The 72,089-nt window shown below is 42.6% G+C and overlaps 1 protein-coding gene across 1 annotated transcript; it reads right to left on the bottom strand.

Moving 5' to 3' along the window:
* Positions 1–32,162: 32,162 nt before the first annotated feature.
* Positions 32,163–66,511, bottom strand: LOC130607165 (chromodomain Y-like protein 2). Its single transcript, XM_057424062.1, has 6 exons — positions 65,641–66,511; positions 52,814–53,031; positions 41,911–42,083; positions 37,111–37,321; positions 34,322–34,465; positions 32,163–32,341 (listed from the first exon to the last, which is right to left on the bottom strand). The coding sequence occupies exons 1-6, from the start codon at positions 66,509–66,511 to the stop codon at positions 32,183–32,185; spliced, it is 1,776 nt and encodes a 591-aa protein (XP_057280045.1). The 3' UTR covers positions 32,163–32,182.
* Between the last annotated feature and the right edge of the window lie 5,578 nt (positions 66,512–72,089).

Here is a 72,089-nt window from a genome sequence, read left to right as displayed (position 1 = left end):
ATCCCCAGATCCTTCTCCACAGGGCTGCTCTGAATCTTTTATTTGCCCAACCTGTAGCTGTGCCTGGGATTGCTCCGACCCAGCTGTAGGTCCTTGCACTTGGCATGGCTAAACTTCATAAGGCTGGCATCAGCCCACCTCACAAGCATGTCAGGGTCCCTCTGGATGGCATTCCTTCCCTCCAGTGCATCAGCCAAACCACACAGCTTGGTGTCATTGGCAAACTTTCTGAGGGTGCACTGAATCCCACTGTCCATGTCGCTGAGAAAGATGTTGAACGAGATCGGTCCCAACACCGATCCCTGAGGGACACTACTCATTACTTGTCTCCATTTGAACACTGAGCTGTTGACCGCAACTCCTTGTGTGCGGCCATCCAGCCAGTTCTTTATCCACTGAGTGGTCCATCTATCAAATTGATATCTCTCCACTTTTGAGGCAAAACATTGACAATCATCCAGGATGAATGGATTTGTTTTCTTTGCTCAACTGTGAGTTTATAAAACATACTGGAATGTTCTAGTAAATTAGAACAGCCTAGACGGTTTTCTGTGCTATCAGCAATCTCCTGTGTGCCAATGGTAATGTCCCTACTGCAGTATAAATTGCTGTGTAGCTCAGTGTACCTTTTATTTAGCTGAATATAAATAAACAGCAGAATACTTGAAAGAAGTAACACTCCAGAGATAACACAATCCTTGTGCAATTAGAGCATTTCTATTTAGGTAATTGCTCACTGAAATTATAAACTTGGATCTAATCCTTAAAGGATATAGAAAATTAGCAGTTTCAGGAGGATCTGTTTCTTTCACTCTTTTTCCCACACTAATACATGAATATCATTGTTTCACAAACCCTAAATGCTATTTTTTTGGTTTGGGTTGTGTTTTTTTTGTTTTGTTTTGGGTTTTTTTGTCTTTCTTTCCTGCTATGCTGAGAGTGATATTGAAAATGACAAAATAGCAAACTATGCCCTAGAGATAATCTAATTTTTGAGGAAATCTCTGCAGAGGAGTGAAAACAAGCATGGTAATTTACTGCTGTTTGAAACAAAAACATGACCTCATGCAGTTACAGAGGGGCTTGCCTTAATTATGAGTACAGACAGGGTGGTCACTAGGGTACTGGTGAGACAGGCAGTAATCTCCAGAAACAAGTATTTACCTCAGTGAGATTGTTCTCTCCTACTCTCTCTTTTATACGACTATGCTTTTTTTGACTTTTTTCCCCCCCCATTTCTAAGAACTGTAGCTTGGGCTGGGAGGTAGAAATAGGGGTCTGTGCCTGACTGTCCTGTTGACTTTGGATGTGAATTTAGGCAGGTTAACTGAATTTCTTTCCATCTTTTCCCATGTCTAGAAAATGGGTATTACCAGCCATGGGTAGAGTGCTTTGAGTTACTTCACATGCTTTAATTTGGTTTCTATCTTTTCTTCTGTTATTATTTTTTTCTTAGTCCTTAAATTTTCTGTTAAACTGAGACCCTTAAAAGCCAGAAAATTTGTAGTACAAAGAGACTTTCCTGTTGCACAACTCAGCAGAGTCCTCTGAAAAAATACTGGTTTGGGCAGAAAGAAACTGGTTTTGAATACTGATATATAAAACAAATCTCCCCTGTAATCTATGTCACTGCTCTGTGCAGTGGTGTTTTCTTAAATGTCCCCTCAGTTCTCTGTGTGCAAAGCATTTTATGAGATATATTTGCACTTGTAGTTTATGGGAATACTTGATGCTTTGAACACATGCCAAAAAGCAGATTTTTTTAAGGATGGAACTAGAATAAATATGTTAGGGTATGTTGCAGTTCATGAGATTAAAATAAGAAGTTTTTAAAAAGAAAATTTCAATACATTAATTACTGAAAACCATTGAATTCACTGATAAAGCAAAATGTGAATCTGGTAAAGATGTGTATGAAGTGCCCTTATTGGTAATGGTGTTAGCGTAAGAACTGGCACATAACCACCGGAATGGTTATATGAGGTGCTTTATTGCAGTGCTGGGAAACCAGGGGCACCCACCCAAATCTGGCTTCAACCCCGTCACATCACGCTCGCAATTTATACACTAAAAATGTCATCACTAATACATATTCAACACAGATTACATCACTGACTAATACATATGCATCAAGGATTGCCACATCAGTCTATTACGACATCAGCCTCTTTTGCGCTTGCGCAGCCCCCTCTGGTGGTCGTCCTGATGAAGTAAGGAGTCTTCCTCGGATGAAGTAAGAAGTCTTCCTCAGCTTGTCCTGTTCACTTTTTGTTCCTTGGACATGTCCCAACCATTACGTGGATGCCAGCATTCTCTTATTTTCACTTGACTACTCCTGGTACTTTCGTGAGTTCTGCTTTGGTAGAGTTTCACAGTACTCCCTAAATCCACCCATATACGCTTTCCCATATATGGCTATGTTCATTGCTTATTGTTATAGCTACCATTGTAATGCTTAGTTATAAAGTAACTAAGATACACAACAGAAGAATTTCAGCTTGTTCTTAAACTTTCCTAATACATAAAGCCCCTCTACTGATTAACAGATTTTCAAATATAATCATCTTTTCTCTCTGTATTATTGTTTCAACACACAATTTCACCTATTACTAACAATGGAAACTAGTTCTGTATTTATGATTATATGATTCTATTCCTCAGTTCTTTAACATTTAAGGGAAGGTGAAAAGTGGGTGTGAAGTACGGGAGCAGTTTGAGAAGGCGCTCTTTAAATGGTGTGGGACTGTGGCATTCTGTCTTATAAGTTACATCCTCAAGCTGTCATTTACTTCTTAATCCTACTTTTGAATGATGAATATTCATCTAATGTATTACTGATTCTCCATGTAACTCCCATTGCTAAAGACCATCTTTACACAGCCACAGAAAGGCACTCTGAATTTCACTCCTCAGGACCACTAGATTCACAGGGTCCTGCTTTGCTGTGTTTTGAACAAGCCTGGAAGGTCTGGGTGCAGGAGGAGATGAACTGCTTATTTTCCTTTATACCCTACAGTCTGATGGCACATATCAGCTCCAGTCCCTAGCATAAAGTAAAACTGATACAGACTAAGCCTCTTCCACAAAGGACTGGTTTTATTGATTTGGAATTGTCCGCTATTGTCTGCTCGGGATCCTCCCCATTCATGGTCTGTTTGACACTCCTAAATAGGGGCAGAGAAAAAGCTACAACTGGGGATTCTTCTGAGTTGAGGAACTGCTTGTTGACAAATTTCCTTGTTTTTAACTTTGAACCATGTTGTTAGATCAGGGCACAGCAGACTTAATGGCTGATGGAGTCATCCATGTCTTTCTTTGTTGCTTGTGGTCTGTTGAATGTTCACTTGTATTACTGCAGGTTTATAAAGTTGTTGTGATGTTATCAAAGCCTTTTAGTGTGGCCATTATACACCTCTTTTTTTTTCCCTCTTTAGCAGTCATTCATATGCAAGAGCTGTTTATTGTATCCAAATGATTGTGATAGCATTCACTTAGGGTATAAACAGCAGCAGAGCTGGTTTCATTAGCAAAGGGCATGTATAATCAATGTCTAGGTCTGATTCCTTCATTCTTGAACTTGTATCAGTATAATAATTCATATTTGTTAACTTCTGATTTACTTGAGCTCGAGTGAAAGCAGATACAGATCCACAGACTGACGCTATTCATGTTGATAGGAAGCCATTTATATCGCTGCAAAGTGTTGGGAGTTTTTTATTGCAGTGACAGAGAATAAAAGCCAGGGTAAATAATAAATTTCACTACCTATAATATGTGAGAAAGTAAGACATTTTACAGTAGCAGCCCTAAACTAATTCACAACAGTCATAAAATCATAGAATCATAGAATAGTTAGGGTTGGAAAGGACCTTAAGATCATCAAGTTCCAACCCCCCTGCCACGGGCAGGGACACCGCACACTAAACCATATCACCCAAGCCCTCATCCAACCCGGCCTTGAACACTGCCAGGGATGAAGCATTCACAACCTCCCTGGGCAACCCATTCCAGGGCCTCACCACCCTAACAGGAAAGAATTTCCTCCTTATATCCAATCAAAACTTCCCCTGTTAAAGTTTTAACCCATTACCCCTTGTCCCTTACTACAGTCCCTAACGAAGAGTCCCTCTCCAGCATCCCTATAGGCCCCCTTCAGATACTGGAAGGCTGCTATGAGGTCTTCACGCAGCCTTCTCTTCTCCAGGCTGAACAGCCCCAACTTCCTCAGCCTGTTTTCATACGGGAGGTGCTCCAGTCCCCTGACCATCCTCGTGGCCCTTCTCTGGACTTGTTCCAACAGTTCCATGTCCTTTTTACGTTGAGGACACCAGAACTGCACACAATACTCCAGGTGAGGTCTCACAAGATCAGAGTAAAGGGGCCGGATCACCTTCGACCTACTGGTCACGCTCCTTTTGATGCAGCCCAGGATAGGGTTGGCTTTCTGGGCTGCAAGTGCACACTGCCAGCTCATGTTCTCTTTCTCATCAGCCAACACCCCTAAGTCCTTCTCCACAGGGCTGCTCTGAATCTTTTCTTTGTCCAACTTGTAGCTGTGCCTGGGATTGCTCATCACCCAGGTGTAGGACCTTGCACTTGGCGTGGCTAAACTTCATGAGATTGGCATCAGCCCACCTCACAAGTGTGTCAAGGTCCCTCTGGATGACATTCCTTCCCTCCAGGGTATCAACCGAACCACACAGATTGGTGTCATCGGCAAACTTGCTGAAGCCGCACTCAATCCCACTGTCCATGTCAGTGACGAAGATGTTGAACAAGACCGGTCCCAACACCGATCCCTGATGGACACCACTCGTTACTGGTCTCCAGCTGGACATTGACCACAACTCCTTGCATGTGGCCGTCCAGCCAGTTCTTTATCTACCGAGCGGTCCACCTATCAAATTGATGTCTCTCCAATTTAAAGACAAGGATGTTATGCGAAACAGTGTGAAACAATTTGCACAAGTCCAGGTAGATGACGTCAACTGTCGGTCAGTTCCTTAGCCCCATTGTAGAAGGCCATTGACCACAACTCTGTGTGTGCGGCCATCCAGCCAGTTCTTTATCCACCTAGTGGTCCATCCATTAAATTGATGTCAATCCAATTTAGAGACAAGGATGTCGTGAGGGACAGTGTTGAACGCTTTGCACAAGTCCAGGTAGATGACGTCAACTGCTCTACCCCTGTCTATCAGTTCCCTAGCCCCATCATAGAAGGCCACCGAATTGGTCAGCCAGGATTTCCCCTTAATGAAGCCATGCTGGCTGTCACCAAGCACCTTGTTGATTTTCATGTGCCTTAGCATGCCTTCCAGGAGAATCTGCTCCAAGATTTTGCCAGGCACAGAGGTGAGACTGACTGGTTTGTAATTCTCTTGGTCATATATTTTCCCCTTCTTGAAAATGGGGGTTATATTACCCTTTTTCCAGTCGTCAGGAACTTCACCTGACTGCCATGATTTTTCAAATATGATGGCCAGTGGCTTAGCAACTTCATTCACCAGCTCCTTCAGGACCCATGGGTGGATTTCATCAGGACCCATGGACTTGTGCACGTTCAGATTTTTAAGATGGTCTCAAACCAGATCCTCTCTTACAGTGCGCCCAAGGTCTTCATTCTCACAGTCCCTGCGTCTGCCTTCCAAGCCTTGGGTGGTGTGGTCAGAGCCTTTGCCAGTGAAGACCGAGGCAAAGAAGTCATTCAGAACCTCAGCCTTCTCCAAATCCTGTGTAGCTAGTTCTCCCGTGAGCTTCCTGAGGGGGCCTACATTCTCCCTAGTCTGTTTTTTATTTGGTATGTACCTGTAGAATCCCTTCCTGTTATCTTTAATATCCCTAGCCAAGTTTAATTCTAACTGGGCCTTAGCTTTCCCACTTAAGTATTATAAATTTAACTAGGGTGAGTCTATAAGCTGCTGAAGCAAATGGTTCAACTTGATTCATTACTGAATGCTGGCAGGAACCACGTTCACTGTCTCACCTCATGCTACACTACTGTTCTTCCATGCAGCTTTCAGATTGAGTGCTCTTTGGGGGAGGGTCACTGTGCACAGCGCTGAGGAGCACATGCATGGAGTGTTGTATATGGATGTTCAGGGAAGGAGTTTAGCACCAAAAACATCTGCAGACTTCTCTGTGTCATCAGATTCCTGTGAATTCATGTGGCAGATGGTGGGACCAGAAGAAGGCAGCTTGCTTGTATGGAACACACAAAAAACTTGAGAGTGAGAGGAACTTGGACACACCAGCATCTTCTGTCATACATATAAAAGCCTGCCTGATACTTATAACAATGTACCTGATTTTCCATTTGCATAGACCTTTCTGAAATATAGCTTACTGTTTCTTTGAATGTCCTTTAATACATATGTTGGTATTTTTACTTGAGCCAACGGAGACCTTCTATTGCTGTACATCTGTGGGGAAGGTCCCCTGCTCTGATCAGCATCCTAGCTGAATGGGCATTAAAACTGGTGCTGACAATATCATGTCATCACCAGTTCTTTGGAATAGGTCTTGTGCTCATCATAATGTTGAGTGTTTCTTACAGTACTGCATTCTAGAAGGCATAAAGTCACCAGTGTAGGAAAGAGGCTGGATTTTGTGTGCAAATAAAAGCAATATTGTGTTAAAATAAGACAATATTTGAAACAACAGCAGAGGCTTCCCAGTATTCACTACTGGCTTTAGCTGTTGTTGCTTATTGGAGACAACTGGATATTACATGCCTTGAAAATCTGTACCATTCTTCCAAGTCTTTATGATTTTTCTTACTACCAGTGGTTAGCACATATCCATACCTAAAACTGTTCTGAAAATACCCTTTCTCATTGTAACTCATCCAATCAGAGAAGTAGCTGCTGATTCAGGTACTTCAGACAAGTTTTGGGACACAGGGACTGCTTTTGTGATGAGTCAGTTTCAATGGCACCAGCAGCGTTTTCTCAGGCCGCAGTTAAAGGCCTTTGTTAATTTGTTGGCCAGCAGTGTGTACCTGTGCAAAGTACAGGTAGAATGTCACTAAATCAAACAGGTTCATTTCACTGGGACACATTTATTGAGATGGGATGAAGGGCCAAGAGTTGCTTCTTGCCTCTGCCTGTACTTTGCATTGCCCACATCCTGGTCACATAGGTAGGAGCAGCTGTAGAATTCTTCCATCCACACTGCAGTATTTCTGCTTTTGCATCATCTCACATACTTCAGAGGTTCTTGGTCCATTAACTGAAACTCATTTTGCTGAGCTAGTGGGAGAGTCTGCTGCTTCCAGAAACTTATCTCTGCCAGAGGTTTCTGTATTGCAGCAGAAGATGTGTAAACACTCCCTAAGCCATTCTATCTAATGGTGATAATCCACCTTTGCTGGAGGCTATTGACCTGGCAGATAATGATTGGAAGGCAGAGATGAGTGCAGACTTCAGCTGTATCTGTCAAAGATGTCTGTCTGTGGTTTCCAGTAGTTTGTGGACAGGTGGCCATCTTCCAATCCAGCCAGTGGAGCTGCTCTGCCCCCTACATATATGAAATTAGACAACTCTTCTACAGCAGTTTCTTGTAGCTTGTCAGATTTGGCCAAAACATTTGGGGCAGTGCTCACACAGCATGGCTGAGGAGATGCTGGCAATGGCATTGTGTTGGAGGATGCAAATTACAACTAGGGACACAGGTATTTACTATGCTTGTGATGCTATCCCTCTGTAAGCAGATGTAGACTATTGAATCACACCAACAAAAATGTAGCCCGTAAACATGGAGAAGCAGGAAAAGCAGGTCATAACGAGGATATATTTTTTTTTCCTATCTACCATTTAGCTCACTCTTCTCTCCTATTCTCTATAGTTGTCTGTTCTTTGGGACAGTAGAGCAGAATTTGAGAGTTTTGGTGTTAAAATATAAGGTCAGGACCAGCCAGGATATGAAGAAAGATAATGTTGCCATGTCCCAGCAATAATCAAGGGCCTGGGAGCTAAAGAAATGAAAAAATGCATTACCACCTTATCATCTCACATCTTCCCTCCTCTCAGCTTGCTCTGACTCTCACAGCCGTGGTATAAAGGCTGCTGTGAAGAGTTATCCATTGGTAAACGTAAGAAACCAGCTGGGGAAGTAAAGAGAAAGGGAATATTGTGCACTGTGGTCTCAGTTATGAGGCTTCAATATTTTGTTTGCCCCAGGACCTAAACCGGTGTGTGGTCTGAGAGCAGAGGTTGAGCTGGAGTTCTGTGCTTTGGGGAGACACAGATCAATACATGCATGTTGGTAACAAAGGAAGATCTGACCCTTGGCTGTCACTTCCATCTGGCAGCTGGAGGCCAGGGAGGGATTTCTTGAAGAGGGGGAAGGGACTGATTCGTTCTGTAGAACTACATCACAACTCTTGCTGTGGGCAGGGGCCTGTTCTGCTGACAGGGTATGCCACAAAGTGACCACACACTAGCTGTATAATATGCAGAATTTAATAAACAAGCACACCAAAGCCAATAAGCACACTAAAGCAAACACACTAATGTGAATTAGATAAATATATCTATATACATAGTGAATAAGTACAATAAAGCAAATCAGAGATATAGGTATATAAGTAAAGTACTGAAGAAAGTTAGCAAAGCATTAAACCATTACTGTATAGAAAGAACAGCGATTTAGAAGGAATACATCACCAGTTACCACTGAATCATCATCCAGGCCCACACCTCCAGCTGGGAAGCCCCGTTGAAGCTGATGCTAGGAGTCTCATATAACTGGGAAAATTCCGACATAGCGCATCCACCCATAGGTGAGGCTTTGAATTTGGCCACAAGAGGCTCCTGCTTTTATACCCTTAGAAATACAACTGGCTTTATGCCAGATCTCTAATTGTTTATTCATGGGACCATGCAGTTTCTCATGATCTCACCGTTGTCCACTCTGAGAGCATTGGCCAGGCACTCCAGTGCCACCAAATATGAAGGTCATAGAACAGATGCACACCTATGTTTTCCTGTCTCTGACAAAGAGTCACGATGAACATAAACATATATATTCTTTCAAATACACTGTGGCATCCTTTGTTATATCTCTCAGTCACGAGAGGAAATTGACTCTCAGCTAGGTTCCCATCAATTACAGGGACAGCAACTGAGAATGGCTGATGCTGAGCTGAACCACTGAACTGATGCAATTTCACAGCGAGCCTAAGTCAGATTGTCTTCCTTGTTTCCCTTAATTGCTTTTGTGTGTTGAATGATCACTGTACTTGCAGTGTACAGCAGCTTTGAAGAACTCAAGAGAATAGGAGGTGTTCTGCTGAAAGGCAGGGTATGCAACAAAACTACCACATGCTATCTGTATAACATGCACAATTAAACAAGCACACTAAAGTGAATAAGCACACTGAAGCAAACAAGCACACTAATGTGGATCAGGTATATATCTGAATATAGTAAATAAGTACAATAAAACACATTGGAGATAGATATATATATAAGTGAAGTACAGAGGAAAATTAGCAATGCATCAAATCATTACTGCATAGAGAGAACAGAGATTAAGAAGAAATACATCACCAAATACTACTGAATCATCATCCAGGCCCCCACTTACAGTTGAGAAGCCCTGTTGTAGCTGATGCCAGGACTCAAAGGTAATTGGGCCGGCAGAGGACCTATACAATCCGTTTGTCAGATTTGCCCTGTGTCGTGGTTTAAACCCAGTCAGGTAATTCGTTCGCTCACTTCCCCCCCTTTCTTGCCCTCCCCCTGCTCTCGGAGGGACGGAGAGGAGAATCGAAAAGAATGCAACTCCCACGGGTTGAGATAAGAACAGTTTAGTAACTAAGGTATAACACAAATCACTACTGCTACCACCAATGATAATAATGATAAAGGAAATAACAAGGGAAGAGAATACAACACCTCAGCACCAGCTGACCGATAACTAGGCCCCCAAGCCCGACCAAGCTCCGACCGATACCTCCTCCAACCCTGCCGTCTCCCAGCCCTTCCGGCTAACCGATACCTCCTCCAACCCTGCAGTCTCCCAGCCCTTCCGGCTCACTCCCAGTTACATCCTGGGCATGACGTGCTGTGGTATGGAATAGCTCTTTGGTCAGTTTGGGTCAGGTGTCCTGTCTCTGCTTCCTCCTGGCTTGCCCTCCCCCCTGGCAGAGCGTGAGGCTCACAAAGTCCTTGGCCAAACCAAAACATCTCTATCAGCTCTGTTCCCGAGCCAAAAGTCAAAACACTGCACTGCACCAGCTACCAAGGAGGAGAAACATGACTGCTACTGCTGAACCCAGGACATTATCCACCCCTTATTCCATACCATTCATGTCATGCTCAGATCCCACATTTTCAATATACCATCACTCTTATCTCGGTGCACTCTTATCTTAGTGCATGGACCAGTCCCTATAAAGCTGCTGCGTCCATCTGGTCCATGTCAGGCTCCATCTCTTGTAACAGTCTTCCAGAGCAGGAGAGACGGTGTGCAGTGTTCACACTCGTGAATAACCTGGGCAATAGTGTCCATTGTTAAGTCCACCCCTCGATCATGAGTCCATCTCTGTGTTGCATCTCTGCTCTGATGGCCTGAAGTGCCATGGGCCCACCAGGCTTAAAATAATTCACTGTCCCCTTAAGCAGTTTCTGCAGCTTGTTGCTGGGGACTCCATACAGCTGCCTTCCATCTCCGACGCTTCCAAAGCACTGGAGGGGCCCAGTGGACTAGATACTTGCCCATACTGTCCCACACACCCTGCCACTCATGACTCTCCAGCCTTGGGGAAAATCTCTTGGTCCCCCTATATTGTTGTCTAACCCCAGACAAGACCCAAACCTGACTCTGCTTAACTGTTGAGATCAGACAAAATGGTTGTGGGTAGAACACAGCCTGTGTGTGTGCCAACATGCTGATCCCCATCACAATCAGCAGGCAGGTCCCAAGGATACCCAAAGGCCACTCAAAACCTTCAGAACTCTCAGTTGATGCTGCTGTACTTGTCACTGGGGCTGGTGTAGCTGCTGTGCTTGCCGGCTCTCCCACCGCCAGCTTCTCTTTTCCTGAGTCCAGCTCTTCCTCCTCTGCCTTGCTGGGAAATGCTGCGTGGTCTCCTGCAGTTTTGGTTTGGCCAAGGACTTTGTGAGCCTCATGCTCTGCCAGGGAGGAGGGGAAGCTGAGAGGAAGCAGAGACAGGACACCTGACCCAAACTGACCAAAGAGCTATTCCATACCACAGCACGTCATGCCCAGGATGCAACTGGGAGTGAGCCGGAAGGGCTGGGAGACTGCAGGGTTGGAGGAGGTATCGGTCGGAGCTTGGTCGGGCTTGGGGGGCGAGTTATCGGTCAGCGGGTGGTGAGGTGTTGTATTCTGTTCCCTTGTTATTTCCTTTATCATTATTATCATTGGTGGTAGCAGTAGTGATTTGTGTTATACCTTAGTTACTAAACTGTTCTTATCTCAACCCGTGGGAGTTGCATTCTTTTGATTCTCCTCTCCGTCCCTCCGAGAGCAGGGGGAGGGCAAGAAAGGGGGGGAAGTGAGCGAACGAATTACCTGACTGGGTTTAAACCACGACAGTTCTTTTTGGCGCCCAACGTGGGGCACGAAGGGTTGAGATAACGACAGATTTGACTGGATTAATAGTCATTCGTCACAATGCTGATTTATTGGGTATCAGAGTTGTTCTTCTTGATCTCACAGCTTCAGACCGTTGTAACTTACGTAGAGCCGGTATTTGCTGTGATAGTGTTTATCAAGTGTGGGGCTTGGGCTAAGGTTCTTGCCTCACTGTGCTTTATGGCAATGGCTTGTAATACGGGTGGGCTCCAGCAGCAGGGCGGGACGGACGTGGCCGCGGACTTGTACCTGGCCGTCCGGCTGCTCTTCACCGTCCTGGCCCTCGCCCTACTCTCCATCTTCGTGAGGCTGCAGGGAACTGAGGGGGAGCGGTCCCGGGAGCCGGCGGCTGCTGAAGCGGCCCGGGAGAGCAGCCCCGGGGACCAAGCGGCGGCGCGAGCGGGGCCGGAGGCCGCGAAGGGACGGCTGCGGGTGGAGGAGGCCGGGGCGGTCGAGGAGCAGAAGGAAGCGGCTGCCGAGCAGAGGGAGAAGGCGGCGGAGGAGCCGAGCCCCGCGGAAGAGCCGAGCCCGGCGGAGGAGCCGAGTCCGGCGGCCGAGCCGAGCCCCGCGGCCGAGCCCCGCCCTGAGACGGCCGAGAGCATCCCCCGGAAGCCGCCCGCCGAGCCCCAGGAGGATGCAGGAGACCACGCAGCATTTCCCAGCAAGGCAGAGGAGGAAGAGCTGGAATCGGGAAAAGAGAAGCTGGCGGTGGGAGAGCCGGCAAGCACAGCAGCTACACCAGCCCCAGTGACAAGCACAGCAGCATCGTTTGAGAGTTATGAAGGCTCTGAATGGCCTTTGGGTATCCTTGGGACCTGCCTGCTGATTGTGATGGGGATCAGCATGGTGGCACACACACAGACTGTGTTCTACCCACAACCATTTTGTCTGATCTCAACAGTTAAGCAGAGTCAGGTTTGGGTCTTGTCTGGGGTTAGACAACAATATAGGGGGACCAAGAGATTTTCCCCAAGGCTGGAGAGTCATGAGTGGCAGGGTGTGTGGGACAGTATGGGCAAGTATCTAGTCCACTGGGCCCCTCCAGTGCTTTGGAAGCGTCGGAGATGGAAGGCAGCTGTATGGAGTCCCCAGCAACAAGCTGCAGAAACTGCTTAAGGGGACAGTGAATTATTTTAAGCCTGGTGGGCCCATGGCACTTCAGGCCATCAGAGCAGAGATGCAACACAGAGATGGACTCATGATCGAGGGGTGGACTTAACAATGGACACTATTGCCCAGGTTATTCACGAGTGTGAACACTGCACACAGTCTCTCCTGCTCTGGAAGACTGTTACAAGAGATGGAGCCTGACATGGACCAGATGGACGCAGCAGCTTTATAGGGACTGGTCCATGCACTAAGATAAGAGTGCACCGAGATAAGAGTGATGGTATATTGAAAATGTGGGATCTGAGCATGACGTGAATGGTATGGAATAAGGGGTGGATAATGTCCTGGGTTCAGCAGTAGCAGTCATGTTTCTCCTCCTTGGTAGCTGGTGCAGTGCAGTGTTTTGACTTTTGGCTCGGGAACAGAGCTGATAGAGATGTTTTGGTTTGGCCAAGGACTTTGTGAGCCTCATGCTCTGCCAGGGAGGAGGGGAAGCTGAGAGGAAGCAGAGACAGGACACCTGACCCAAACTGACCAAAGAGCTATTCCATACCACAGCACGTCATGCCCAGGATGTAACTGGGAGTGAGCCGGAAGGGCTGGGAGACTGCAGGGTTGGAGGAGGTATCGGTCGGAGCTTGGTCGGGCTTGGGGGGCGAGTTATCGGTCAGCGGGTGGTGAGGTGTTGTATTCTGTTCCCTTGTTATTTCCTTTATCATTATTATCATTGGTGGTAGCAGTAGTGATTTGTGTTATACCTTAGTTACTAAACTGTTCTTATCTCAACCCGTGGGAGTTGCATTCTTTTGATTCTCCTCTCCGTCCCTCCGAGAGCAGGGGGAGGGCACGAACGGGGGGGGAAGTGAGCGAACGAATTATCTGACTGGGTTTAAACCATGACACTGACCCATCAGTAAACCAGGCATGCTTCCTTTCATCTCCTGTCAATTGGTCTAGGGGTTTTCCCCATTTTACCCATAATTCTTGTTTGCTATCCAGGTGATCTACATTTTCTGGTTCACTTGCAAGGGTACTGGCAACTTCCTCATGAAGCACTGCCACTCCCCCAACTCCTACTTTAGCTCAGTCTTGGATATACCCTTTCCATTTAATTATGCTAGCATCCTGAGCATGACCTATCCTGGGCGTCTTGGGAGAACTGTTTACCCACTGCATTATCAGAATTTTAGGCCTTAGTGCCACATCATGCCCCGTTGTCATTTGTTCCATTTCCACTAAGGCCCAGTAACATGCCAATAACTGCTTCTTGAATGGTGTATATCTTTGTCTAGCTTCAGATAATTTTTGGTTTCAAAATCCTAAGAGCACTTTCTTCTTACCCTGCTTCTTCAAAAGACTCCAATTAGCATAATTATAATTTATAGAGACATTCAATTCCACCTCTCCGGCCTGTATTGCCCAGAGGTCCAGAGCCTGTTGAATTGCTTGTTTAGCTGCTCATTTCCCCACTCAAATTCATATTTCTTTCACATTACTTTATATAATGGAGCAAGTATTTGCCCCAGTTGAGGGATGTGTTGTTGCCAAAAGCCAAACAAACCAATGAATCGCTGAGCTTCCAGTTTACTTTGTGGGGTAACAAAATCTAAACTCTTCTGCTTAGCTCTGGGCAATATTTGCCAATAAACCACAGTGCCACTGAATTCCTAAAAATTTCACAGTTTGGGCAGGTTCTTGAATTTTGTCTGGATTAATTTCCCATCCTTTATTTTTCTTATGCTGCAACACTAATTCTAATTGTTCTTGTACTTCTTTCTCAGTTTCTCCCTGAATCATTATGTCATCAATATAATGTATCATTTGTACCATCTTTGGCAATGCGAATTTGTCCAAATGTTCTGCCACAGTGTCATGGTTTAAACCCCGTCAGGCAACTTGTTCACTCACTCCCAGTGAGTGGTGCCGAGCTGACAACAATCGAGGGCCGCCCCCCCCCCCCCCCCCACCGGGGCTCTCCCCTTCCCCGCTCCCGGAGGAACGGGGAGGAGGATCAAAAGAGTGCAACTCCTACGGGTTGAGACCAGAACAGTCCAGCAACCAATGTACAACACAAATCACCACTGCTACTACCAACTACAACAATGATAAGGGAAAATAACAAGGGAAGAGAATACAATACCACCGGCCAAGAAAACAAGTTCCACCCGGAAGCCCCTGTCCTTCCGGGTAACTCCCAGTTACCCCCCACCCCAGGCATGACGTGCTGTGGTATGGAATACCTCCCTGGCTAGCCCGGGTCAGGCGCCCCATCTCTGCTTCCTCACAGCTTCCCCTCCTCCCTGGCAGAGCATGAGCCTCACAGAGTCCTTGGTCAGGGTAAACATCACTTAGCAACAACCGAAAACATTGGCTTCACCAACACTGTTCTCAGGCTGGAAGTCAAAACACAGCACTGCACCAGCTACCACAAAGGAAAAAATAAACATGACTGCTACTGCTGAACCCAGGACATTATCCACCCTTTATTCCATACCATTCACGTCGTGCTCAGATCCCACATTTTCAATACACCATCGCTCTCCCACATATATACATCCATATACATACAGACCAAGAGGAAAAGATCATTTTCTTAGTGCATGGACCAATCCCTATAATGCTGCCGAGTCCATTCGGTCCATGATGTTCAAAGTTCATTCTCTGTTGGGATGATGGCTGGAGGGAAGTCAGGGCCAGTCGCTGGTGACCTGGAGACATCTAGTTGATGGGCTATAAAAGTGCTACACAGCAGGCAACAGCATACAATTGAGTTCATTGGCTGTTTTCCCCTAAAATCAAATCCCCTTAAGGTATACATCGGACTTCCCCATCTTCCCGCATTACCCACCAAGTATATCCAGGTCCCTGAGGAAAAGCAATCCCTCGAGTGGGTTTGCCTTTACCTGAAGCAGGAATAACCCAGACTGTCTTCCCCAGCAAATTCTTTATATGCGCCACGGGAACTTTGTCCCCCTCTACAATATGTAAAAGTTCTGACTGGACTGGGCCAGAAAACACAGCACTGCACCAGCTACCACAAAGGAAAAAAACACGACTGCTACTGCTGAACCCAGGACACACAGTTTGGTGGCAGAGGGTGGGACTATGGAGCCATCCTCGAGGTAAGCGGTTAAACATATACTGCCTAACTTGCCAAGTAAAAGCGAACTGATCCCAATGTTCCTCATCAATGGGTACTGTAAAGAAGGCATTACCTATATCAATCGCTGCATATCAAGTTTCAGGGTGCTGTCGTATTTTTTAATTAAAGTAACTGTGTCTGGTACCGCAGCTGTTAGTGGTGGGGTGTACTTGTTAAGCTCCCCATAGTCCACTGTTATTTGCCATGTCCCATCACTCTTTTTAACAGGCCATATAGGATTACAAAGGCAGTAGTTGGTTTTAATACTCCCATATCTAATAAATCTTTAATACCCTGTGAAATCTCTTTGTGTCCTCCTGTTGTACAATAGTGTTTCATTGTGATTACCTTGGTGGCAGATGGGATTTCTATCAGAGGCATTTTAACTTTGCCAACTAAAACTGGCCGAGCTGATATGTATATCCTGATTCTGAATTGATACTTACCATCAGGTAAACATAAAGTCAATCCTTTTAAAATGTCAATTCCAATTATGCATTCAGGGACAGGAAAAATCATCACTGAATAAGTTTGTTTATGCAGAGTGCTGATTTTCATCTCAATTTTTGTTTGCTACCACTTTAATTTGTTTGCTGCCTAGTCCTGTAATCATAGATTCATAGAACAGTTAGGGTTGGAAAGGATCTTAAGATCATCTAGTTCCAACCCCCCTGCAATGGACAGGGACACCACACACTAAACCATGTCAGCCAAGGCTTTGTTCAACCTGGCCTTGCACACTGCCAGGGACGGAGCATTCACATCTTCCTTGGGCAACCCATTCCACTGCCTCACTACTCTCACAGTAAAGAACTTCTTCCTTTACCTTGCCAACGCCAAATAAAGCAGCACCTTTTTGCCGCTTTGAATGGACTGTATTGCCACAGGGCATGAAAAATAGCCCTGCCCTGTGTCAACTGTTTGTGGCCAATGCGCTCCAGCCCCTTTGCCGAAAATGGCCAGGAACATTAATTTACCACTATATGGGCGATATTTTATTCGCCCAAAATCAACCCTTCACTATGGACCAAGAGACACTACTGGAGCAGCAATTGTGCAGGCAAGGACTCGTTATCGCGGCTGAAAAAATTCAGCGCCGCCCTGCTTGGAAATATTTAGGCTGACATATTATGGAGGGCCAAGTACGACTGCAAAAACTGCAACTTCACATTCAAATATCAACCTTGCATGACGCGCAGCGCTTACTTGGAGATATCCAATGGCTACGTCCCATTGTGGGAATTTCAAACAATGACATTGACACCTTGAGATCCCTTTTGCAAGGTACCGACCCAGCACGGCCGGTGCGACCCACGTCGGATCAGCGGCTAACCATTCAGCACATTAGCACACAAATCGTACAGCGATGTGTTGACCGTCGAGACCCAGACCTTCCCTTAGATCTTACAATACTACAAGGCCCTAAGCAACTTTTGGGTGCACTGACACAGTGCAAAAAGAAAAAGGGGGAGGAGGTGAAAATATTGGAATGGCTTTTTACCGCTATCCGACCCAAAACTACTATTCAACAGAAAATTGAAAATGTAGCAGAGTTGGTTCAAAAGGGTCGTATGAGGGTGTTACAACTAACGGCCCAGGAACCTGGAACCATCTACTTGCTGATAAAAATGGCGGGATATTGAGTGGTATCTCCAGCATTCACAGGCGTTACAAGCCAGCCTGCTGTCTCAGGCTGTGGAGCTCAAGGTAGAACAGCTGCAATCCACCACCCTGTGCTGGATCAGCCAGCAAGAATGGATCAAGATACCAAAAAGGAGTGAGCGTCCGCTGGCCAATGCAGTAACGGTTTTTACAGACGCCGGAAAGAAGTCTTGGCGTGCCACGGCAACCTGGATGCAGGATGAGAAATGGCACCAACAGATATTAGCCGTGGAAGCAGAGGACTCACTGCAAACTTTAGAACTGGCGGTGGTCGTTTGGACCTTTCAGAACTGGCATCACACAGAACTAAATGTAATCTCTGATTCTATGTATGTCACAGGTGTGGTTAAGTGCATTGAGGATGCTCAACTCAGAGAATGTCAAAACCAGCGGTTGTTTGACCTGCTGCATCAGCTGCAGGCGGCCATTCACCAGTGGGAGTGTGCTTATGCCATCATCCATATACGGAGTCACAAATGGTCTCAGGGGTTGGGGTAAGGCAATGATAGAGCAGATCAATTAGTTTCCATTGCTGCACCTCTGAGTGACTTCGTAAAGGCCAGGGAGGCCCACAACACTTTTCACCAGAATGCCAAGGGACTATTCCGTCAATTTAAGATTACAATGGAAGAAGCAAGAGGCATTGTTAGGGCCTGCCCCAGCTGTAGCCATCATGGGCCAGGACTGGGGATTGGGGTGAACCCTTGGTGCTTAGGCCCTTGTGAATTGTGGCAGACGGATGTCACACATGTGCAGCAGTTTTGGCGCCTAAAGTATGTGCATGTCACAATTGACACATATAGCAGATTCCTATGGGCTACAGCCCAGTCAGGAGAAAAGGGTTCCCATGTAGTACGGCATCTAACTAGCTGCTTTGCCATCATGGGAGTACCTCAGCAAATAAAAACAGACAATGGGCCTGCCTATGTAGGTAAGAGAATTCTCCGATTCTGTCAACAATGGGGAGTCAAACACGTGACTGGCATTCCCCATTCACCAACGGGACAGGCAATAGTTGAGTGGGCGAATCAGACCCTGAAACGGTACCTTGAAAAGCTCAGTGACATCCATGACATGCAAGAAAGACTGTCCAAGGCATTGTTTGTTTTAAATTACTTCTGCATTTTTGCAGATCAGGACTCTCCCCCTGCTCAAATGCACGGCCGAGTCTAAGGCACCCATGATGGTCATGTACCGTGATCCCTGCACGGGCCTGTGGCAGGGCCCTGCAGAAGTGAAGTATATGGGGCGAGGTTATATGTGTGTGCTTACATCCACAGGTACACAATGGGTCCCCGCGAAGTGGACTAAAACAGTGTCTTTCTCTTCCCCTGCTGTTCCTGATAGTAATGAAGACTCCAGAAACGGCCAGTTATCTGCCTCCGCAGCCCAAGACCAATGTATGGGTGACAATGGCTAATCTTACGGGACAGAATGCCATTTGTCTCCCCTTATCTTCCCCTGGCAACCTGTTTTCAACCTGTTTAGTTGGTATTCCTATAGATGACTGGCCCTGCCCATCCACCATACCTGTATGTAGTGCTACTGACCTCAACAGCACAACAGATAATTGGGACGCTTGGGTACCCTATTTGCCTATTGCCCCAAACAAGCCTCAAGAGTTAGAGTTATTAGGGACCGTGCGAATGGATGCCTGTGTGACATTTAGTTGGACAAGCGCCCAAGCCAAGGTAAATGGTACCACGACAAATGTAAATTCTAGTCTTTTAGTTTACAGGAATGCCAGCGTGTGGTGCAAGTATGCTTCCCACAACACTTCCCAATCTACCAATCATCCCCTGAAGTTGCCCAGTGGAGTGTTTTCGATCTATGGCGATCGAGCCTGGCCTGGTATTCCCTCCAAAATAAAATGTGGACCTTGTTCCATTGGAAGGCTGACACTGTTGACCCCCAACACCTCAATGATTCTTGATATGTCTCAACAGCACCATTTAAGGCGCTTAAAATGCTTTGTACATAGCTTTACTGCTAACTGTAGATCTGATGTAAAATTTTGGTCGCCTGACACTATTATAGCAGCTTCTTTTCTCACGCCAGGTGTGGCTTTGGCCAGGGCCTTGGCTCAGTTAAACAAGATGGGTTGCTGGCTTGCTAAGCAGACAAATGCTACGTCGAAGGCAATTTCTGATTTGTTGTTTGATGTTGACTCTGTGAGACATGCAACACTGCAGAACAGAGACGCTATACACGTTTTGTTGTTGGCACAGGGACATGGATGTGAAGAGTTTGATGGAATGTGTTGTATGAATCTTTCTGATCATTCTAATTTGATACACGCACAGCTGAAAACCCTGGCTCAGCTTACCCAGCAATTGCAAGTGAGCAATGACCTAGGGATAACTAAATGGTTGTCCTCATGGGGCATTACAGGTTGGCTTAAAACACTGCTATTTGAAGGATTGCGCTTATGTATCGTTGTTATTTTAATCATTGTAGTTGTTAGACTTGCTTATAGTTGTTTAATGAAACAAGTGAACAGAATGACCCACAATGTTTTGCTCGCACAAAAGAAAAAAGGGGGAATTGTTGCAGAATGGCTCCAAGAGCAAGGCCATGGATCCTTAGAGGCCTTGTGTGAGCAAAGCAAAGTGTAGGCCTCACATGTAACCGGAAACTGGATGTGGGAGGAGAATGTAAAGGAAGCCGTGTAGAACTAACCAATACTGTTGTGACTAGTAGGTGTAGCTAACACCACGAGGATATAAGCAATGTGCGACACGAATAAAGTAGAAGCTTGCTTATCACTCATATTGGGTTGGCGTGTCTTGCTTCTCCTCGCCGTCGGCAACTGTTGGCGATAGTTTTCTCCTACTTCCTGAAGATTTTCCCCTTTAAACTGGGATTAATATGATCTTCCATATAGAAACTCAAATAGGCTAACTCCTTCCTTTGACTGAGGTTTGGTTCTGATTCTTAACAAAGCCAATGGTAAAGCCTGATACCAATATAAATTTGTCTCTTGACAAATCCTACCAATTTCTTGTTTGGTTAGATGATTCATTTTTTCCACTTGTCTACTGGCCTGAGGCCTATATGGAACATGTAATTACAAATCAATTTCCAATTTTTTGCTGATTTTTTTTTTTTGCAATAATTTTGCACTGAAATGTGAGCCTCAGGTAGAAGAGATAGCTGCTGGCACCCCAAAACAAGGTATTATTTCATTTAATAATATTTTAATTACCTGTCTCACATTATTTACCCTACAAGGGAATGCTTCTGGCCAGCCTGAAAAGGTGTCTGTCAATACCAACAAATATTGATAATCTCCTTCCCTAGGTAATTCAGAAAAATCTATCTGCCATTGCTGTCCCGGATAATTTCCTTTTCCAGTTGTCCCAATCTGATTCTTGTTTTGACCATGGTATATAAATTTTTATCTACAATTTTGTCAGTCTATAATGAATCAGTGCTCCAATGGGCCTTATTATGTTCTTTCCTCTTGGATGACCCTCTTATAACAGAGGGGGCCATCCTTCACATCCAGGTCTGGCACGACATATGTTCCCACCACTCAACACCTTCTGGGTTGCAGCCAACAGCAGAGCTAAAGGTTTTTCTTGGTGGCAAGCATAGAGGCCAACCCAGTCTTGCCCTTGACTATGGTAGGAGGCATTTGACCAACCTCAGTCTTTGCACCTTGTTGTCAATGCAGAATTTCATCTGCCTCATCCAATAACAAGTTGCTTCCATGGCAAAGCACACACAGATTTACATTAGCAGCATAACTACTACAGGGCTCATTCAATGATTTCAGTTTTCGTGTTAATATCCCCCACAATTTTGTTGATTGCCCTTAAATCCTGAACTAACCTATAACTCTTTCCATCTGGTTTCTTTATTCAATTAGCAATCTAGATTTTAAAAATTTATGAATGATTTCTTTGATTCCCTTCCAATCCTCTAATTTTAAGGGATACTGTTTTACCTGAACTGGGTGGGCCCCCTTTTTTATTTTTGCTTTAACAGGCAAAGCATTTTTCACCTTACCTGGAACTTCAGATGTCCATACTCCTGGATATACTTGATTAAAGATTTCTTTTATTTCAAGGAGGTCCTCCTTTTTGCTTTTCAGTTGAGTTAAAGATAAACTCAGGACTTCAATTAGTTGTTCATCTTTAACTCTTAATTCCATTTCTCCTTCCTTAAACATTATGGTTGCTTCCAAATATTCTAATAAATCTTGCCCCAGTAAGGATTTTTGAGAATTTGGCATGTATAAAAATTTATGCATTCCTATTCACTTTTCCAGTTTGTACTTTAAGGGTTTCAGAAAGAATGCTTTTTCTTGGTGGCCAGTACCTCCCACAACAGTAACAGTTTCTTTTCCCAATGGAGTCAAACTCTGATTTAACACTGAATAGGTTGTTCCTGTATCCACTAAAACTACAGCTCATTTTCTCAGGTCCCTATCTTTAATTTAACCAGTGGATCCGCTAGGGTAGATTCCCCAGGTTCCCATCAGTCTAGCTTCAATCCTGATCTGAGGATCATTTAACTTGGGGTTTTCCTGCTTATAATATTTAATCTCTTTTACAATATGCATACTGGTCCTGTTTCATAGGGAATGGATTCATTTTCCACCCCTACTTAGCATTCCTCCTCTATTTCTGTTTGCATTTATCCAATAAATTCTTAATCTCCTCAGGACTATAGTCCGTCAATTCGTCTGTTCTTACTTGTCCGTTTGTCCCAGTAATCATTTCAGGTTTAAAGACAGGAGCTGCGCAAGCTCGTTCCTTTTTTTTTTTTCTTTCATGTCTGCCTCATTGCCTGTATTTGATTCTGACTCACTGGTACCCCACATATCTCCATCCCATGTCTCCAGGTCCCAGTTGGGATCAGACATAAGGGCACGGATTTGTGACCCTACTACCTTTGTGCCTTCTTTATTTCTTCGGGTTTTTTTTACAATGCAAGCAGCGTATTTTTCTGCTAGGGCAGTACCTTTTTTTTTTTATTCACCCACCCTGCCCTGCAGTGGCTACAAATGCCTCTGCAACAGCACTTCTGCTTTAACCCTTTTTAGCTCAGAATGTAAATCTGCTACTTGTTGCTCCAACTGTGTTCTTATCTACCATGTCTTTGTAAGCAAACAGAAAACAGCCTGCCATGTGTCCATCATGACTCAGTCTCTCCTTTGAGCAGTTATGGGGGGTTTGTACAAGCTCACCCCAATACTTTAGCACTCCCATGGGGTCCTAAGCTCCCCACAGTTCAGGTCTTACATTAGTGCAAGTTTCTGTTTTATCCCACAATGTGCTCCACAGTTCCTGCATCCACCCCAGTCATTACACAGGAGGAGCCACAGCCTGAGGGTCTTTCTTGCAAAACATAGTGATCATATATAATACAAAATTTCAGCGTGGCCCCGACAATAAAAATACACACAGAACAGCATCTCTTTGTGCAGCTACACACCCCACTGACCAAGCACTGCCCTCAACACACACACATACAAGGGATCCCAAAAGCACACTCCACACAACTACAATACTTGAAACACAATCAAAATCCAGACAAACAACTATTAATAATGTGCTTACAATGTGCAATACAGTATTAGTCATATCATGTCTTGGAAGGCAGACGCAGGGACTGTGAGAATGAAGACCTCGAGCCCACTGTAGGAGAGTATCTGGTTCGAGACCATATTAAAAATCTGAACATGCACAAGACCATGGGCCCTGACAAAATCCATCCGCGGGTCCTGAAGGAGCTGGCGAATGAAGTTGCTAAGCCACTGGCCATCAGATTTGAGAAATCATGTGTGGTGGTTGAAAACCAGCCAGACAACTTGTTCACGCACTTCCCCCCCTTCTTGCCCTCCCTCTACTCCCAGAGGGACGGAGAGGAGAATCGAAAAGAATGCAACTCCCATGGGTTGAGATAAGAACAGTTTAGTAACTAAGGTATAACACAAATCACTACTGCTACCACCAATAATAATAATGATAAAGGAAATAACAAGGGAAGAGAATACAACACCTCAGCACCAGCCGACTGATAACTTGCCCCCCCAGCCCGACCAAGCACCGACCGATACCTCCTTCAACCCCATTGTCTCCCAGCCCTTCCGGGTAACTCTCCGTTGCATCCTGGGCATGACGTGCTGTGGTATGGAATACCTCTTTGGCTAGCCTGGGTCAGGTGTCCTGTCTCTACTTCCTCCCGGCTTCCCCTCCTCCCTGGCAGAGCATGAGGCTCACAAAGTCCTTGGCCAAACCAAAACATCATTGTTATCAGCTCTGTTCCCAGGACGAAAGCCAAAACACAGCACTGTACCAGCTATCAAGAAGGAGAAAAATGACTGCTACTGCTGAACCCAGGACACCATGGCAGTCAGGTGAAGCTCCTGACTACTGGAAAAAGGGGATTATAACCCCATTTTCAAGAAGGGGAAAATGGATTGTAAGCGGCGAGGAGAAGCAGACAGGCCAACCCAATATGGGTGATAAGCAAACTTTTAGTTTATTTGTGACGCAGTTCACATATATATAGGAGTGGTATTCAGCCACTCCTCCTTGGCACAACAGTATTGGTTAGCCCCACACACCTTCCTCCACATTCTCCTCCAATGTCCGGTCTCCGGTTACCTGTGGGGGCCACCCCCTGCCTTGCTCGCACAGTCCTCCAGGGCTCTATGGTCCTGCTCTTATTGTCATTCTGCAACAATGGATGACCCGGGGAATTACAGACCAGTCAGTCTCACCTCTGTGCCTGGCAAAATCTTGGGGCAGATTCTCCTGGAAGGCATGCTAAGGCACATGAGAAACAACAAGGTGCTTGGTGACAGCCAGCATGACTTCACTAAGGGGAGATCCTGCCAGACGTGGGGGTGCTGGTCAATGAGAAAATGAACATGAGCTGGCAGTGTGTGCTTGCAGCCCAGAAAGCCAACCCTATCCTGGGCTGCATCAAAAGGAGTGTGACCAGCAGGTCAAAGGAGGTGATCCTGCCCCTTTACTCTGATCTTGTGAGACCTCACCTGGAGTATTGTGTGCAGTTCTGGTGTCCTCAACATAAAAAGGACATGGAACTGTTTGAACAAGTTCAGAGAGGGGCCACAAGGATGATCAGGGGACTGGAGCACCTCCTGCATGAAGATAGGCTGAGAAAGTTAGGGCTGTTCAGCCTGGAGAAGAGAAGGCTGCGTGGAGACCTCATAGCAACCTTCCAGTATCTGAAGGGGGCCTATAGGGATGCTGGGGAGAGACTATTCATTAGGGACGGTGGTGAGAGGACAAGGGGTAACAGGTTAAAACTTAAACAGGGGAAGTTTCAATTGGATATAAGGAGGAAATTCTTTCCTGTTAGGGTGGTGAGGCCCTGGAATGGGTTGCCCAGGGAGGTTGTGAATGCTTCATCCCTGGCAGTGTTCAAGACCAGGTTGGATGAGGCCTTGGGTGATATGGTTTAGTGTGCGGTGTCCCTGCCCATGGCAGGGGGGTTGGAACTTGATGATCTTAAGGTCCTTTCCAACCCTAACGATTCTATGATTCTATGATTCTAAAACCCATCAGAGCATGACTTTCTACTTCCGAGAGTCAGTGATAAAATTGTAAATGTTGAATTTTATTCAAAATGTCTTAGTCATTGCTACTGAATTTTGAACTAAGGATATGGAACCCTGCCTCCTGTGCTGATTATGTCTCTATTATTGGTGCCTCATTACTTTTTGAAGAAGATGTGTACATCTGCAGGTTGATCTAGAATGAAGTCAGCTGGAAGATCTCCATTGATGTTGGTGGCTTTTGACTTGGATTTGCTGAATTTGTTCAAGAAACGCCAGTGCCAGGAAGTGATAAAGGAAACCTGATATAGTTTAGCTTAGGATTTTTAAGTTAATAAAAAGTAAACTTTTTCCTTTTCTGAAAATGAAAATTCCATTCTTTCTCCCATAGTACTTTTGACAACACCAGGTGAAAATTATTGTGTCAAGCCAGATGGACTTAATAATTGGAATTCAACAAAGTTTTTAACGGTTCTATTTTTTTATACATCTATAATGAGCAAATTTTGTAAAACCGAGGAAAAAGTATAAATTAAAGCAAAGTGGTGGTAGCACAATGCAAATGTTTTGCACTCTAGAGTGGGCTGTTATTCTGGCTTTATGAGTAATTTGAAACTCTTTTAATCATAGAATCATAGAATAGTTAGGGTTGGAAAGGATCAGCTAGTTCCAACCCCTCTGCCATGAGCAGGGACACCTCACACTAAACCATGTCACCCAAGGCTTTGTTCAACCTGGCCTTGATCACCACCAGGGTTGGAGCATTCACAACTTCCTTGGGCAACCCATTCCAGTGCCTCACCACCCTTACAGTAAAGAACTTCTTCCTTATATCCAATCTAAACTTCCACCGTTTAACTTTTAACCTGTTACCCCTATAACTGTAGATTGGTTTTGAGATTAAGTCAGACATCAGAGTCATGAACAGATGCATTATGTTTTATTAAATCTTAGACTCTTTCATGAAAAATAATGCACCAAGGAGAGGTGAATTCCTGATGCTAACAGGCCCAGAATTTTACCCTCTGACTTTCTCCTCCTCAGCCAAACTGTTCCCTAGTTCAATTTCTGAGATGGTGTCCTTCTGGTTTTCTCACATACTTTCATTTCAGAACCTCTCCTTGTTCTTTTCATAGGCAATGTTGTTTCTCTTATTCAAAACTCAAAATGGGAAAATGGCATGTCTTAATATATGTAGAGCTTTGATGTGTTTGAGTGTTTTTTATATCTTTGGGAGTAATACCTGCCTGTACTTTTATACATACAATTCATAGACTAGTCTTTTGCTTAAATTTGTAGACCTTCTTTGTATCTACTTAATGGGTTCCCCTTCCATGTAGTTTATTCATGTATTAATTTACAGCCAGAAGGACTAACATGTATCTTGCTTTAAAAAACATTGACTTGATAAACTATTTGAGTGGATTTTTTCATTTTAAAGAATTTTTGCTTTCCTTTAAAATATTTTTAAAAAATATTCAGTTATTTAAAATAAAATGCTCATGCTGGCAATCTATGTTAAGACGAGAACATATCAATAAAACTGTTGGACAGGAACAGTGTCATGCTCTGTTCCTTGTGTGCACATGGCTTACAGTCCAGTGCAAGCTACGGTAAGTTAATTCCTGGCAAGTGTCACTGCAATAAATAATTGGATTTTTTGACAGTGAAGCAAGACTAAATTGCTCAATCCTCTGCTCTAAATAGCTGACCAGTTTTTACTAATGGTGTCTGTCAGATTAAATCTAACCAATATAATTGATAGAACATCGTTGCTGTCCTTTGAATCAGGTGCGAGTAACAAGTATACCTTGTTGTATAGGTGGTTTGGGTAGCACTGACTCCCTGTAAAAATATCCTTCCTTTTCTACCCCTATCAAAAGTACTTTATAGTTAATCTTCTAATCATGGGAGATACATGATTTGAAACAGCATTCATGGATGCTACAGCCAAACTATCACCTTGTATACAAAAGACCCCATGGAAGGACTGCTGTCTATAATCATGCAGGAGGACCACAGGAAAACTCAGCTTCACACTGCACCAAGGGGATTCTGGACTGAATCTTGGCCTCCCTAGAAAATACCACTAATATCAGATTCCCTCATGTGAAGCCGAAATACTGTCTGCAGTAGTTGGTGATGTGCAGATATCAGATAGTGGAAGTGATAATGGTGGAGAAGGTATCCTAGAAGTGTATTTATAAGACAGTTCTTGTTGGTTTTCTTGGATTTGATAATGAAATAATAAACAAGATGGATCATGATGGATGATTTCAAACAGTTCTTATGCAGTCTTTTAGTGCCCCAGGTTTTGCCATTAAAAACAATGTTTTAAGTTTAATTTCTCTTTTATAAAGCCTGCTGTGCGCCTGCTTCCTTTGGAAAGGCCGGAGTACATGAATAGCTTTATCATATAGAATACAAAGGTCTGTGGCTACTACTTATCACATTCATACTGACTCTGTAAAACTGAAGATCACTTCACTGAAATGAAGTTTCAATGTTTTTATTCAAAGCAGCTTCTCACAATATATAAATACTGCATATTAACACACATGAAAAATACAACTGCTAAGGCACCCAGAAATGTGTCCATACACTAGTTACAGGGCCATCAATAAATAAATTGTGTACAATTTGATCTAGACAGTATTTGATACATCAGAAGATACAAGTCCCTCAGTACTGTACCATTATCAGAAAATATTTACAACACTGTGACATAGGGGTGCCTGTACCCTCATAATATTATAATATGTACTCATTATTAAAAATATTAGAAACTGTTTTAGTCTGTTCAATGGCATTTTGACAAAATAACTTAAGGTCCTAATTTGCAAAGGTCTATGATTAATTCTTTGTGCGAGTTCTGAGAAAAAATTTACATTGACATAATTTGCGAATTTCTGGTTCTTTGCTTCATCTCAGAGGTTTGGTAATAAGCCTTACCAATAGACATGCCATCCTAGCTGGACGTCACTTCTTTCCCAATAAGTCAGTGGATACATCTTTTCCCCTTATGCTTGTCATGGATGAGAATGCAGTGTTTGTAGCAGGAAGACTGATCTTCAGTACAAATGTCAAACTAGTTCACTGGCAAAGGAACTAATGCTTTTTTAGAATAATGCAATTCTTTCTTTGGTCCTTTTTTTATGGAAGACGTAATATTTTTATTCACTAAAAACTGAAATCCTGTCTGTGAGTAAGCAAGATAGTGAATGCCGCTCAGTGTAGTATTTAAAGTAGCAGTAAAGAGATTTAATATGGCTTAAAACAGATGGTTAATTGGGAATACACAGATGGCACATCTAGGATACCGAGTACCCAAACGTATTATAAGATTGTCTGTAAGTCTCTTATATAAACTTCTTTAGTGTCTCCTAAAGAGTGCTGGCTTTAGCCAGATTTGACTTTTATAGACTCAGCCATATAAAGCTTGAGATAAACTACTATGGTTGGGAGCATAAATGCACAGTTTTATATAACAAAGTCCATGCTGACAAGTCTACCTATGTTGTTCAAAAGAACCCGTATTGCACTTTTCACAAGAAAAAATTAAGGCCCCGTACTCTGATTTGCTAACTCTCTTACAGCAATTATGTGGGGAAGTCCTTAGCACAGCATAAGTAATTATGTAGCTTTAAGGATTTCTTGTACCTAATGGTAAGGCTTATTCACAAATGCAATATATTTATAAATTACATTTAAAACTGTAAAGGCTGGCAAAATAATAAAAAAACCCAAAGCTAAATGAAATAAAACAAACCCCAACCAAAATTGTTTGTTTATCCCTACCATTAAAATAGCATTTTATTCTAATGAAAAACTATTGGCACAAACCCATTATATTAGAGATTAAAAGAACAGCTAATATTAGTGAAAAAAATTGCCTAAAACACATACCCTAACCTACCACAGAAATATAAAAGTTTATATTCTGAAAATATATACTGTATTACAGTTTGTAAGCTTATTCATTTAAACCAAAAAGTACTGAAATAGTAACCTAAGCAACAGTTATCTACAGCAAAAATACATGCAGGACAACACAAAATAAATTGCTTACCTTTAATATATACAAATACAAAACTGTAGATTTTTAAAGATTGTAAAAAGCCATTTACACAAGAATAAAATAACATACTTAACAACAAATTGCATTTATAATCTGAAATACTGTGAATATAAGTAAAGGTACCCAGACTAATATGTACAGTACATCTAGATATCTGAATATCTAGTCAGGACAGAAGCACAAGAGAAAATTGATTTCTGATCTTTAAATACGTGAAAAGAAGCTTTTGAAATTGTTATTATTCTTTTTGGAGACGACAATAGATTCCATGAAAACTAGATTGTGTCTGCATAGGCATGAATAATTAAAGATGTTAACTATGCGTTAATGGAAAATTAATTATAGAAAATGTATTTCAACCATTCCTTTGTCATAAAAAATGCTAAGATACAGATATCTGAAAATTCAGATGAAATGACGCAGTTTAAAGTTCTAAGAACTTACGATTCTTTGAAAATCTCATCTGGAAAGCATACTTTCACATTGCTGAGCAATTTCTCTATCTGCAAACCCCAAGCATAGTATTGAAATAAGCTTCCTAATATCTTATTATCACATGACTAGGAGTTATGGCTCTCTGAATGGGAATAAATTAAATAAAGGAAATTGAGCAATCATGGTACTTTCCATTCCTTTTTTTTTTTCTGAAGTCATATGCTAGAGGCCTGACTGTGCAAACACTCCCCATGTGAGTGGTTTGCATTTGAGCAGCTCCTCTCATTTAATTCCATCCAGGTGACACATGTGCACACAGCGGCAGAGTAGGGGGTCCCTTGGCCTTGATCCAGCCACGTCCCTGCGCTACATGGCCTCGCTGGCAGGTTGTGGAAATAAGAAAGTATTAGTATAAAACAAGTGGTGCATCCAACACTTCAAATAGTTATTGAAAGAGCTCTAATTCAGACATTTAAAAGTAAGTTACTTGTTCTGATAATGTTTTTGTGAAAACCATTAAAACAGGCCAATTAGAAAACAGATTTTGTCTTTTTAATGAAGAATTTCCATGAGAACTTCTGCATTTAAGGTACAGATTTCCTTAAAATTCAGTGGTACAGTTAGGCTATAGAAACAGCACTTCTAATTATTTGAGGAAAAAGAATGTTATATTAGTGTGTTGTAATCACCTGTTTGTTAACTTTACAAAGGCCTGAAACTCTTCATGGAAATGCCAGGAGGGAGAAAACCTAGGAGCTTCATTTGCAGAGGTTTAAACCATAAACAAGTCACCGAGCTGAAGGATGGAGGGCAAGTGCACAAATCACAAAGCAAACAAATGTGCAAAGCTTCTGTTTCAAGAGGTGCTGGTTTGGGCACACTGCAACGGCAGGGGAAGTCACAGAGCATGCTTGTGTTAGTTCCATATTAATTGCTTCACTAGCAAGAAAGAACTGAGAGATCCAGTGTTCAGGAGTCTCAGTCAGTATCACTGAAAAGTACTAGGATCACATTCTAAAATAGCAGATTGGATTTTTGTCATTTACTGTGGATTGCTTTTATGCCTTAAGTTCTTGTACCAGATGGTGGGGTGGCCAGATATGAAGAGCTGGGTAAAGCAAAACAAAACAGCTCCCTCCACTTGGTTCAATACCAAGCACCTTGTATAAACTGCTGGCCTACACCTAAAGGCCTCCAGAGAGGAAATTATCTTACACCTGAGGAATCAGGCAACTAGACTAAGGGTCATAAGTTGCAATTAGACTTCAGACCAAAAGGGGTTGTTTAAACCTGAAAAACAGTACGATGCCACATAACAGCACCACTCACCCTGTTACTGAAATCCGGCTAACAGGAATATAATAAACTTAAATAAAGCATCTTCTTGGCAAACCCTTAAATGCTCCTCACGAAGGCAGAAAGTGAAGAGAGACTTAAGGGGGACTCACTGTTTCAGAATCTACATTTTTTTCCCCTTACCCCTGGAAAATGAATCTATTCCATACATTTTTTTGTTCAGTATAACACACAGGAACATGCATGTGGCTGTTTCTTTTACTTCCCACAGCATTCTGTGTGTTTTCTATATAGTCTTAATTTTACTATGCAATTTGCTGCTAAAAATGTGCTTGCATTCTCATGTGATGCCATTAATTCAGTCAAGGGTAGTATGGAAATAAGATCTGTGATCAATAAACAGCTGAACATGAACACAAAACAAATAAGTTAAATAAATTCAACAAAGAAAAAAATCCTAGTATTTTTTGTAAAATTAAATACATATTATACATGTCAATTATCAGATTTTTTCATTACACTGTTAGGACACAGAAAAAAAACCTTAAAATATTTCTAAAGCATGGTGTTTTGGTCTGCAAAATATTGTGCTGACCCAGTTTTTCAATTGAGCTCTCTGTGTCAGCCCAGACGTGTGGCAACAGCAAGAATAAGTTAAGAAGGACAGACAAAATAAATTGCAGAATCATAAAATTGTTAGGGTTGAAAAGGACCTTAAGGTCATCTAGTTCCAATGCCCCTGCCATAGGCAGGGTTGCCTCATATTAGACCATTTCACCCAAGTCTCTGTCCAACCTGGCCTTGAACACTGACAGGGATGGAGCATTTACCACTTTGGGCAACCCATTCAACTGCCTCACTACACTCACAGTAAAGAACTTCTTCCTTATATAGAACCTGAACTTCCCTTGTTTTAGTTTGAACCCATTGCCCCTTGCCCTATCTCTACAGTCTCTAATGAAGAGTCCCTCCCCAGCATCCTCGTAGGTCCCCTTCAGGTGGGGTGCCTTATTGGGCCTCAATGGTGTTTCTCAGCACATGGAATGTATGCTTTTATCAGGATGAGCAATATGAAAGATGAAGCCCTCTCTAGAGATTATGTGCACTGAACAAGCCTGCCTACATCTCGGTTACACAAAATCAGACCAGATACAAGCAGCTGTATAGCTCACAAGGAAATGTGACACAATAAGGACACAACCATATGTATTAGGATACACTGTCACAAATTCCTCATTGATGAATTGCCTCTGCTTTTCAAACACAGGCAATGTTTGACTCCGTTCACGAATGGAACGTTTTCTCTTTAATTTAGGCCAAGACATCAGACTTCATATATTCTGTCTTGCAAGTAGCTGAATAACGAATCTAGTCCTTTTGAAGAACTCCACAGCTGTTTTAACATCTGACACTCTTTCTCATTCACATCTTCAAGTCCAGATTTCAGGAAGCTCCGCATGAGACATTTGGACTCTTCCAATACCTAAAGTCAAAATAACACTCAGTATCGCATTTTGCATCTGAAAAAATTATTACGGATAATGGCATGAACAGAATTTTTACACTACTGACTCTGTTTTACAATTTAAATAACTCCTTTGGGCACAGAAACTAGATTTGATTTACAACTATAATTCCACTTGCTGATATTCAGCTTCTTTAAGAATTAAGGACTTCTAAGTTTATGTGGTAGTGCCAAAATTTTTAAAAGGAATGAAGGATCCTGAAGTATCTTAATTTATTGAAGCCATGAAACAGTACATGGAGCTGAACTCCCTCCTGCTGAAAATGTTACCCCTTGAAATGAAAATGTGTGAGGCACAATATACTGGCCACCTGCTTTCTGGAAGGTAGTCTTTAAGGTTACAGAGGTTGGAAACCCCAGTGTGGATGTCCATCATCTTTAACAATTTTCCCTCATGAATCATTTCCTTATCAAAACAGAGATGAATAGGAAAGGGCCTTTACTGCAAATACCTTTTATTTCCTAGATCCATTTTTAAGCACAGATTGCAGCCTTTAAAATTCTTTTTTGAATACGTAACATGTATGTACCTCACAAGGAACCCAACTAGTCAAACAAAACCATTAATAATTCATATATTGCTGGTTTTTTTGAGGGTAGAAGATTTAATGTAAACTAATATTTATGGTAAGGGAGATGCACACTCTCCACTCAGCTTTGTCAACACCTACATGCTAAGCCCAGTTCTTACCTGGTTTAGGTTATAACACTGCTATTCCAAAGTAATATTTCTCTTTAACTCAAGTAGATAGTGTTAATTGCAAATTCCGGGGCCTGTGTATTCTTTTTGGTCTGTTTATGCACTCGGATGAGCTCATCATATTCATTGCTTTTGTGACTTGATCCTGATTTGCATTTAGGACCTCAGAGAGTAAACCTTGTATCTGACACTTTTAACTCTCATCTTTGTCCACAAGTCAGCATCAGTCTTTCTAACAGATCTCAAGAGAAAATTCCATTGACAGCCAGGAACAGTGAAGGAAGGAATAGTTATCAGTGAGGCCCAGAAGTTTTTCTAACTCATATAAAACACATTATATCAGCATGATCAAATAAGCTTATGCTACATTTCCAGAGTTTCATTCTGAATGTCTTTTCAGAAGATTTGATCTACACTTCATTTAACTAAAAATCTCCTATGTCTCTTCCTTCTCTTTTACAACAGATCTCTTAAATGAAATGAAGGGATGCTAAGAGTTTCAGGCATAAGTAGTATAGCAAGAAAAGGCAATAGCTAGTTTTATTGAAGCCAGTATCACTTTCTTCACTGCATTTTGTGTTTTTTTTAAACAAGGATGTGCCCAGACCAGGAGTATATTTGCCTGAAGGGAAAAAACCTTAGGAAGCAGAAATAGGAAAGGATTTTCTTTCAACTTATATGTAACAAAAGGAAAGTTATAATACACTGTGACCAGACAGTGTTCAAATCCCTCTGTGTCTGGATCTCACCTCCTTAACAGCAGAGCTTAGCTGGCACTATCCTACCCTTCTGGTGTCTTCTGAACATTTTGCAGAATCAGGAACTATGCAAGTGCAGAAAAGAAGGCAGATTCAATTGAAATGTAGTAGATCAGGACAATGTGAAAGGCAAATACATTTTCTTACTGTCCCTACAGAGATTTCCCAGTCCAGCTGTATAGTTTCAGTCTCTTACACCTTCATGAAGAAATCCTATACTAAAATCCCCTTTCAAAATCTGGGGCAAGGAGGTTCCACTCATATTGAATAAATGTGAAAATGGGGAAAGGAAATAACCCTCCCTGACTGTGAAAACTGTGAAACTCCACAAGTTCACTGATCCCTATCCAGATTGTCTGATATTAGCCTTCTTTCACAGGTATGGTTGTGGAAACTGAAGACTCACCATGTGATGAGCCTTTGGAGCATGCCTTACCTCTGTGAAATGTAGTGTAATCACAAAGGAGTTTGGTTTCTTACCACTGCACTGCAGGATGCCATTTCTTTCACTCGTAGCATCACTTCTTGACTAAATGTTGTTGGCCAAAATACTTGCGACACTAATCCTCTGCTGCAGGCTTCCTGCGCTGTCAGCTTTCTCCCACAGAACAACATTTCATTGGCCTATAAAATCAAAAGATTACTTGCGATTGTGTGTCATCATTCTCTTAAAGTTTTTTCCATACTTGCCTGCAACTTTCAGGATTAAATTTAAAATAGGCTCCTGTATCTTTCCATAGTGCAAAATACTTTAAAAGGAGTTTCAGTACCTATTTAAGGATTGTACAGGTGGCCGGAGCACAGCATGGGTTGCATTTAAGAGAAATGTGCTGGCATGCAGGAGGAAACTGCTGCTGAGGAAAATTCGAGGGAAAAAAAGAGACTTATAGAGGTGGAAGCAAGGGCAAGCGGCCTGGGAAGAATACAGGGATATTGTCTGGGAAGCTAGAGAACATGTCAGGAAAGATAAGGCCCAGATATAATTAAATCTGGCAAGGTATAACAAATAACAGGAGGGGCTTCTATAGGTATGCAGAAAAGAAAAAGGACAAAATGGGCCCTCTCTGGAAAGCTATCAGGAGAACTGGCTACCCTGGATTTGGAGAAGGCTGAGGTTCTCAATGACTTCTTTGCCTCAGTCTTCACTGGCAAATGCTCTGACCACACCACACAAATCTCAGAAGGCAACCGCAGGGACTGTGAGAATGAAGACCTTGGGCCACTGTAGGAGAGGATCAGGTCTGAGACCACCTTAAGAACGTTAACGCGAAGTCCATGGGATGTGATGAAATCCATCTGCGGGTCCTGAAGGACCTGGCGAATGAAGTTGTTAAGCCACTGTGTGTCATATTTGAAAAATCATGTCAGTCAGGTGATGTTCCCGACAACCGAATAAAGGGAAATATAACCCCCACTTTCAATAAGGGGAAAATGGACGACCCAGGGAACTACAGACCAGTCAGTCTCACCTCTGTGCCTGGCAAAATCTTGGAGCAGATTCTCCTGGAAGGCATGCTAAGGCACATGAAAAACAATGAGGTAGTTGGCAACAGCCAATATGGCCTCACAAAGGGGAAATACTGTCTGACCTATCTGCCTTCTACAATGGGGCTAAGGAACTGACCAACAGTTGACGTCATCTACCCGGACTTGTGCAAATTGTCTGACACTGTTCCGCATAACATCCTTGTCTCTAAATTGGAGAGACATCAATTTGATAGGTGGACCACTCAGTAAATAAAGAACTGGCTGGACGGCCACATGCAAGTAGTTGTGGTCAATGGGTCAATGTCCAGCTGGAGACCAGTAACGAGTGGTGTCTCTCAGGGATCGGTGTTGGGACTGGTCTTGCTCAACATCTTTGTCGGTTACATGAACAGTGGGATTGAGTGCGCCCTCAACAACTTTGCTGTTGACACCAAGCTGTGTGGTTTGGTTGATACCCTGGAGGGAAGAAATGTCATCCAGAGGGACCTTGACACACTTGTGAGGTGGGCTGATGCCAATCTCATGAAGTTTAGCCATGCCAAGTGCAAGGTCCTACACCTGGGTCTGAGCAATCCCAGGCACAGCTACAGGTTGGGCAGAGATTCAGAGAAGCTCTGCGGAGAAGGACTTGGGGGTGTTTTTTGATGAGAAACTGTACATGTGAGTGTGTACTCACAGCCCAGAAAGCCAACCATTCTGGGCTGCATCAAAAGGAGAGTTGCCAGCAGGTCAAAGGAGGTGATGCTGCCCCTCTGCTCTTGTGAGACCGAACCTGGAGTATTGTTTTCAGTTCTGGTGTCCTCAACATAAAAAGGACATGGAACTGTTGGAACAAGTCCAGAGGAGGGCCACGAGGATGATCAGGGGGCTGGAGCAGCCTCCCCTATGAAGATAGGCTGAGAAAGTTGGGGCTGCTCAGCCTGGAGAAGAGAAGGCTGCGTGGAGACCTCATAGCAGCCTTCCAGTATCTGAAGGGGGCCTATCAGGATGCTGAGGAGGGACTCTTCATTAGGGACTGTAGTGATAGGACAAGGGGTAATGGGTTAAAACTTAAACAGGGGAAGTTTAGGTTAGATATAAGGAAGCAGTTCTTTACTGTGAGGGTAGTGAGGCAGTTGAATGGGTTGCCCAAGGAAGTTGTGAATGCTCCATCCCTGGCGTTGTTCAAGGCCAGGTTGGACAAAGTCTTGGGTGACATGCTTTAGTGCGATGTGTCCCTGCCCATGGCAGGGGGGTTGGAATTAGATGCTTTTAAGGTCCTTTCTGACCCTAACTGTTCTATGATTCTATGAATCTGCATTGCTGATTTTACAAGACTGTCTTTGCTGTCAGTGGACCTTTGTGTAAAATACTCTGTGGGACAAATTCTGCTTTGTTATACTCGTAAAAACTACACCACCTTCCTGACATTACTATGGATCGTCTTTAGAGAGCAGAGGACAGTATCTTGGTCTGTTACTGTACAATCCTACCATGGTACAGGCAAGGACTCTGTAGCACTACTCTGCTAATGCATTTCTTCCCTTTTCTACCATGAGCTTGACAATCTTTGCTTTTCCAACTTGTGTTCAATCCTTCTTGTGTTCAGCATGTGTAATATACTGCATTCTGAGGTAATTTTTTGATAAGAAATTGTAGGGATTAGATGAACTTTCTAGAGATTTCATTTCTATTCATGACAATTAAGAAAAACAGTTGTTTTCTGGTTTACTTTTTAAAGAGATAAAGAAGATCATGGATTTAAGAAAGGTTCTTCAGCAAACTGAGGTGGAAAACCTTACCAGTGCAACCCCCAGAATTTGTGGGAATGTGTATGATGAGCAGCCATCTGGAGTGAGTCGGATTGTTGCATATGGTGTCTGAAACCATGCCTTCTCACTTGCCCAAACGATATCACATAGTGGCAAAATAGAAGCTCCTAACCCAAGAGCAGGGCCGTTGATAGCAACCACAATGGGCTTCTTAAACTGAATAAAAGCTTTTACAAAATCCCTAAAATAAAAGATAAAGATCTTGAATACAGAAGTAACACTCAGATAAACACCCAAGCTTAACATACTTAATCTGAAAACAAATTAGAACCACAGATGAAAACAATAAATCCCATGGCCTGATTTTATGAGGTCAGAATTGCAAGATACTTTCTAGTTTGTGCATCGAAAAGTTTGCTTATATTTAGTTATTTAATCTTTTGAGTATCTGGGGTATTAAATAGTTCTGTATATGTTGTATGTGAATTGATTAAGTGGAATGCACTGACTTTTTGCAGTATGGTTTGCTCAGGTTTAGTTTAGTTTTACTTCTGGAATAGTAATTCATGAGTTTGCACACATAGTGCTTCTTGGTTTGTTCCACAATGGCTAGTATGGAATCTGACGATCTGGTTTTGCTAACTTGATGAACATAATATAATGTGAAAGACAGAAACCTCATAGGTGGATTGATGAATATTCATTTTTTTCTAAGTTCTCTTAAGACCCTATGTCAGAGGTTATTGCAAGTCCCATCCATGGATTAAGAGATATAGTAAATGTTTCTGGCACACCAGCAGAAAGAACAAGCCCCACAAAGGGAAGTCAGAGAGAGAAATGTCTGAACAGGGAAAGAGTGATCTGTTGGGTCTTCACTGTAAATGTCTTCAGCAAAGACATAACAAAGTAGATGCCCTTGACTGCACAACAGTAAATGTGAAGAGATGGAAAATAATGGGGAAGTAAATGTGATTGGATTCATCCGGATGAATGAACTAGAACATGTTAAATTATGTGCAATGAGGAGATATTTAAAATAAGCTACCTACCAGCAGTGGTGGAAAGACATCCGTTGAATGTAACAGCCTATACCACAGTTAGGAAAAAGCATGAGTGTAATTGTAGGCAAATTATAGGCTCCAGCAGCTCAGTGCACAGCAAGTATATGGAGGGAAACAAGATGCTCAATAACTTTAGAAAAGAGACATGTATAAATCAAATTCAAAACAAAAGAGGAGAATCTCTTCCTACACTGGGTATTTATTAGATCCAGAGTGCATCTTTGCTGACAGATTTGAGGAAAGAACATTTTGTCTAATGTGCCCTTTGATGGTGTCCTGGGTTCAACTGTAATAATTATTTTTCTCCTTCTTAGTAGCTGGTACAGTGCTGTGGTTTTGACTTTAGCTTGAGAACAATGCTAATAACACACTGATGTTTTTAGTTGTTGCTAAGTAATGCTTACTCTAATCAAGGACATTTCAGTCTCATGGTCTGCCTGTGAGGAGGGGCACAGGAAGCTGGGAAGAAGAAGAGACAGGACACCTGACCCAAACTAGCCAAAGGGGTATTCTATACCACAGCACATCATGCCCAGTATATAAACTGGGGGGAAAATAGATCCTCATGGGATTTGATACAGCTTTCTTCACACTGTGAGAAGTAGAACAGCTCAAGTGGCAAGACAAAGAGAGCAAAATAAGAACATATTTTCTGTTCAAGACCGTTTCTTTCTAGAAGCAGGGTTATGGAGAGCTGTGGTTCATTTTTGCTTGCAGGAGCAATGCTATTTCTTTATCTCGTTATTTCTTTGGTTGTTTATGGCTGAGTAATGACTGTGGATCGCTGCACCTTATTAATTCCAGAATTTTGAGAGCCTTAGTAAGTGAGCTTTCCAAGTAGGACTACAGATGGGAACAAGGATGTGATGAATAACAGGTAAAAAGAATAAACTATGTATAAATGTTAGCAGCAGATCTGAGGACCATGTGGAGGCAGATTAAAACAGTGTTGTGGAGGAAAGCAGGAAGGATATGTTCATATATGGGACTGGAATTGAATATGGAAAAGCAATTAGGAATGTGCAGAGGAAGAAGATGATGGGGAGGAAGAACAAAGCAGAACACATTAGTGGAGGGGAAGGGTTGAAGGAAATGCGAAATCTTCATATGAGTGAGCAAGGAAGGGAGGATCTAGAGATGGGGAGAGAGTGGAACAGAACATTGAGTAGATACAATGAGCCTCTGTCATGAGGGAAGGATGGGAATGCAGAGGATGGTAACATGGAGGGGTGTGGAACATGCCACCTGTAGGATGGAGTGGAAGGCTATGATATTGGGAACTTACAAAGGGAAGAAATGCCTGCATTTGGTTTACAGAAGCTGCAGTGTCCAGCACTCCACTTATCTGTGCTCCCTGTTTGGTACATTACCTGTTTCAGTCTTTGTACGCAGAATCAGGTATGTTTCTGCATCTCTGAACTGTATGTTCACACCTGTAGTTTCTGGGCTAGAAGACCCTTGGTTCAATTCAAGGCAGTCTTTGAAGAGGAGTTAAAATTGTAACTGTAGTTCCACAGTAGAGCCAGAAGCTCAAAGACAGGAAAAAGTGTCACATGCAGAAGGCTTTTGGTTTTGCTAGAGGATATCTGGGAAGTTGACCATCAAATACACTTTGGGATGTTGCAGGCCAGGGCTCATAAGTATGTCAAAGGCTATAAAGAACTTGAGCGAGTGAAGTCCTCCTTTGTTTTCTTTTGAGCACACCCAGAATTTTATGCATAACGATGTCTGACTGATGATGTGAGACTGATGCTGGGAATGCCTTCCAGTGGGGCTTTCTCCTGCTGGGCTCTGTAGGCCACATACATACAGTTGAACTGTAGTCTGTCTGCCCGCCTCTTCCCTGCTCCCAGAGTGTAATGCCAGACACATGTCTAGCTGGTGGCAGCTCAGGCTGATGGATCTATGTTCAGTACCTGGAGAGGAGCTACAGGGCCACACACAAGCTCCAAAGGCAGTGGATGAGGACACGGGCCAAGTGAATAAAACATTCATATAAGATGAAACTTGATGGGTATTTAAACTTCATTTTTGAATTGTGATCACTATATGAGCTCCATACTTCAGAAACATACAGTAATCAAGATTTTAATGTCATTTTGATGTAAGTCTAACTTGATGTACAGCAGTGGAGGCAGAGATCTGTTAATGTGTTTGAGGACATCCTAACCACTGAAAAAGCAAAGCTTACATTTTTTTTCTACTCTTATTACAGTATATTTTCCATGAGTTGAGTCCTTAGTTAAGTCCTTGCACAGAGAGTGCTAAATGGAAAATGTAGCTTCCAGAAGAACAATAAATATCTATTTTCAGTGGTCCTGAAGCCAATGTTCTTGACAAGGAGCAGTACATTGTACCAGTATTTCAAGAGTGTTCTGTGAGTCCAAGGACAGAAAAACTGAGTATCATAGTCTGGTTTATACTCACTTATAAATTGAAATGATAAGTATACCTGTATGTTAAATGTATGTGGATAAATTTATACATATATAACAATACCTATGAATAATAAATTTGTGTCTTCTAATGCAGTGCAAGTATGTCTGTGTTTTCAAACAAGAATAGTGATTTTCTTTCCTCACTTATTTTGGTTTCACATTATTAAAAAATCCTCACAAAAAAAAAAAATAATAATTAGGATATGCCCTTCAAGGGGATTTTATTTTTTCAACTCTCACTAAGATGATATTAAAGCATAGCTAGGGTTTTAAAAACATGTCAACATTTGTTATATTTAAGAAGTACATTTTAAATTCTGTCAAAATAATTACTACTTTGAGAATTTCAAAAGCATTAAACTGAATCCAAACTGATCTGCAGTAGTTTTAACCAAGATAATTTGTGGTTAATACATGTCATGTAATAACTAAACCTCATGTTATAGTAACATATGCAAAAGATAAATCTGTTGTAAAACAAATTCTTTAATATTCCTTCATCGAATAGTTGCATAAAATTGTTGCTCTCAGAAGAGTAATATTTATTTGTAGGAAGTGGGGGAAAAAATATGGACCAAACCCTCTCCTGGTGCAGACTGGTGAAATACCATTGGCTTTAGTGGAGTGATGTTGATTTATACTGGAAGATCTGCCAAATATGTATAAAGAATGCCTTGTGGATAATGGAAATATTTGGTGATATATTGTGCAGATTGATTTGTAGCCTGCATGTCATAAACCCCGCATTTCTATTAAGGTAATGTGATACATATATATATATATACACACACATATATATAAAAGCAAAGTCACATTTTAGTTATGAAAATAAAACTACATTTACATATATATTAAGTTATTTAAGTTTAAGAAAAAGAGTGGAGACCCTTCTAATTAAGGTTCTGAAATACAGTGGCAGACTGCTGTTTCAACAGAACATGAGTAAGCCATGGATTCTTGCTTGTACTGAAATTCATTACAATGATGAACATCAAAACAAAGTATTTGCCTTTCAGGAACCAGTTTAGTATGTGAAGCAATAACTAATTTGGATAAACAACAAAGTTGGATTTGAATTTGAAGGAATGATTTCAAATATTAAATACAGAGAAACTGAATAAAAGAAATCCCTGTGGATATCACCACTGGAATGAATGTGCATTGTTTTCTAAAAAGGAAAGGTCCAAGTTTCTTATTTCTAAGCAAATTTGTAGGACTATAATTAGAATGCAACCAAACTTAAATATACAACATGTTTTGGACCTGATAAATATCTTTATAATCACACATTGCAGTTCATAATTTAGAGATCATAGGTAAGCTTGGGTCACCTTATAGCTTCTGCAATCCTAGTGCTTTCCTTTCTTCTGTCATTGGACAACCTGCCAATTAAATATGAGTAATCTAGGCCACTACAGAACACACTTCCCACTGCGCTGAGAAATAAGAGTTTACTGTCATCAGCTGATGCATTGCACAACGCTCTCCGAACTTCCTTCATGATCTGTGGATAAAGAAAAGTAAACAATTCAACATGCATGCAATTGCAATATCATTTCCCTAGTTTTACAAAACTTTTGGGCACTATTAATACTTACATCACACGCACACACACAGAATCCCAAGGGTTGGAAGGGACCTCAAAAGATCATCAATTGTATATATTTATCTAATTTTAATAGACTTAGAATGATAACACTGAGAGTTTACAAAATATTTTATATTTGGAAGTTCTTTGTTGATGCTTATTAATTCAAAGAGCTTTTAGGACTTGGCTGTTCTTTGCTTTTTCTATGGGAAATTCTAGCCAGGTTATGCTATCTGGTTGCAATTTGATAATTTCAAATATCACTTTTTTATTTTCATCAGGTGTATTCAGTGTGCATCACTGTATCCTCAGTAACATGGCTATCACAACAATAGCCTATTGGCCTCAACAGGCTGTAAGTAAAATCTATAAACACCAGTTTTCAGTTCCTCAACTATTTTGGTTTATATGACTTCAACCAGAGCAAAGCAGGACACGAGGACATCAGCATGAAAAATATATTATGCATTTTTCTGTGTTCAATGATATTTTTAAAGCCTGCAAAAGTTAAAGCAAAAATAAAGCCACTTGAGAGACATTTTGACTCTGATCAAAGCTATTAATTGCACCATAAATCAAACCTAATCAAAATCTTTATAGAACTGAGCTGCTGGTGTTGTAAGAAAATGCCCTTTCATGGAAGCAGAGAATTGTTTTCCTAATGATTTTTAGAAGGAAATACTATTTCATGAACTTCTGATGGTAACTTCTTGTTTGGTCACCATTCAGCATGGCTAGTCAGTTGTCATTGATTTGAGCCATTTCGGCTTCCACTCTTCCCTTTAGTGATTTGCTCCTCATTCAAGGGCCATGAGTTCATCAAATGTGACACTTCCTGTGCTTAAACATACTCATGTGTCAAAGTATTTCCTATAGACAGGGTCCTGTTGAGTCAATTTTTTCTCCTTTGTACTGCAAGATTTGCTGTTAGTGTAAATTTAGGTAAAAGATAACAGAATGTGGTTGGGGACTTAGATATGGTTACCATGTGAGAGAAACCCAAGATTTTGAGCTTGTGAGTATTTTTTTTCACTATTTCCTGTTTCCAAAAATTCTTTAGATCATTGAAGTGCCTTATTTAAGAAATGTCCCTAAACACAGAAGTTCTGCTTATACAGTTCTAGGTAGCCTTTTATTAGGAATCCTGTGGCTTGTGAGACCATGCTCGAACCAGTATGTTCAAACCCTGCAGTGTAATGCTACCTGCCTGCTTTCCATACGTGTTTGCATAAAAATGATTTCTACTGGCTGCTGAAACCAGGACAGGAGAAAGCAGTGAACTTTCCAATGCTTCGCTTTTATAATTAAACTTCACAATGCCTGTAATACCAAGTATGTGACAGTGGGTAGAAGTGATTAAAAGCAGCAGAATTTGGAAGTGTATTTGAAATTCTTGCGCAGGTATGAAAATGTCATCAGCAGTTTTATAAGTACTGTGTATTCCCAGATTCTCAGAGGCTGTATCAGCCTTCACCTGGTAAAAGCATCGCAAAACTGCACATTTTGTAAAGGGGAAACAGAGGAAAAAACCCTAAAACCTTTGTTCAAAGTTAAAAACCAAACTTTAGAAGGTGGCAGATGTTAGAATACAAAGCAACAAGTATTTTGATAGTCCTAGCTCCATGTGAATGCAAGATTGTCTTCTTAGTTTAGTTTAAATGTTCTCAAAATCTGCTCTTTCTTAGGGAGGATGTATAAATAATATCAGGGAATGCCAGTCAAACATTTTATATACAAGAGTGTTGTTTGTCATTCAGCAAGTTTCTTTATCATTCCCCTTCCTCCAGTGATATTTGTGCATGTACCATTGTCGTGGTTTAAACCCAGTCAGGTAACTTGTTCACTCACTCCCAGTGAGTGGTGCCGAGCTGACAACAATCGAGGTCCGTGTCCGTCTTCCCCCCCCCCCCCCCCCCCCCCCCCCCCCCCCGCACCGGGGCTCTCCCCTTCCCCGCTCCCGGAGGAACGGGGAGGAGGATTGAGAGAGTGCAACTCCTACGGGTTGAGACAAGAACAGTCCAGCAACAAATCACCACCGCTACTATCAGCTAAAACAATGATAAGGGAAAATAACAAGGGAAGAGAATACGATACCACCGGCCAAGAAAGCGAGTTCCACCCGGAAGCCCCTGTCCTTCCGGGTAACTCCCAGTTACCCCCCACCCCGGGCATGACGTGCTGTGGTAGGGAATACCTCCCCGGCTAGCCTGGGTCAGGTGCCCCGTCTCTGCTTCCTCACGGCTTCCCCTCCTCCCTGGCAGAGCATGAGCCTCACAAAGTCCTTGGTCAGGGTAAACATCACTTAGCAGCAACCTAAAACATCGGCTTCACCAACACTGTTCTCAAACTAGAAGTCAAAACACAGCACTGCACCAGTTAACACAAAGGAAAAACATGACTGCTACTGCTGAACCCAGGACAACCATCTCCTTGATTTTACTGCTGCTATCCTTCAAACATATTGTTATCATTCCAAAGCTGTCTCTTTTTTATCCTGCCCCTTATTGATTTGAATGGCTAAAGCCATCTGAAAGTATACCAAACTTTTGAGCACAGCTGACACTACTTGAAGGAAAACCCAATATTCTGCTATCACTGCTCAGTGTTTTGGAGAGGGTGATATTAAAAGCCCATTATGAGGAACTGATTTCTCAGATACGGTGAAAAATGGGTAGGCTTCAACAGTATTTTGGATAGTATGTTTGAGCAGGAGTGGAAATTTAGTTCCACTGCTCCACTAGTTTATAGCAAAAGAAAACAATATAAAAAAACAGGAAACCGTAATGTGTTGGTGTTTTCAGGCTCCAAAAATTATTATTTCTTTTACAACTGTAAGTTTGTCATTAACTTTATAATGAAAAGGTGCTCAGAAACTCATTAGAATACACCAGTGCCAGCAAAGTCAAGCCTTGTTCCCTTGTTCTACGCCCAGTCCTCTGCTGGTGTAGTCCAAAATCCACCTAGCCATCTTGTCATTCATCCTGATTCTAGCCAACCTTGATGTCCACTGTTGTTTCCCAATGCCCTGGCATCATGGCTTTCCTCACCCATTATCTGGGCATGGGTATTTCTCCACAGACATTTATATGGTTATAGGAAAGCTGCTAACAATAAAGACAAAAAAGATGGTTTGTCTGTAGGGTTGTAGAACTGTATTAAACTGCAATACTGTAAAGTAAATGTAATTTTAGGTCAGAACTGCAGTCTGGTTTTAAGCACAAATTCCCATTTAATGCTGTAGTGAATTCAGTTTGCAAATATAGAGATACTACGTGTGTCATGGTTTAAGCCCAGATGGTAACTCAGAACCATGCAGCTGCTTGCTCACTCCCCCACTTCTCCCCCCCCCCCCCCCCCCTCCCCGGGGGGATGGAGAGGAGAATTGAATGAATGTAAATCCCATGGACTGAGATAAGAACAGTCCAGTAACTAAGGTACCATACAAAACTACTACTGCTACCACTGATAATAATGATGACAAGGGAAATAAGAAGGGAATAATAATGATAAGGGAAATAAGGGGAGAGAATATGAAACTAAAAGGGGAAAGGAAAAAACAATAAACACAAGTGATGCACAATACAGTGGCTCACTACCTGCCAACCGATACCCAGCCTGAATCGAGCAGCAATCTGGGCCTTCCAAGTAACTCCCCCCAGTTTATAAAATGGGAATGATGTGCTGTGGTATGGAATACCCCTTTGGCTAGTTTGGGTCAGGGGTCCTGTCTCTGCTTCCTCCCATCTTCCTGTGCCCCTCCTCACTGGCAGAGAATGAGACTGAAAAAGTCCTTGATTGGAGTAAGTATTACTTAGCAACAACTAAAAACATTGGTGTGCTATCAGCGTTGTTCTCAGGCTAAAGTTAAAAACACAGCACTGCACCAGCTACTAAGAAGGAAAAAAATAACTGCGACAGCCGAACACAGGGCAATGTGTCAGATTCCTTCTTCCTTTATTATCTTCCATAGTCTTTAAACCTTCCCTCATTATGGGATAACTATGGCATTTGTCCAATAAAATTTTATTTTTCCTAATGGAACATACCTAAAATTTGCAAGACTCTATAGCATTATTCTCCTATTCCAATTTTTTCTTTTTTTTTAATTAGCTCTTTATAATCTTTTAGTTAATTTTCAATTGTGGGGACAGTATTTCTACATGAAAACATTTGACTAAAATTTCTGAGGAAGTATTTACAGTGGGTGTCCTGGGTTCAGCAGTAGCAGTCATTTTTCTCCTTCTTGGTAGCTGGTGCAGTGCAGTGTTTTGACTTTCAGCTCAGGAACAGAGCTGATAACAAGGATGTTTTGGTTTGGCCAAGGACTTTGTGAGCCTCATGCTCTGCCAGGGAGGAGGGGAAGCCAGGAGGAAGCAGAGACAGGACGCCTGACCCAAACTGACCAAAGAGGTATTCCATACCACAGCACGTCATACCCAGGATGTAACTGGGAGTGAGCCGGAAGGGCTGGGAGACGGCAGGGTTGGAGGAGGTATCGGTCGGAGCTTGGTCGGGTTGAGGGGGGCGAGTTATCGGTCGGCTGGTGGTGAGGTGTTGTATTCCCTTGTTATTTCCTTTATCATTATTATCATTGGTGGTAGCTGTAGTGATTTGTGTTATACCTTAGTTACTAAACTGTTCTTATCTCAACCCGTGGGAGTTGCATTCTTTTCAATTTTCCTCTCCATCCCTCCGAGAGCAGGGGGAGGGCAAGAAAGGGGGGGGGAAGTGAGCGAACGAATTACCTGACTGGGTTTAAACCACAACAGTGGGCCACTTATTTAGCTTGTGATAATTGACTGAATTATAAATATAGACCAGGCCTAACGCTTCACTTACTGTTTAGTTGAAACAAAAATGTTTAATAAAACTATCACTTTCTCAAAAATTGCTTATTTTTTTAATCCTGTCAAGAAAATAAACTGGTTCTTTCCTTAACAGGATACTTTACATTGCATAATAGGCATAAAATGTTTAAAAACTTCATTAAACTTCTAAGAGCTTATTTAATGCATTTTTTGACTGGATGTAGGAAATTTTAAAAGGCATTTGGTGCCCTTTGTTTTCACTCTTGCTTGCATTCTGGGAAATCACAGAGCTGGGAAATTATTACCATGATCCCACAAAGTCTCTTGAGCACAAGTCTCTTTTTTATATAAACAGGAATACTGCTTTAAACATATTTCTCTGAATCTCTAAGGATTCCCTGTTGATATTCTTAAAGGTAAATATTCCGTAAATATTATAGACTCATAGAATAGTTAGGGTTGGAAAGGACCTTAAGATCATCTAGTTCCAACCCCCTTGCCATGGGCAGGGACACCTCACACTAAACCACGTCACCCAAGACTATGTCCAACCTGGCCTTAAACACCACCGGGAATGGAGCATTCACAACTTCCCTGGGCAAACCATTACAGTGCCTCACCACCCTTACAGTAAAGAACTTCTTCCTTATATCCAAACTTCCCCCGTTTAATTTTTAACCCATTACCCCTTGACCTATCACTACAGTCCCTAACGAATAGTCCCTCCCCAGGATCCTGATAAGACCTCTTTAGATACTGGAAGGCTGCTATGAGGTCTCCACACAGCTTTCTCTTCTCCAGGCTGAACAGCCCTCTCTTCTCCAGGCTGAACAGCCCCCTCTTCTCCAGGCTGAACAGCCCCCTCTTCTCCAGGCTGAACAGCCCCAACTTTCTCAACCTATCTTCATATAGGAGGTGCTCCAGTCCCCTGATCATCCTCATGGCCCTCCTCTGGACTTGTTCCAACAGTTCCATGTCCTTTTTATGTTGAGGACACCAGAACTGCACACAATACTCCATGTGAGGTCTCACAAGAGCAGAGTAGAGGGGCAGGGTCACGTCCTTTGACCTACTGGCAATGCTCCCTTTGATGCAGCCCAGTATACGGTTGGCTTTCTGGGCTGCAAGCACACACTGCTGGCTCATGTTTATTTTCTCATAGACCAACACCCCCAAGTCCTTCTCCACAGGGCTGCTCTGAATCTCTTCTCTGCCCAACCTGTAGCTGTGCCTGGGATTGCTCTGACCCAGGTGTAGGACCTTACACTTGGCCTGGCTGAACTTCATAAGGTTGGCATCAGCTCACCTCAAAAACATGCCAGGGTCCCTCTGGATGGCATTCCTTCCCCCCAGTGTGTCAACCGAACCATACAGCTTGGTGTCATCGGCAAATTTGCTGAAGGCGCACTCAATCCCACTGTGCATGTCAGCAAAAAAGATGTTGAACAATACCGGTCCCAACACCGATTCCTGAGGGACACCACTCGTTACTGGTCTCCAGCTGGTCATTGAGCTGTTGACCATAACTCTTTGCATGCGGCCATCCAGCCAGTTCTTTATCCACCCAGTGGTCCATCCATCAAATTGATGTCTCTCCAATTTAGAGAATAGGATGTCGTGTGGGTCAGTGTTGAATGCTTTGCACACGTCCAGGTAGATGACGTCGACTGCTCTACCCCTGTCCATCAGTTCCCTAGCCCCATCATAGAAGGTCACCAAATTGGTCAGGCAGGATTTCCCCTTAGTGAAGCCATGCTGGCTGTCATCAAGCACCTTGTTGTTTTTCATGTGCCTTAGCATGCCTTCCAGGAGAATCTGCTCCAAGATTTTGCCAGGCACAGAGGTGAGACTGACTGGTCTGTAGTTCCCTTAGTCATCCATTTTCCCCTTCTTGGAAATGGGGGTTATATTACCCTTTTTCCAGTCATCGGGAACTTCACCTGACTGCCATGATTTTTCAAATAGGATGGACAGTGGCTTAGCAAATTCATTTGCCAGCTGCTTCAGGACCCCCAGATGGATTTCATCAGGTCCCATGGACTTGTTCACCTTCAGTTTCTTAAGATGGTCTCGAGCCAGATCCTCTCTTACAGTGCACCCAAGGTCTTCATTCTCACAGTCCCTGCGGTTGCCTTCCAAGACTTGGGTGGTGCGGTCAGAGCATTAAAGTGATAGCATTACTTTGCAGAGCATTATAGTAAACCAGAATCTTAAAGTCATTCAGTTGTTCTTAGAACCTCTTCCTCAATTGCACGTTTTTACAGAAATATGCTTTTGTTACTTGCTGACTCTGTGCAAGAAAGAATTCTGATTCCTTTCTGTTGGATGAATGATGGATGTAGGAACCTATAAAACTGGCTTCAGGCAGAAGTATTGGCCAAAACTCACAAGCTATCTTTGTACGAGAGGAAAAATACAGAGGACAGTAAACTTGTACCTGCCTCCTTTTTATTTTTTTTTTTTTATTTAAAGTTAAAAGAAGTAAGGAGAAGTGAAGGCAAACCAGTGCTCCAAAATGCACATGGTAGAACTTCAAACCCTGTAATTCTCACAGCTAGAAATTTCAAACCTGATTACTTGTATTTGAGTATCAAGTGTATTTGAGTCTGTTATATCAGTCTTCAATGGAAACATTTTAATTCAGGGGTATATAAATTCCTAGCTCTATTAATAGTGCAAAGTAAAAATAGTGGATGTATCCATTTAATCTTAAATTTGAAACAGGATTTGGATCCTTGAAATGTGCTGAGTTAAAACAGCAATATCATCATTGGAGAAAGAACTTCAGAAGTAGCAAAAAACCCATGAGAGAAAATGCCCTAATGGAATTTATAATGATGAAATACTTTCCATACATCTTGGGTTCAGCAGTAGCAGTCATTTTTCTCCTTCTTAGTAGCTGGTGCAGTGCTGTGTTTTGACTTTCAGCCTGGGAACAGAGCTGATAACAATGATGTTTTGGTCTGGCCAAGGACTTTGTCAGCCCCATGCTCTGCCAGGGAGGAGGGGAAGCCGGGAGGAAGCAGAGACAGGACACCTGACCCAAACTGACCAAAGAGGTATTCTATACCACAGCACGTCATGACCAGGATGTAACGGAGAGTTACCCGGAAGGGCTGGGAGACAATGGGGTTGGAGGAGGTATCGGTCAGGGCTTGGTTGGGCTGGGGGGGAGAGTTATCAGTCAGCTGGTGGTGAGGTGCTGTATTCTCTTCCCTTGCTATTTCCTTTATCATTATTATTATTGGTGGTAGCAGTAGTGATTTGTGTTATACCTTAGTTACTAAACTGTTCTTATCTCAACCCGTGGGAGTTGCATTCTTTTCGATTCTCCTCTCTGTCCCTCCGGGAGTAGGGGGAGGACAAGAAGGTGGGGGGAGTGAGTGAACGAGCTGTCTGGCTGGGTTTGAACCACGACACCATATCTATTTTGAAAATTAATTTTAAAATTAGCAAGCCTAAGCCACTGAAATAAACACAAGCTGTGCTATTTCATGACACTGGCTTTTAAGTATTATAAGGTCTTGTAAAACATAAGGAAGAATTTCTATAGTGGCCTCAACTTTTTTGTGGAAAAAACTTCAATTACCAGAGTGGCAATGAGCCAACTTCAATCAGCGCAAAATGGGCTGGAAGGAGCATAGGCACATTTCATGCTAAAACCACCTGCACAAACCCACAGGTGTGGTGTCGTTATCAAAAACAAGGGATGGAGATTTCGATAGACTTCTCTAAGCTTTTATTTTATTTTCTTTTTTTTTTTGTAAGTTCTGTGTTATTTTTATTAAATTGGCATAAATAGCAGAGGCCCATGGTTGAACAAAACTATTACATGTCATCTGAAGATTAAGATAAAGCACAAAGGCAAGCAGGGCTGTTTAGGGATGAGTGATTTTGTATAAGTTTAATTTTATAATGATTGTGGGCAGTGCACACCTTGTCTTTTTTTCCTAACATAGATGGCTGAGAATAACCACACCACTATTTTAACCACACCAAGTAGACCTACTCTGAGTAAATTAATCATTTACTACTTGGCAAGTATAATATACTGAATGTCTAATTAAGCTTAAAGTTAGTATTTCTTTTGACAAAATGAAACTTTCTTTACTTTGTAGGAGTTTTGTGTTTGTACTTTCTGTTCATTTGTGATAAGAGATGTCAAAATTGAAAATGTTGTAAACGTCCCTAAAATACTCTAGTAGTTTGTCTCACCTATGGCCATGGGTGACAAACTGCAGGGACAAGGAATTCAACATATTCCTCCTTTCAGTTCCTTGGGTTTTTGCTGTAATTGCCAGCAAGGATGTAGAATTGCCAGTATTGGAGGTGCTGGATTTCATGGTGTGAAGGATCATGGGCAGTAGCCTGGATCCAGGCCAATGAAGTCATTTCATGATTGCCATGAAACAGCCTTGAGAGGGCAAGAGCTTTCAATTGCTCTCAGCCTCGATGAATTTTAAAGAGACATTATCAATGTGGAGAACTCATTACCTTAATTAATTCCTGGCCATCCAGATCCTGGTCAGTAATGTAGTTTTGTAAAAGATATTTCTTAGTTTTCAAGTAAGCTTCAATAAAGGTTCTAGAAATAGTCTACGCCAGTGATGCAAGAGAAGGACTATTACATGCTTACCATCTATTCTTCTACAGAGGTGGCTTCCCAGCATATTGAAAATTTCCAAGGAATTAAGTGGATTGGTTAGGCAGACCTGAAGAGCCTGAATTAATTCACTGGGTAGAGAATTTGAACACTGCTGATGTGGAATATCACAACCAGCACTGTAAAGGTATGTCTGATCAGCCTGAACATACCAAGTCCTTGATGTCATACTTTTTCAGGCCCTTGAGCTCTTCATTTAAATTACCTGTGGTGTTAATTAGTGGTAATTAATATATGTATGTAATGATGGATTTGATGAAATCTAATGTGTTTTAAGGAGATAGTATTAAAAGCAGGTGTTTGGTGTTCTGTGTTAATTACCCAGCTAGTTCTTTTAAATACAATACAGTTTTAAACCCAGGAGTTTAAAAACTATTTAGTTTCATTCTGTGCATTGATGTCCGTGTGTAGGTGTGTGTGCAACAGGGCTCAAGCATGTTCTCTGCTCTCCAGGACATTTATTGACACCCTTTCAGTTCTGACATGGGAAAGGTACACCTGGGTATTGCTGCCCACTATGCTGGGATCACAGGGTATGTAAAGAAAAGCTTCTCAGCCCTTCCAGTAACCCATATATGTACTGGAGCAGTACAAGCTACAAGTCCAAATCTGACCTTAAGTGTATAATATTTGGAACAAGGGGATTCATTAATATACTGTACAACTGTATGAATTCAGCTGAGAATAGAGCCTCTAATTGGTTAAAATTTCACAAATAAGGGCTCATAAAGTGATTCAGAAAAAAAGTAATTGGGGATCAAGACACATTCTTAGAATTATAGTCTCAGCATATAGCCTGAAATTCTCCATTTGCAACAACTGGAGCACTATTTAAATTAATAAAATGAAAGAGACCAGATTTCTCCCAAGGATAGTAAATATCAGTAACTTCAACATGAGAAAAATTGCTTCACACAACTCCTTGCTGAACATACTAATTCTGCCATTCCTTTCTTCTGATTTTTGGTTTCAGACAGATAAATTAAAAATTTATTTCCTTTGCAATCTTTTAGATTGGAATCCCAAGCGTGAAAAAGTTAGACATATCTGAACTCTGTATTTCTTAAGAGAATTAATTAGGGGAAAAATACATAAAATCCAGTTCAAGTGCAATGTTTTCAAGATAACCCACACATTAGGATGACTTTCTTTGGCTTTTATGTCTACATGCTTACCTCTGGGGTCAGTGCATTGTTATCTGAAGTCTGACTCGACAGCAAAATATGTGTGAAACCATCTTCTTTCCGGACTACAATGTCCCTGAACCGGCAGTTACTTTCGTTTTGACGCACGCTGTACCTTAGTCTCTTATCGAAGACATAATCTTTCTCCCTCTCTAGTTTCCTTTTCACAGTGCTGTGCAGATTCAAGCTTCCATTGGCCAGAGAAGAACCTTTCAGACAGAAAGAATCAAAGCACAATTATGTCTCAATCTTCAAAAAAATTGAGTGATACTTTCTATTGGCTTAAACACAGCTCAGTATTTACAATAGCCTCTACATGATAAATTTGATAAATAAAAAATGTGCCTGGCTAGTCAAATATGGCCTCAAGCCATTCTTACTATATTCCAATATACAGTACTTTTTGTTCTCTCATCAGACAACCTCTAGATCCAGTGAACTGTATAGCATGTAGGCCTGGTACTGTTAATGGGATTCAGCTCTGCTTTGGAAAATTGCTTTAAAAAGCAATTGTATCATAAACTTTCATATGAATTTGGGGCAATCAGCTTTGGACAAACTTGACAGGTTTAGTCCAAATACCATCTTTCAAAGGTACATCTTCCTTTTATGGTGACCAAAATGTCATTATCAGTTTCAAGTGACAACCTGAATACAAAGTTATGGCACATCTCCACATGTCAGTAAGTTAGGGGACTTCCTACTAAGCTGACACAACTGGCATTCTCTTCCACTTACCCTTGTGGGTAGTGTTAGAAGCAGCAGTTGGCCATCCTCTGCCCTCACCCCAAGCTTCTGCTCATTACATTTACAGTTAAAAGTAGTTACTGACTTTTGACTAATGGGTATGATATTGGACTTTGTACATATAAAATATTAGTGCTGATGCCATTTTTGGAAGGTACCCAGCAGTATGGAAAAAAGGGAACTATGACAAGGAAGGTACAGTCCCTCCTTAAAAATGAATGAGAATAAAAGAGAATTTATTCTGAATTATGCTGTGTACGAGCTGTAAACTATTACTTTGCTTACATTTACAGTTCCTCAGTAATAGGCAATATATAATGATTGGTAACAATGCTGAGATGGAGTGTTGAAAAATATCTTTACAAGATTTTTATGCAATGCTCTTTTTCTAATTACAGGTGTTTCACGATATTGCCATGAAAAATAAAGCAGAGGCAGGTCGTTGAGGAAGAGTTTAAAGTCACTATGGTCATTAAAATAGTTTCGATGAAGAAAATTAACTCTATCCTAGCCAAAACCAGCACATTCTCCAAATCTGTTGTTTAAATAGATATAAGTCCACAATATGCTGTTTTTAAGAAACACCTTTGTTTGTTCTGTTTTTTACTCCTGACAAAGCTGACCTGTTCCAGCTTCTGGTATCAAATAACCAAGAATTTTTAAAGGGCAGATGACACGAATATTAGAACATAGATTTAAATTTTATTGTTTAAATGACCAGTTTCCAAGTAAAAAATCTCTTCTGGAATAGGAATGAATGGTGAATTCATAACAGGTGACTCTCCAAACCAAAATCACTTACCCTCATTTTAGATTAGCTAAACTTGATGTTTACATAGGTACCTGAAGTGTCTCATACCTTTCAGTTGGCAATGGCCTGTGGAATTGCTCACAGTGTGTGAAATGCCTGTATATACACTGCAGTTACGATATGTGATGATAAAATACATAGTGTGGTTAATAGTATTTGACTGGTGCATCATTTGGCCTCATCATATAACATGTGCATGTGTGTACACATGTATTTACAGACAGAAACGCATGTTTGTTAAAAAGTCTGTTATTTCAGTCAATCATAAAGCTCTTTTTCATTGTTAAATAAAGAGACACCATCTAAAGTATCGCCTGTACTACAGTGAATAGAGGATACAACTGGTGCAATGCAAACACTGACAAATGACATCAGATCATCAATTTGAAAAAAAATATCATTTGAAGCCAGCAGAATTTGAAATTTGTTTTCAGTTATCTACAAGTGTAGAAATCACCATGTACTTGAATTTTTAAAATTATGAATAATTTCTTATGGCATGTTTCTTTTTGATAAGGTTTTGCTACTGCATCTATTTTGACAAGTATTCTTACAAACAAAAATGAACTTGTGAAATTAATAATAGAAAACTAATATAATTGGGAATAATATACTGAAAGTAATTATCTTACTGAGGCAGAATTTTACATATTTCACTTTTATCTATTCAATACTTACTGTGTTGCTTGACCCTGTGTTGCTGTGTTGCGTATTGCTAATAAGCTACTTACATGTAGTTAGAGAGTTAAATCTCCCCCAAAAGTTTAAAGAACTTACAAATTCAAAGGCACACATGAACACTGAATGGAAGATGTGTCAGACCAACTGTACTGATTATCTACTTAGTGTTGAAGATTATGCCACATTTATTTTAAATACTGTTGGGAAGAGAAAACAGTAAAAGATTAATTCTCACAGATAATCCAACTCAAAAAAAGGCCTTACAGGAACAATTTTAATTTTTGTTGTATTCTTCTTTGTTTGAGAACTATATTCAGTTTGTAAATTAATATATGATGTAAGAAACTATAGATCTTATCACAGTATTTTAACTACCTGCATTCTAGCTGACAGAAATTTAACCATAAGAAAGATCTAAATTAAATATGAGAGAAACTTAAATGGAAAAAGTGACATTTCCAAGAATGAATGATTAACAGATCAACATATAGTGAGCAAATTGTTGTTTCGGTGTACACAATGCAACCCTGTAATCTTGTTTAATCTGACAAACTGGAGAAAATGATCAGCAAAATCTAAAGATAACACTCGTGAAACCAGGCTTATTGAGCATGTCTGTGTGTGAATGTGATGGAGCTCCTGAAGGTTTGCTCTAGAGCCACTAAAGCATTCCGATTTTCTCTGCATGAGGGTTAATACTTAGCACCTGCTTAATGTGCACAAGGGTGACAGTACCTTAATATGTCAAAATGAAAAATGAGTGTGACATAGGAAAAAAGAGATGTTCTCAACACAATCTATACTGCATCTGAAAGGAAGCTTTAGGTATCTCTAAGTGTGGTTCACTGGCTTAGTAGTGAGTATTTGACACTCAGACTAAGCACAAAAAAGAAAACAGAATGGGTTAAAATATTCCTTCATTTAATGGGATTTTAATCTAATTATTATCTTGTTTTTAATCAGCAGTAGAACTTGTGGAATACCTAAACCAACAAAGATATTTAGAAGAAGTTTCAATACTTTTTAAAGGAACATAAGATACTCCCAGACCCCTGGTGCATCTAGTAATCCTTCTCCAAGAAGGCGGTAAAGGATGCTACTTATGGAGAAAATGCAAGCTTGGCCACTTTCTTCAGTCCTTTCCCCTAGTATCATCCCTAAGTGTTGTACAGTAATAGGAGAGGATTCATCCTTCCTGTTTCCTTCAGTATTTTCTCATGGAATTTTTAATGGATTTCTCTAATCCCCTTCTGAGACTGTTGACACTGTCTGTTTCCACAGCTTCCTGTGGTCCGAGTTTGAGAAGTTGTGTAGCCGCTACACATCGAAGAATTTTCTTTCATCTGTGCTTTTATCCAATGTTCTACCAGTTTCAGTGAGTGGTCCCTAGTTCTGCTATTAAGGGATTTAGTGAATAACAGTTCTGCGTTTTAATTTAGGATGCGCATTCTCCAGAACCTCACAACACCTAAGAAAGCTTGTGTTTCTTTCTTATTAGTTGGTGGAGACATTGCTGTTGATCACATCTGTCGGGATCTGGTGATGTCCATCTTGCCATTTTATTCCCAAAAATTGAATCGCCTGTGCAGGTCCCTTGACCTTACTCTGCTTAATGGCAAAACCGGCCTTCAGAGGGATTTGGATTACTTTCCCTTTCTCAAAAACATCTTCTGCTGTATCACCCCACACAATAATGCCATCAATGTATTGCAGGTGTTCTGGAACTTGCCCCTGTTTCAGTGCAGTCTGGATCAGTCCATGGCAGATGGTAGGGCTGTGTTTCTACCCCTGAGGCAGTCTTCTTAGCATCACTTAGCAACAACTAAAACATAGGTGTGTTATTAGCATTATTCTCAGACTAAAGGCAAAACACAGCACTGCACCAGCTACTAGGAAGGAGAAAAATAACTGTTACAGCTGAACCTAGGACAAGGCTTCATCTCAAGACTAACTAAAAATTTCTGTATACATTTTCTGTGCATTCCTGCACTTAGCTGTGAAGCACATCTGACATTTGCTTGGGCTCCATATAGGCAATCTCAAAGCTGACAAAAATGTCTACTTCCTCAGATTCTGCACAGGGCTGACCAGGAGCCACAGCTTCTGGTACCCAAACCCAGTTCCTCCAGGCTCCCTGTTTGTTCTACATATAGTGTTTGGGAGCCTTGTGAGCATTAATGGTTCATGCCAGGCATTTCACTTCCAGGCACTGTGGCAGAATGTCTGAAACCTCTGGCATAGCTGGCTGCCTCAGAGCTAGACGTGGGAGTCCTGACAAGCAGACTGCCACACTGCTCCTGCTCTCAAGGGACAAAGACTTGGGACCTTGGCTGAGATTTGAAGAAAGTTTTGAAACTCAAGATGTTTGGAACAAACCTTCTGTTGTTCAACAAACTGGCATTTTTCCCCTAAAACTTTCTTCATTTGTCATTTATAAAATTTCAGACCAGTTCTAGTGTGACATCTATCCTGATGAAAATGAGTTTGTGATACTAACAGGACACGTGGCAGAATCACAGAGGCGTTTTCTATGCTCAGTATTCACACTCCCAGGGAGTTCAGTAAATTATTGGACTTGTTGAAGAGTAGTGCAAGTGTCTTAAATTTGACATTTCAAATGATGCAAAATCCTGTATCAGGAAATGTTACTTCTCTTAAGTTTGAAGGGCAATATTAGTCTTTTCTAATAGCTGGTATTTTTATTTTGACCCTTCTTCACCAGTTTCTGTCTGCTCTTCATTTGGCAGTCTCATCTTTCCTCTTTGTAGTTTTCCCCACTATGAATGTGCTGGGTATCACAAAGCAGAACTAGAGAGACCTCTGACCTTGGGAGTGCTGCTGAGTACGGGTTTTTCAGATGAGAACCAGGTAGGGATTTAAAGATCTCTTGCTTTTGCCTACAGGGAGGTCAGAATGGAAGGGAGAAAGGACAGCAAATACAGAACAGATGTGATGGATTTGGGGAATGCAAAAGCCATTATAAAGAAATGTTTTAAAGGAGTTACACACATCAGCTGTTAGGACAGGAGCCTTCTGTGCATGGCTGAATACCTGGCTGCTTAGGCAAAGCAGCTTTCTACTGAAATAGAGCTCTCTTACGGATATTATTCAAACAAGGGCTGGTGGATGCCATTCATGAACGCTTCTGGGGATAAACAGCAAAATCTTGGAGCAGATTCTCCTGGAAGGCATGCTAAGGCACATGAAAAACAACAAGGTGCTTGATGACAGACAGCATGGCTTCACTAAGGGGAAATCCTACCTCACCAATTTGGTGGCCTTCTATGATGGGGCTACAGAACTGATGGACAGGGGCAGAGCAGTTGATGTCATCTACCTGGACTTGTGCAAAGCGTTCAACATTGTCCCGCACGACATCCTATTCTCTAAATTGGAGAGACATCAATTTGATAGATGGACCACTCGGTGGATAAAAATTTAGCTGGATGGCCGCATGGAAAGAGTTGTGGTCAATGGCTCAGTGTCCAGCTGGAGACCAGTAACGAGTGGTGTCCCTCAGGGATCAGTGTTGGGACCGGTCTTGTTCAACGTCTTTGACACTGACATGGACAGAGGGATTGAGTGCGCCCTCAGCAAGTTTGCCAATGACACCAAGCTGTGTGGTTTGGTTGATACGCTGGAGGGAAGGGATGCCATCCAGAGGGACCCTGACACGCTTCTGAGGTGAGCTGATGCCAACCTTATGAAGTTTAACCAAGCCAAGTGAAAGGTCCTACACCTGGGTCAGAGCAATCCCAGGCACAGCTACAGCCTGGGCAGAGAAGAGATTCAGAGCAGCCCTGTGGAGAAGGACTTGGGGATGTTGGTTGATGAGAAAATGAACATGGGCTGGCGGCGTGTGCTTGCAGCCCAGAAAGCCAACCATATACTGGGCTGCATCAAAAGGAGCGTGACCAGCAGGCTGAAGGAGGTGATCCTGCCCCTCTACTCTGCTCTCGTGAGACCTCACCTGCAGTAGTGTCCAGTTATGGTGTCCTCAACATAAAAAGGACATGGAACTGTTGGAACAAGTCCAGAGGAGTGCCAGGAGGATGATCAGGGTACCGGAGCAGATTCCATATGAAGACAGGATGAGAAAGTTGGGGCTCTTCAGCATGGAGAAGAGAATGCTGTGTGGAGAGCTCATAGCAGCCTTTCAGTATCTGAAGGGAGCCTATAAGAGTGCTGGGGAGGGACTCTTCATTAGGGACTGTAGTGATAGGTGCCCTGGGTTCAGCAGTGGCAGTCATTTTTCTCCTGAGTAGCTGGCGCAGTGCTGTGGTTTTGACTCTCAGCCCAGGAACAATGATGATAACACTGATGTTTTCAGTTCTTGCTAAGTAATGTTTACTCTGACCAAGGACTTTCTCAGTCTCATGCTATGCCAGGGAGGAGGGGAAGCCTGGAGGAAGCGGGGACAGGACACCCATACCATACCATAGCATGTCACGCCCAGTATGTAAACTGGGAGTAGTTACCTGGAAGGGCTAGATCACAGCTCGGGTCAGGATGTGTATCAATCGGCAGGTGGTGAGCAGTTGTATTCTCTTCCTTTGTTATTTCTCTTATCATTATTATTACTGGTGGTAGCAGTAGTAGTTTTGTGTTATACCTTAGTTACTTGACTGTACTTATCTCAACCCGTGGGAGTTACATTCTTTTGATTCTCCTCCCCATCCCACTGGGAGCAGGGGGATGAATGAGGGGTGGGGAGTGAGCAAGCGTCTGCGTGGTTCTGTGTTTCTGGCTGGGCTTAAACCATGACAGTTCCCTGTGGCACACAATGTGGGGCACGAAGGGTTGAGATAACGACAGATCTGACCAGAGTGTGTCTCATCATATTTGTGATAAGCATTTATTGGTTTTGGATTAATAGTCACTCATCACAGTGCTGATTTATTGGTTCTCAAAGTTGTTGCTGTTGATCTCAGAGTTTCAGCACGTCTTACCTTACTTACAGCCACTATTTGCCATTTTAGTGATTATCAGCTGGGGGCCTTGGGCTAAGGTTCTTGTTTCGCTGTACTATGTGATATACCCACTCAATGCCATGCTCTTTGGGCAGTTTCTATGAGGTTGTTCTTGAAATGAGTCCCATTATCTGACTCAGTTCTCTCTGGGGTGCTGTGTCGCCACAAGACTTGCTTCTCAAGGCCCAGGATAGTGTTCTGGGCAATGGCATGGGGCACAGCATATTTTTCCAGCCATCCATGGTTGCTTCCATGGCAGCAATAACATACCACAGCGCAGTAGCCCAGATGGGTTTACTTCTGCGTTGCCAGTGGCTCTGCTTCCATTGCTGCAACCACCCCCACAGGGCATTTGCCACCATCCATGAGTCAGTATAGAGGTAAAGTACTGGCCACTTTTCTTGTTCAGCAATGTCCAGGGCTGGATGGCTTTCACCTCGGCAAACTGACTCGATTCACCCTCTCCGTCAGCAGTTTCTGCAACTTGTCGTCCAGGACTCCATACAGCTGCCTTACATCTCCAATGCTTTCCTACAATACAGCAGGACACATCAGAAAACAAGGCATATTGCTTTTCGCTTTCTGACAGTTTATTATATGGTGGGGCCTCTTCAGCGTGCACCACCTCCTCCTCTGGTGACATTCCAAAATCTTTGCCCTCTGGCCAGTCCATCATGACTTCTAGAATGCCTGGACGACTGAGATTTCCTATTCGAGTTCGTTGTGTAATTAGTGCAGCCCATTTACTCCATGTAGCATCAGTTGCATGATGTGTAGAGGAGACCCTGCCTTTGAACATCCAGCCCAGCACGGGCAACCGGGGTGCCAGAAGGAGCTGTGCTTCAGTGCCAATCACTTCCGAAGCAGCTCAAACCCCTTCATAGGCTTCTATTATCTGTTTCTCAGTTGGGGTATAGCTGGCCTCAGATCCTCTGCATCCCTGATTCCAAAAGCCAAGGGGTCAACCTCGAGTCTCCCCTGGAGCTTTCTGCCGGAGGCTCCAGGTAGGACCATTCTCCCCGGCTGTAGTGTAAAGCACATCTTTCACATCTTGTCCAGTCCAGACTGGTCCAAGAGCTTCTGCATGAACTATCTCATTTAATTTTTTCAAAGGCTTACTGTTGCTCGGGGCTCCATTTGAAATCATTCTTCTTCCAGGTCACATAATAGAGAGGGTTTACAATCAGACTGTAATTTGGGGTGTGCATTCTCCAGAACCCCACAACACCTAAGAAAGCTTGTGTTTCTTTCTTATTATTTGTTGGAGACATTGCTGTTATGTTGTTGATCACATCTGTGGAGATCTGGCAACATGCAATCTTTCCATTTTATTCCCCCAAACTGAGTCTCCTGTGATTTGGAGAAATCTCCCGGAACTTGCAAACAAATTTTAAGTTGACAAGCAGGTATTCTTTATTGCATCACCAGGAGACACATGCTCCTCCTAGCATGTCTCTCCCGAGCATCAACCGGGCTGTGATTATATTCTCCCTAAACATCCATATTCACTAGATTACATACATATTCATTGAGTTACTTATACATTACATCATAAAACATTGTACCACGCCTTCATCATTTTGTTTTAGGATGGTTTTGGTATCAGTAACCCCCAGGCAGGTTCTGGCCAGTTCTGGTGCAATGCTTATCTTAGCCATTTCCTTATCTCTATAGTTGCTAACAAAGCCTAATGTCCTTGAAGTTACTCATTTACAACCCCATTCTTCAATCAACCCCATTTTTCAATCAACCCCATTCTTCAATCCCCCCTTTTCTTGTCCTATTGCAAATTCTTTTGCAACTGAGTTATTTCATTCTTATTAAAAGTTTCCTCAAGTATTTTTCTTTTTCTATTTGATACTTAATTTTGTTTCTCTTCCATTCTTCATAGTTCATCATGGATCGTTTGCAACACCAAAAGGAGCATTGGACCATTATACATGTAATCAAAACCATTCCTATTATTACCAGTACAGTTAAAAACAACTGTCTCAACCAGGAGAGATTGGGTGCCCATGATGTTAATTTTTCCCAAATTTCCTCAAATCTCCATGAAGTCGGGTGGTTATTGAGTCAGAGTCCCAGACCCGCAAGCAGTGTCATCTTTCATCGGCGGAGGAAGAATGCAATCAGACTCAATATGAGTGATAAGCAGACTTCGTTTATTGATTCAACTTGCCATCTTTTATACTCTTACAATGATTTATGCCTACTAGTCAGTTGCTGATAGGCTGCAAGCCTAAAGGTTACATTAATATACTTCTCCTACTTGCGGTTTACTTGCGGTTTAACGGCAGGCTAACATCCTTATTCCTGAGAGGGCACTTCCTCAAAGTTGTTTATCATACTTGTCCTCAACCGAACTTGACCTAGGGTTATTAGCGGTCGGTACTTTTCCACTGCCACGTCAATCTCGTAGCAGTAGAGATGTCAAGGCCGCTGAACCAGACTAGGCCGCAATCATCAAAACTGACTTTCTCGATACAGAGGGTCACTAGACCCACTGTGCCCTTTCTTTCTAAGCCATTCTTCAACAATTCCCCCTTTTTCTTTTTGGGCTATCAAAATCTGATCAGATGCCTTCATGAGCCCCCTTTTGATACACTTAAAAGCTATACAAATACAAATTCCTATTAAGCTAATTATGATTAAAAAGCGTATGCCTTCGATTAATAATCCTTTCAGCCACCCCGTTATACCCCAATTGCCAAGGTTGATTCCAAAAAATCCATTATCTTCCTGTAGCAATTGTACTCGTTGTTGCAAGGTTCGGATCCTCGCGTGGATAGACTCCGAATGGTCAGATAGATTAAAACAACACATTCCATCAAAATCCTCACACCCATGTCCATGTGCTAACAATAAAAAATCTATAGCGGCGCGATTCTGTAATATAGCCTTGCGATTGCTACTAACATCCTTCATCAAATCGGTTAAAATTTCAGAAGTGAGGTTAGCTTGCTTGGCAGCCCAGCATGCCAATTTTTGTAGGTTAGCATTAGCAATTGCTGCCGAGCAGCCAGGACAAAATATACTGGCAAACAAATTTTCTGTCTTCCCTATCAAGGTTACTGAATCCTGACAGGTGTCTGACAGAGCGTTCACACTGCGCTTGCTTCGAGTGCTATTTTTTGCCTTGATTTGTTCCATTGAAGGCGCTAAGAGGCCAAGCCTTCCCAAATAACATGGCCCTCCAAGTGGGAATCGCGGGATGCCTTGCCAAGCGCGATCACCACAGATCAAAAAGATTCCTTTAGGCAGGGCTAATGACCTGTCTGGGAAAAGTTCATATCGGTAACTTTCTTCTAATCCCACAGCCCCTCCACACCATGCTTGGGCGTCAGAGGCATTTTGTATCCCATAGACACCTGATCCAGACACATCTGTCCATGCCTTAAGTGGCTCACATATTGTGCCCGTCGTGGTAGAGTTACATCTAACTTTACCTATTGGGGTGTCGGTTATCTTAGCACTAAAGCCAAAGCACAAGCCATCTCTGGTTTTGTTTACAGATCCTGCTAAATGCAATTCTTGTGGGTCCCATGGTAAGGGCTTATTTAGATGTTCGATTAGCCGGACAGACATCCAAGCCAAGGTTCGATTTGCAATATTACCAAGGGTGCAGCCTCCACACCAGACCTGTCGATTAGCCCCGGGCTGTCGGCAGGCTGTCTGATTTCCGTGACACCAGTCATCAGCGTCATTAGCCCTTTTTCCTTCCTGTCTTAATATAGTTAGATTGGTTAAGGAGACGTTGCTTACATACCCCACAAATTTTTCAGGCTCTAAAAAGGGTATACCAATTAGACAAGTGCGAAATGGGTCGGACACAGCTGTTAAGGACATACAAAAACTAGAAGTGTTGGTTTCTTTTGCCCAAGTTACCCACATGTTAGGCCTGTGGAGATGCTCCGGGCCAGCTTCCGTCCCCCGGGCTTCCACAACCGGGACGGAAGCGGCGACAAGTGCGATCCCAATCACTAGGCCTAATTTGCCACATGGTGGGGATGCCCACATTTTGACCACACTTTGAATCTAAGATTGTGGTGGCGGCTGCGGCCTGAAGACAATTAAGCTGTTGTTGTACCCGCCACTTCAGGTATCGTAAATTTAGATCCTCTCTGTTCTCAATTATTGGGTAGGCCGATAAAAAGAGAGCTCCAGTTTCCACAAAAAATGCTCTAAGGGGAGTGTTATCGTTACTGTGCTGCAATTCCCAACTACAATCTATGCAACAATTAAGTAGCCTCAACTGATGTTGAGAGACCCACCACCTTTTATGACACTTCCCACAGTTGATTTTTACCCAGGCAAGATGCGTTTCTTTCAAGCAAGCAAAACAATATCGCGGCAGAGCAAACTTATCACAAAGGGAGTTGAGTTCCCAGCTTAGGCATGTTTCTGCTTCTTCTTCCGTTCTATATGATAACCAGACCCCAAAGTGTCTCTCAATCGGTTCCAACAGCGGTCGTAGTACACTCTGCAGACGACGACGTCGCCTCGCTTCCGGGCTGTTCATTCAGGTGAACCGCGCGGGTCCACTTGGCCGGAATCCACTTGGGTCCTTGGCAGCAGGATCCGTGCCTTTGAGTAGCGGACGAAGAACCTCAAGCTGATGGGTGGGAATGCCAACTACCGGGCGAATCCACTGGATATCTCCTAACAATTTCTGCGCATCGTTGAGGGTTTTTATTTCCGTCCTAAGTTGTATCTTTTGAGGACGTATTTGAGAGTCCGTAATCTTCCAGCCAAGATAAAGCCACGGCGCTTTCTGTTGGATTTTTTCTTCTGCTATGACCAGGCCTTTGGAGTTTAACTTGTCGCAAGGTCTGTAATTGGTGTTGGTCAAATGGCTGCTGTTGTGCAAACAAAATATCATCCATATAATGATATATAAAGACGCCCTTCCATAGTTGCCTGATGGGTTGTAAAGCGTTGTCGACAAACAACTGACATAAGGTGGGACTGTTCTTCATCCCTTGAGGCAGCTGATGGCAGGCGCTAAAGCTGGCAAGGTAAAAGCAAAACGTCCTTGGTAAAGATCAATCACCAAAAGGTGCCAAGATTCCGGCAGCATTGCAGGATTAGGTAGACCAGGCTGTAGCGCCCCCACAGCTCGGAGGTCGTGTAACAGACGGTACTTCCCAGATTTTTTCCTGATCACAAAAATTGGAGTATTCCAAGGGCTCGTAGAAAGTTTTAGGTGTCCCTGACTGAACTGTTCTTGCACTAAGTGATGTGCAGCTTGCAGGCTTTCCAATTTTAACGGCCACTGTTCGATCCATACTGGGTTATCGGTAGTCCATTTTAGCGGGATCGGGAAAGCCCATTGTGCAGTGGCCGTCAGCCAAAATTTGGACCTTGGTCGGTAGTTAGAATTGCTCCCATCTGATCGAGCACATCTCTACCAACGAGTCCTTGCACTCCCTCAGGTAATTTCATTACAGTAACAAAGGTGTTAGCTTGACATCCACCTATGTATATCTGGACTCTATCGACACTTTGTTGAACTGATGAATGGCCTCCAACCCCTTCCACTCCTCTGGTGGAAGATCGGAGGGGCCAGCGCTGGGGCCAATAGTTGCTGTCTATGATAGTCAAGTCCGCACCCGTATCGAGAAGTAATGCAAGGGTCACAGTCTCATTCCGAGCACATAGTTGCGCAGTCACAATTGGCCTCTTTTTCATAGAGAGGGTGAGCATAGCCGCTACCCCTGTAGATCCAAACCCCTGATCATTTCTTTCTTGGTTACTAAGAGACGTCATGCCCTTTGTGACTTGTGCTATTGGGACTAGCTGTGCAACGCGGCTCCCCGCCGGGATATGGAGCGGCGGAAATAAGGTGTACATCACAATGTCAATTCGTCCCTGGTAATCGGCATCGATGACTCCCGGCAAAATCATTAGTCCTTTGAGTCCGGTAGATGATCGCCCTAACAATAGTGCTCCAACAGCTTGCCCGTTGATGATGAGCGGACCATAAACTGGCGATGCGACGCGTTGTGGTTTGCTGTCAATCAAGGTAATATCTACTGCTGTTGCCAGGTCCAGCCCGAGGCTCCCTCTGGTAGCGTTGTAGCTGGCAGGAGGGCCTTGCGGGTCCGGTGGCCCTTGTTGCTGCATCACGGGAGTTTGAAGCGCTGGAGCAGCTACTGTTGTCTGGGCGCGGCGGCTCGACGCGCTCTGCTGGCCGTTTCCCGAGCGATAACAGGCTGCGGTATTATGGTTGCTCGACTTGCAGTTTTCACACCACACTTGACCTGCGCGACAGTCTCGCCGAATATGCCCGTCACGGCCACAGCGAAAACATTTATTGTGTCGTCTGCCAGAAGAGCCCTTTCGTTGCTCGCCTTTATCTGGAGGCCTCAGCGGAGCTAACGCAGCAAAAACTTGTTGTGTCGCTTGCTGCTGTGCTACGAGGGCTTGCTGTTGGGCTTGCAGGAAATCTTTCCCTAGATTTTTCACCGCCTCTACTAACATCGCTTGCGCACCTACCGGCACCCTGCTCATTCTTTCTAACATCATCTCGATAGTCGCATCAACCGGCAACGTCACTAGCACACTCCTTGTTGATGAATTTGCATTCTGTAAAACACACTGCCTGAGTAGTGCCCCATGCATCCAGTCGGGAACATCTGATTGTTCTATGGCACTGGTCAATCTGTCTACGAATGCAGAGAAAGGCTCCTCTCTTCCCTGTTTAATATTCATATATGATGGGGACGGGGGTGTCGTTTTAACTAACTCTATGGCTGCCTTAGCCGTTCTCATTGCTTCTAGGCACCTCTCCGGTCCCATCTCCAGCTGTGCTCTAACCGTAATAAAGGGTCCTGACCCCATCAGCTGTTCAACAGTGACCCCCCTCAGTGGATCATTATCTCCTCTGGGCTGCTGCACTGAGGCTTCACAGAGTCGCTGCCAATGTGCTTGCCACAATAAAATCTGCGACTGCGTCATTATCATTCTCATTATTACCTTAATGTCTTCGGGACACAATAGCGTGCTTCCCCATATATAATTCATGAACTGCTTCGTTGGCTCCCCATGCAGCCCAGCGTCATTTACTGTCTGCCTTAATTGTGATAACATTTTCCAACTAATTGGATTATGCTCCCCGTGCACATCCCCATGTTCGTTAATATTGAACATTACTGGGAAGGCTAAACTTGACAGTATCCCTGTTCCTTCCTCAGTTATCGCATCTTCCATAACCTTCTGCCAATTCGTCCCTGTCACTCGCCTCCTAATAGAATCTGATTCCGTGACCGGTTCCGTTTTATCCTCCGTATCACTATCTGTCTCTTGTCTTGGCTCCTTTGAGTGTTTACTCACAGGCACCTTTTGCCAGCATGGCTCTGGAGGTATCCGTGTACCACTAAACATCACCCCTCCTCCTGTCGGAGCCTGCGTGGCGCTACTAGAGAATGTAGAGAGGCCACAGTCGGCTGTGGAGGATGGGGAAGGCCCCCCCTGCTCCAGTTTTGCCGAGGCGACTGCCGCAAGACCTTTTTCAATCTTATAACGTTTTATATTGTTAATGATTTCACGCCAAGGTTTCATCAGTTTCCTTGCTGTTTTGTCATCATCTATCACCCTGTCCCACAAATAATCTCCTAGCTTACGCCACTCCTCCTCTTCAAATATATCCTCTGAGCTCCTAAAACACCCCTGTGTACGCCCTGTTGCCACTAGTCCCGCTAGTGCTTTAACGCAACTTTTATCAACCCCCTGCTTTTCTAAAAAGCCTTCTAACATTTCTAAGGCTACTTCTAGATCCATAACCTCTTATCTTTTATAAAGCGCGCTGTCTTACCCTAACGTCCCGTTCCTGCAGCTCCTCAGCCTGTAGCCCTGGCAGCGTTGTTAGCAGCACTTGGTACTGTCCGCTACACTTTTTTTCAAGAGGTTCACCTGTAAATTTTTTTACGTAAACCCCTTCTCCAGGTCTAAAGGGATGTATTGGGTGATCCAAACCTCTTGTTTCTAATATTCTTTTATTTATCCCTTCCAATTGTTTTTCCAAATTTATCAAAAATTATCGGAGATAACCTTCTCCTACTTCATGAAAACTTTTTCCTTTAAACTGAGATGGGTATGGTCTTCCACATATAATCTCAAATGGGCTAACTCCTTCCTTTGATCAAGGTTTTGTTCTAATTCTTAATAAGGCCAATGGTAATGTTTGATACCAATATAATTTAGTTTCTTGACAAATTTTACCAATTTCTTGTTTGATTAGATGATTCATTTTTCTATTTGTCCACTGGCCTGGAACATGTAATTGCCAATCAATTTCCAATTTCTTATTGATTTTTTTGGCAATAATTTTGCATTAAAATGTGAACTTCAGTCAGAGGAAATGGTCGCTGGAACCCCAAAGTGAGATACTATTTTATTTAATAACACTTTAATCACTTGTTTTGCATTATTTACCCTGCAAGGGAGTGCTTCTGGCCAGCCTGAAAAACTGTCTGTCAATACCAACAAATATTAATAGCCTCCTTTCAGAAAAATCTATCTGCCATTGCTGTCCCAGATAATTTCCTCTTTCAAATGTCCCAATCTGATTCTTGTTTTGACCATGGTATATAAATTTCTTCCTATAATTTTGTCAGTGTACAATGAGTCAGTACTCCTATGGGTCTTACTATGTTTTCTTCCCTACTGGATGACTCTCTTATAACAGAGGAGGCCATCCCTCACATCAAGATCTGGCATGGCATATGTTCCCACCGCTCAATGCCTACTGGGTTGCAGCCCACAGTGGAACTAAAAGTTCTTCTTGGTGGCAAACACAGAGGCCAACCCAGTCTTGCCCTTGACCATAGTAGGAGGCATTTGACCAACCTCAGTCCTTACACCTTGTTGTCAATGCAGTTTCATCTGCCTCATCCAATAACAAGTTGCTGCCATGGCAAAGCACACAGAGATATACATTAGCAGTATAACTACTACAGGGCGTATTCCATTATTTCAGATTTTGTGTTACTATCCCTCACAATTTTGTTGATTGCCCTTAAATCATGAACTAACCTATAACACTTTACATCTGGTTTCTTTATTCAATTAGCAACCTATATTTAAAAAATTTGTTAATGACTTCTTTGATTCCCTTCCAAATTTCTAATTTTAAGAGATATTGTTTTATCCAAACAGTGTGGGCCCCCCTTTTTATTTCTATTTTAACAAGCAAAGCATTTTTCGCCTTACCTGGAACTCCAGATGCCCATACACCTGGATATACCTGATTAAAGTTTTCTTCTATTTCAGGGAGGTTCTCCTTTTCTCTTTTCTGTTGAATTAAAGATAAACTTAGGATTTCAATTAATTGTTTGTCCTTAATTCTTAATTCCATTTCTCATTTCTCCTTCCTTAAATGTTATGGTTGCTTCCAAAAGTTCTAATAAATCTCACCCTAGTAAAAATTTTGGAGATTTTGGCATGTATAAAAATTTATGCATTCCTATTTGCTTTTCCAATTTGTACTTTAAGGTCTTCAGAAAAAACACTTTTTCTTAGCAGCCAGTAGATCCCACAACTGTAACAGATTTTTTCTCAATGGAGTCTGTCCTGGGTTCAGCAGTAGCAGTCATTTTTCTCCTTGGTAGCTGGTGCAGTGCTGTGTTTTGACTTTTGGCCTGATGTTTTGGTTTGGCCAAGGACTTTGTGAGCCTCATGCCCTGCCAGGGAGGAGGGGAAGCCGGGAGGAAGCAGAGACAGGACACCTGACCCAAACTGACCAAAGAGGTATTCCATACCACAGCACGTCATGCCCAGGAGGTAACTGGGAGTTACCCAGAAGGGGCTGGGAGTCTGCAGGGTTGGAGGAGGTATCGATAGGTGCTTGGTCAGGCTGGGGGGTGAAACAAGGGGGCACAAAACCATAAAATGGAATATAGAAACCTTTAGAATTAGATATAAGTAATGGTAAGTTTGATGGCTTTGTAACAGTAGCAATGGAAAATTACTGAGGTGCATGATACATAGAGAAAAAAAATAGAGTACAGCTAGAGAACATACTGAGAATTCTCACAAGATAAATTGTTATAGTTGTGACATAGTTTAAGAAAAACAGTCTAGAAGAACAGGACACAGGGATAAGGAGTATCTGGGAACCACAGGTGTCCAGGATGGGCTACAGTTAAACTAACTGATAAGTAGGAGGATTATTATGTCTCTGGTGCTAACGAACCAATTAAACTGGTATGAGCATCTACTGCGCGTGCTTCAAAGGCTGCCAGAAGTGATGAAGATTGCTGGAGGAAGCAAACGACCCTCAGAGACCACCACCACAATTCTGTACGCATGTGGGGAACTTTCTGGAAAATGATGTAATCCATACGTAGCCTCATGAATATGTATGTATGCCCAGTGGCTATAAAAGGACGGCTTGTGTGGCAATGGGGAGACACAGGTTAGGAGGAGCTATCCCCCGTGTCTCCTGGCGCCGCAATAAAGAATACCTGCTTGTCAGCTTGAAAACTTTGATGGCAAGTTTGTTCCTGGAGTTTTCTCCGTATCAGGGGCGAGTTATCGGTTGGCTGGTTGTGAGGTGTTGTATTCTCTTCCCTTGTTATTTCCTTTATCATTATTATTATTGGTAGTAGCAGTAGTGATTTGTGTTATACCTTAGTTACTAAACTGTTCTTATCTCAACCCGTGGGAGTTGCATTCTTTTCGACTCTCCTCTCTGTCCCTCCAGGAGTAGAGGGAGGGCAAGAAGGGGGGGATGTGAGTGAACGAGTTGTCTGGTTTGGTTTAAACCACGACAGAGTCAAACTCTGATTTAACACTGAATAGGCTGCTCCTGTATCAGCTAAAAATTCCACCTCGTTTTATCTGGTCCCTAGTTTTAATTTAACCAGTGGATCCACTAGGGCAGATTCCCCAGGTCCCCATCAGTCTAGTTCCAATCCTGTCACCAGAACTATCTAGGGATCATTTAATTTGGGGCTTTCCTGCTTCCAATATTTAATCTCTTTTATAATATGCACACTGGTCCTGTCTCATAAGGAATTGATTAATTTTCCACCCCTATGTAGCATTCTTCCTCTATTTCTGTTTGTATTTATCCAATAAATTCTCAGCCTCCTCGGGACTATAGTCTGTCAGTATGTCTGCTCTTACTTGTCCGTTTGCCCTAGTAATTATCTTATGTTTAAAAACAGGAGCTGTGCAAGCTCCTTCCTCTATTTTTTTTTCCAATGGATAATATTTCATCCTATACTTCCTATTTCAGTAAGAAAGGGGATAGCAAGAGGAAAGATTTGAAAAAAGGTAAAAAAATGAAGCAAGGATTCGGGGTGCAGAGACAGAGAAAGAGAGAGAGAGTCACCACCGTGGATCCATGGGTGGGTGTCCTGGGGATCCATCGTTGCCGTCGGTGGTGAGAGTCCTTCTGGGTTCGTAGTCAGTATCGGAGCAGAGTGTCCCCCAAGAGTCTATAGTAGTTGTCAGAGGTGGGTGTCCCCGTGGAGGAATCCTTCTGAAGTCATCCCCTTGAAGGTACCCTGATGCGCGAGTAGACTCCACAACTCGTTAAAGTTGCAAAGTAGGTATGTTTTTTATTCACCGCTGAGGCACATGGGGGATAACTCCTCCAAAAGCATGTGCGCCTCAACGTTGTTTCCCCTTTACATTTATTCTCGAAAGTTATACATATGCATGAGGTTGCACAACACGCCTATACATATTCATGTCCTATTCCGGCTTTGTATTATAATGAGCTAAGAAGTCCTTTGCACCTGCGCAGTGTCTCCTAGTGGTCGTGAACGAGGATCTCGAGATGAAGTAAATGAGTCTTCCTTGAGCCTGAACTTTTCACCTCTGGTCATTACACATGCTCCCTGGAGGCTTGGTCTTTGTCCAAAGCGCAGAGGCAATTTCAGCCGGCCTAGGCGTCTAAAGGACTGGAATCATGTCACGGTCCCTACTTCTTGACAATAGCTATGTTCTTATATCTAGTTCTAGCATATTCATGACTGAGCGATGATATTGTTAAGCAAGCGTCCTGATCTGTTCCCTTGTACCTTGCAAGTATGATAAGCATGAGCAAGCA

This window comes from Pezoporus wallicus, unplaced genomic scaffold (genome assembly GCF_028554395.1).
Source record: "Pezoporus wallicus isolate ANWC-B61680 ecotype Strahan unplaced genomic scaffold, APGP_CSIRO_Pwel_v1 contig_7036, whole genome shotgun sequence".
Classification (NCBI taxonomy): domain Eukaryota; kingdom Metazoa; phylum Chordata; class Aves; order Psittaciformes; family Psittacidae; genus Pezoporus; species Pezoporus wallicus.
The sequence above is the reverse complement of the archived record's forward strand: the minus strand, read 5'-3'. Positions and strand labels throughout refer to the sequence as shown.

Bases quoted from the DNA above. Each gene is read 5' to 3' on its own strand.
- LOC130607165 (XM_057424062.1), bottom strand. From the start codon at position 66,511: ATGTTAGTAGAGGCGGTGAAAAATCTAGGGAAAGATTTCCTGCAAGCC. The intron at 42,084-52,813 runs GTAAGCATGTAG...CTTTATCCACAG, and splicing joins ACAATGCACTGACCCCAGAG to ATCATGAAGGAAGTTCGGAG. The intron at 32,342-34,321 runs GTAAGAAACCAA...TTTTGACTTTAG, and splicing joins TGGCATCCTGCAGTGCAGTG to GTATTGGAAGAGTCCAAATG.